Consider the following 72,089-nt stretch of genomic DNA (forward strand, 5'->3'; position numbering starts at 1 on the left):
GTTTTCATAATCTGCCAATCTCAGAATTTTTTTATATGAAAAGTGCAAATCGAAACCGATCGAATTAAATTTTAAAAAAAATTGAATCAAAACGAAGTAATTTCAATTTGATTATTAGTTTCACTAAATCGAACACCAAGAAATTGAATCGAACCGAATAGACCGTATGACCACCCCTATACTTAACTTAGAGCATGTTTGACACTATTGCTAAAAACTACTTAATTTTAGAAACACTTTTTTAAAATAACTTTTCAGAAAAGTGTTTTTGAAAAAAATAATTTTTGTTTGGTTAATTCATTTAAAAAGTGCTTTTGATAAAAAGATTGTGATTGGCTGATTTATTTATTTTTAAATACTTTTGAAAGTCAAATCACGAAAAAAAAATATTAATGCACTTTTAATATTAAGATTATATATAAAATATCAAGTAAAATATATTTAAAAATAATTTCACAAATTAAATCACTACATACGAAAAACTCATCACAAAAATAAATAATTATAAAAAATATATTGATAAATACGTATATATGACAGAGATATTTTAGTCTTGAAATAAATATTTTTTTGTTTCTTCTTCTACTTTTTAAGAAAATAATTTTTTAGTTTGTTCCCAACAAACAAAAGTTGTTTCTGGTTCATCTTAAAAGTTGTTTTATTGATTAGCTAAACAACTTATTTTTCTAAAATAAATATGTTTTATTCAAAGTAAGTGTTTTTGGCCTTCTAATTTCAACGGCACTACACAGGCTCTTAATCTTGAAGGATTTGACTTGGGCTATTACCATTTTTTAATGGGCAAACTACATAAATCCCACTAGTTTAGGTTCCAAGTATTAAGATTTTCGATACTTTCGAATATTACTTCATCTACCATATTTTCGTGCGTTGGATACATGAGTCTGAATCCGTGAGATACATGTATCTATCAAATTTTTAAAATGAGATACATATTTTAGTTGTTTAAACTAATTGATTGTAACTAATTTTCTTAATTACAGGAGTAATTGAGGATTTTCAAAATACATAAATAATTAATTCTAAAAATTTAAATTAAACTAAATCCCTTAATGTAAGGCGGAAATCAAGGAGTGTATCTATATTTAATTAATTTTATTTACTATTCTTTGAAATGATGAATTCATTAATATTAATAATAGAAGACAAAAATATGCATATCTTGGTCATTAATTTGATTTATTTTATTTTATTACTCTTAAAATAATAAATTCATTAATTTGATGTATCTATAATCAATATATAATGTTTCAACAAACTAAACACTTAGATACATGAGTATTATACAAGTACATTCATATGTATCATAGAAATATCTAGTATTAATTTCATGTATTTGTAATATGTATCTAGTATTAATTTCATGTATCTTTTTTATACAATTTGATGTATCAAATATCAATTTCATATCTTATATTCAAAAACATGTATCTCGGATGAATACGAAAATAGTCAGATACATTGTATTTTATATATATATATAAATACATGGTAAAAGACAGATACATATGACAACACTCGGGTACAAGACTGAACAAATTGCGTTAAATACATGCGTAAATCTCCAATAATGCATAAATCTCATATATATATATATATATATATACACACACTTAATAAGATACATTGATAGCGCCTAGATCCGATAGGAGAAGTGATGTGAAGTTTCTAGTTGAGTGTGTAATTGGCACCGTCGTTAGTGTCGATTTTGATAAATCTATTGGGCTTGAAATCTCGGCTTACAATGATAACCATTGTCTCTGCGCACGAGAGGCGTCTCCCCTTGCGAGAAAAAATGATGGGTATGTGGGGAATTGGTTTGAAAGTGGAAAAATCAAAGGCTAAGAATTTGACGTGTTTTTTGATAAGTCGTAGAACATCCATTTTAATGGAGTGTTTCTTTTCGGTGACTATTGATGAAGGGAGGAGAAAGAGGAAGAGTTGAAGTTCTACCCTAACTCATATTCCCTAAGAGAAAGATATTTGATTTTAATTAAAATGTTAATTTTGAAGTTTAAATGTAAAAATAATTAATCAATTCTAATTTTAAGAGATGTGAGTATTTGATTTGTGTCTTTAATAATATATGACATAAAATATTTAAAAATGGAACTCGTGTAGGTAATTATTTGAAAATAAATGTAAAATTAGTAAAGAAATGATTGTGATGTACTAATAAAATAGTTTTATCTTCTTTTTTTTTAATTGAAAACTCTTTTGTTACCTCCAACTCAAATTTGTCCACTGAGTTGGGTGTATTCAGTTGTCAAAATTCAATCGACGGCTATCTGTAGGTATCTATCTATCGGGTTACAACTTTTCCGATCAGGACATGGAGGCGGCTCCATCCAATCCTACTCATAATATCATCTCCACCGCCCCTTCTGCCGCAATTAGTATGAATTCCTCCGTCGCGACCCACCGGAATCCGTTAAGAGTTGACTGGCCGACAGTAGACGGACCACTGGGTCTCTCGGAGCAGGAGTCCGTCGATCACGCGCGTAGATTCTTCAAGTTCGGATTTCTACTTCTTCCTTGGCTTTGGGCTGTCAATTGCTTATACTTTTGGCCTGTTATTCGTCGTCCTAGCTCCTATTATCATCCAGATCTCCGCCGATGTAAGTCCTTTATACTTTTGGTTAAAACCTCTATATAATTGAGACGCATTGCGTAATTTGTCTGGAGAAATCCATCTGAATAACCCCTATGTTAACGCGCATTTCCCAACTGTTCCAAAAAAAATTGAAGGGTTCGAGTTTAAGGGTGAACTCATCTAATTGTATGAAATAGGACATGATATGTTTTTCTAACAAAATGAATACCTATAACCACATTAACTTTCGGATTCCTGTGTAATGATTTCCTTAGTCTTCTTCATTTTTGTATTTTCTTTTTCCAAAACTTCTTTGAAAGAATTTCTTCTTCTTCTTTATTTGAGTCGAGGGGTCTCACTATCCTCCCCACAGCCACTTGTGTAATTACACGGGGTTTGTTATTGTTTTTGTTGTTTTACTTAAAGTGCATCAAATTCAAATTCATAGATAAACAAAAAATTTACAACAATGTAGTTGGAAAAGAATATTGTTCGACTCTCTCAAGTAATTGCCGCCAAATTAATTGGGATGGAATGTGAACTTATATGCTTCTACTGTTTTCATGAGTGTACTATTTGCTTTTGGGTTTTTGGGGTTAATTTGGTCAGCTTCGGCATTATGTTACTGAAGGGAGACGTGTCCTATTTGTGTTGTTATGTATTAGGTAAGCTAGAACCAGCAGTCGTGTGGATCAGCCATGAGATAGTAAAGATAAACCTTACCATTCGGATCTCATTCTGATCATTGAATCTTTTCATGCTATGTTAATTCTTGCTTCTACTTTTGTGCCGCTGCAAGTTTTGTTAAACCTTTCACTTATTTCTCATATGGAATAATATTAGTATATGAGAAAATGAACTCATGAAGGTAATTGTTACTGTAAAACATCTTATCTAGTTGTCTCGTTTAGTCTGATGTGATGTATATTTGATAGTGTTATGTTGATGTGGTACTTGTTGATTGCATTATTAAGGCAATAGATACTTAGATAGTCAAAACTGGAATAAACGCCTCTAGCTCAATAGATTTAGGAAGCTTATTGAACAATTACACTAGGTAGGTGAGAAGTTCACAACCTTTGAGGCCTGGGGCAGGGGGCAGGATTGCTGAAAAGGGGTCTTTAAGTTTTGAGATGCTAAAGTAATATTCATTATACCTGGTACTTCGAATCAATCGCTAGATACTAAAAATCAATTTGTTGGTAACAAAGTTAATGTTAAGAGTGATGACCAAAAAGTGCTTGATATTCAAGAAATATAAATCAAATGTCATCCATGTTATGGAGTTGACTTCTTTGTTTAAATGTAGAGATTTTTTACAGCTGTCTGCATTATGTTTAGCTGGATAACAAAACATTTTACAGATGATTATCTCAAAAGAAAAAATTGAAACATTTTCCAGGTGTGATATACCCTCTTTCTCCTAGGATGGTTATGTTTACATGGAAAACAAATTAAATTTAGTTGGATGATAAGTCATTTCCCCAGAGGTTATAAGTTGTACCATTTTTTATCTTCTAGGGTGGTTAGCCAGATTTTAGAGCACTAGTTTGAGAAGTTAAACAACGGTAACTGGGGCATAACTTAAGAGTGTATAGCAAGCATTACTAAAAAATATTATTACTTATATGAAAAAATGAAGGGAAAAGGGTCAAATATACCCTTATACTATTGGAAATAGTCTATATATACCCTTCGTTATACTTTTGGATCAAATATACCCCTACCGTTATACTTTGGCACATATATACCCCTAATTTTAACGGAGGGACACATGTCAACTCAAGAATCAAATAACCCACCTACAATTTTAAATACCCAATTCCTTTGAAACCCACCCATTTCCTCCGGTGACCCACATTGAACCAAATCAAAAATCTTCTCTTTTGCTTACTTCGATTAAACAACTATTCTTATTTTCAGTAAAAAATCATGTTTAGTATCTGTTTTTGTTTGGGGTAATCTGAGTGCTGAGTTTTGATATTGATCAAAGGTCCTATGGACGAAGCGCAAAAACACAATGCACACTCGGCCAAGTTTGCTTTTGGTTATGGATTTCTGAATCCAGATATCCGGGCCTGAATCATTCTGGTTAGGATTGCTTCTTAATCGGATCTGATTTCTCCTTAGATTAAAAATAAAACAAATCCATTTCCATATTTCCTTTAAAATCAGCACTCAAGCACGACCAAAGCTCACCTTGAAACTCAAGGAAGAAGTGAAAAGCTTATACCATCTAATTGAATAATGGCACAAAGATCACATGAAATTTTATGATGAACTCTTTGCTGATTTTTCAATTTTGCTAATTGTAACTTTTAGGGAAATTTTTGCATCAAGGTGGATAAGATAACTAACAGTAATAATGCAGTAATTTGCTCTACATTCCCAATTTCACTACACTAATTTTCTTAGTTTTTGCTTCAAAGTTAGATAGAGAAAAGAAATATTAATGGATAGAGATGAGTTTCAAGCTAGTGAATCAATGATGAGGAGAAGTTCTTGTAGTTACTATGTCTCAACTAGATGCCCTAGTTAACTTCTATAGTATAACTAGCCCTTCCCCGAACTCCCGCAAGCACTTCCTCATTGAGTTTCACAGTGAACTTTGTGGTGGTTGAGTGTTGATTTTAATATAAATTTTAGATAGAGAAAATGGCTTATGAAAATGGGTTTGGTTCAAGGTGGGTCATCAAAGAAAATGGGTAAAATGGGTGGATTTTAAAGAAATTGGGTATTTAAAATTGGGGTGGGTTATTTGAATCTTAAGTTGACATGTGTCCCTCCATTAAAATTAGGAGTATATAACCCTCAGGGGTTGGCCTGCTGGCAATTGACTTGAGCCTTGGGGTTTGCTCCCTTTCAAGGTCTCAAGTTCGAAACCCAGTGGGTGCAAACAATTTCTGAGGGCCATCGGACTGGGTAAAACCTGAATTAACCGTGGTGCACTTGCGGGAAACTCCTTGCCGAGGGCCTGTGCACCCCCGGGATTAGTCGGGGCTCAAAGAGACTCGGACACCCGGTGCAAATCAAAAAAAAAAAAAAAAAAAAAAAAAAATTAGGAGTATATATGTGCCAAAATATAACGGCAAGGGTATATTTGATCCAAAAGTATAACGGTATGGGTATATTTGATCCAAAAGTATAATGAAGGGTATATATAGACTATTTCCAATAGTACAGGGGTATATTTGACCCTTTTCCGAAAAATGAAATAGATGAATTTGAAACTAGTTTGCTAGAGAAAGCTTGAATAAATATGCGTGTAGAAAATAATTATTGTTTTGGGGTTAGTGATTTTATTAGCTTTGACTACACAACTTGTAATGAATGCTTCATTTTTGGTGAGAAACGACTTAGGAGTTGTTTGGTAGGATGCATTAGAAAAATATAATGCATGCATTAGCTTTGTGTACTACTAATACCTTATTTGATATACTTTTTCAACCTATGTATTATGGAGAGTATTATGCTATGTATAACGAATACATGACGAATCATTGTGTTAGTAATGCAAGGAGTTCAAATGCATGCATTAGTATAGTTAAAGACACAATCGCCTCTGAGAACCTTTTCTACATTATTTACACCATATTTGTGAAGGGTATATTTATGAACATATAATTTTTTATAAAAAAAGAAAGAAATGCATGTTATTTTAATATACCAAATCAAAGAGTGAATAAGAAATAATCTTAGCATAACATATACCAGCATTACTAATGCATTCTCTTCAACACTATTTTTATACACCCTACCAACGACCCCTTAATGTTCTGGCCAAGAAGAAATTGTTGTCAGATTTCAAAAGTGCTAAATTAGGTAAGTGTGCTCTGCTTGTCTGGAAAACAATCTTTCAAGTCTTATCCTCCTTCAAGAAAGATAAAACTGCTTGAGTTGGTGCATTCAGATTTATGTGGTCCAATGAAGACCTTACTTTGGGTGGTGCACTTAACTTTGTTACTTTTATTGGTGATTGTTCAAGGAAACTTTGGTTCTATGTCTTGAAGACTAAAGACCAAGTGTTGGACGTCTTTAAGTAGTTCCAGGCTTAGTTAAGAGTGTTGAGAGAGAAAATAGGAAAGAAGTTGAAGTGTATTCGTACGGATAACAATGAATATTGTGGACTGTTTGACGAATTTGCAAGCAACAGGTATCAACCACCAGAAGACTCCTAAAACTCCTCAGTTTATTGTTTGGCAAAGAGGATGAACAAGACCTTGATGAAAAGAGTTAGATGTTTGCTTTTTGAAGCAAAGTTGTCAGGTTCTTTTTGGGGTGATGCTTTATTAATCGTTGCACATGTTATTAACCTATATTTTGCTATTGCTTTCAAGAGTGATGTTTCAAGCGAAGTTTGGTATGAGAAGGATGTTTCCTATAACAATTTGAGAGTAGCTATTGTTCACTTTCTAAAAATATAGAGCTACATGACTCCAAATCTTGCTCTACTAGTTTCTAATGGAGGACCAAGTTGTTGGCAACACTTGGTTCAAATTTCAGCTTAATCCAATAAGAAAGAAATCATGAATTGCCAAAAGAAGCTGGCTGGTCAGATTTATTTTCATCTGCACTTTCTCTATATATTGTGCTCTACCTCTCTGCCAAACCATTAAGCTGAGAAGTCTTTTGTTGTTGATACCTTGTTGCTTGCGATGTTCGTCAACAATACTCACCACCCTTATCAGTACGAAAACACTTCAGCTTCTTTCCCAGTTTCTTGCTCACTGAATGCCTGAAACTGCTTAAAGACACCCAACACTTGATTTTTAGTCTTCAAGACACTGACCCCAAAGTTTGCTAGATCAATTATAAGTGTTGTGAAAAGTGATTGCCTCGTCGCCAATGGCGAGAGGAGAGGCGAGGCGACCCTTTATCGCCTATTAGCTTTGTAGCGAGGCGATCTTCAAAAGGCGACGCCTATGGCGAGAAAGGCGTCGCCTTTTGTATTTTCTTAAAAAAAGACGACCAATTTAGGATTTTAAAAGTTTAATGGTAATTTTAGGGTTTTCTTTCCAAATTTGCACAGTTGCACTTTTAGACCTCGACTGTGACTCCAACCAGTCAACTCGACTAGACTTCTCCGTCGACCAACGAGACTTTGCTGGCAACTTCAAAGTCCAACCAATACGTATTTCTTCTTTTCTATTTTGTTCTCTAGCTAAGTAACTCTGAAGTCGGAAGAAGAAAAGAAGAAATACGTATTGGTTAGACTTCTTTTCTTTTTCCGACTTCAGAGTTACGTATTTCTTGGAGGAGATGATATTTGAAAGACATTTCTATTTTGTTCTCTAGCTAAGTAGTGCTGACACTTTTCTATTTTAGCACTCTTGAAATCTGACAACAATGTCTTCTTTGCCAGAATATCAAGTCCTTTCTCTATAATCTGGCTAAGCCTCTTATGCCATAACGTTGAAGAGTTATTACACTCTCAATTGCATTCATCATATCAGTAGAAATCGTAGTCTAGTACAGACCATGAGCCACAATTAAGGAACCCTTAGTGAGTTTCCACCACAATATAGTCATGTTACCAGTTTCAAAAAAGAGTTTCCACCACAATATAGATATCTCGAACCAAAGCTTTGGTACAAATTGTTGGTGTTTGAAAAGGTGTGGTTCACACAGCGCAGTAAAAACAAACAGGAACTAAATCCTCTCTCTGTCTTGTGAGAACAAAATATCGAACATTGAAATTTTAATGTGGAAAAACCTCTACAATGTGATGAGTAAAAACAACGGGATCAGAACTCCACTGTATTGATGAGAGAGTTACAAAATTTCTCCAAATTGGCGACAATGTGTGTGTGTGTGTGTGCATTTATATTGTGCTCTACTTCTCTTTTATATTAGTGTTTTTTTTTATTTGCTTCATCTGAAGAATATTATATGCCTATTTAAGAGGTGAATACCTCTCCGGATGTCACTGATGGCATCCACAATTCCAAATTATACTTGGGTGTGTCTGAATTAGGTTTCATGACATCCTTGGCGACTCCGATAACTCTTATATAGCTATCTCTACTTTAATCTACTGGGCGTATTACAGTCTCTATTCGTTTAGGTTTTAGAATGTTTTGAGTTATAGATGTTAGGTGAATTTCATGGTGTTTGCTTTTATGAGAGCTTAGAACAATTGGTTTCATGGTGTTTACTGTTATGAGTTATCATTTTAACTTGGGCCTGCAAGCACTTGTCTAATATTGAGTTTTGAAAACTATGATTTGTAGATGTTGTCAGGTCGGCAATAGGTTTCACGGTGTTTGCTGTTATCCTCTCAAGTTGGGCTCTTACCTTTTCCATTGGAGGAGAGCGTCTATTTGGTCATGCGTGGGACAAGCTAGTAATGTACAACGTTGCTGAGAAATATGGGTTGACGGGGTGGATTTAGGTACTTATTGCATTCATTTGTGGTCAAACCTCGTAGATACAAGATTTGTATATATACTTCCCTTGAAAAAGACTGAGAGACTGGAATATCTCAGTTAGACAGTTACCATGATTCTATTAAGTAGTGAGGAAACCAGGGAAGATATGCACCTTTTGAACTCAATTGTATGCAAAACTCAAAGGTATACATTGCAGGCTGTAGCTTGGAAGTTGTCATTTTGGCTAGTCAGATCTAGATTTTATTATTTCAGTATTTTCTTCATAGGCTTCTTCACCGTTATCTTAGGTAATATAAAAGAAAACCTGACGACCTATTTTCTTATAGGACACAACTTATCGATGCTTCCAATTGAATTTAAAATATGAGGTAAAAAGTGATAATTTCAAAATTCACTGGATCCAATTAGCACAATTGGTCCTAGTTCATCTTTTTCAATATTGAACTAATTCATAAATGTAATAACATAATATGAATGGCTGCTTTCTTTGACGATGTTTACTATGTAACCATAGATGATATGGGAAATGTAAGAGTAGATGATGGAGAGAGTTTAAGTTATTCTAGCCTCCTATATTAAAATGGTCATTTTACATAAACAATACCCTCCCTCTATCTCTAATTACTTGTCCACTTTTGAATTAACACACTTATTAAGAAAACAATTATCATAGTGAATTATTCTTATTAATTATGAAGATGATGAATTATAAAACTTAAAATTTTCAAGAAGTTCTACCTTTTTCAAAATAATTAATTGAGGGTATAATAAGTAAAAAAAATTGTCCTTTCTTTCTTGATTAGTCAAAATTGACAAGTAATTAAGGACAACTAAAAGAAAAGTGGACAAGTAATTAAGGACAGATGGAGTATATATTATTTTCATAACGGAAAAGGGTCATATTTGCCCCTATATTCTTAGAAAAGGGTCATATTTACCCTTCGTTATACTTTTTTGATATATTTACCCTTACCATCCAACTTTGAGGCCATATTTACCCTTCATCCGTTAAATTTCCATATTCCCACATAAATTACCTATGTCTACATGGATTTTATTTCCTCCTAAATATATCTAAAACATTATTTAAATTTTAATTGCCCACAATTTTGTTAAACTTCCATTGATTAATTTGGAAGTTTGGAGAGGAATACTAGAGAACATAGAAGTTTAGAGATGGTAATCTGTTTCGTCTCTCCACCACCAAATAGGTCCGATCATCCCAAAAAAATAAATCTTAAACCACTGTTAATTCGTCAGATCTTCATCATCACCGAAAAACTGAAACACCACCCTTGAACAATCAAATCAGATCCACCAAATAAATGTATTTCTGAACAACATTAAATAATCTAGATATATAGAAGTTTTCTAGTAGTTGCGTCGAATTTAGTCTCATCTCATTCCCGTTTCTCCATCAATAACCACCGCGTAACAATCTTGTAGCCACCAGAAACCAACTTGAATCCTCCATCTCCATTGTTGAACTTCACCTCACCCTCTCCACCGTCTGAAACAATCGAAAAAACAGAGCACGTGTAGATTGTTTGTAAAAATTCTACCTCTTTTTTAATCAAATCGAGATTAAAGATGAAAGTTGGATGTACTTAACAAAAAATTATTGGATTAAACGTTAAAAATTGTATTAGTTCTTAATCTTGTTGGTGTATGATGTGAAAAAGGATATATATAATTTTCTATGTTTGTTGTATAAAACGCCCATGGAGAAAAATTAAGCAGAGGAATCAAAGTTGGATTTATTTCGGTCAGTGGAAAGGATTTAATCGTGTGGGCTGAGTTAAAACAATTTAAATAATGTTTAGATTTAATTAGGAGAAAATGAATTCCACGTAGGTGCCACATAGGTAAATTTATGTGGGAATAAGGATATTTAATGGATGAAGGGTAAATATGGCCTCAAAGTTGGATGGCGAGGGCAAATATATCAAAAAAGTGTAATGAAGGGTAAATATGACCTTTTTCTAAAAGTATAGGGGCAAATATGACCCTTTTCCGTTTTCATAATTATCATTTATAGTAATATAATGTATTTTACCATTTATGACATTTTTGGCTCTCTCTCCCTCCTCTTTCCTTTTTTTTTCTTCTAGTTTTTCACTCTCTTTTTTTTCTCGTTTTTCACTTTCTCTTTATTTTTTTTTATTTTTCGTTTCACTCTCTTTAATTCTTTTTTTTTTTTTTGTTTTCTCTTTCTCCCTCTCTCCTTTTTTTTTTCTCTGTTCATCTTTCTATTTTGTACATTTGGTGAATATATAACTTAAATATTTTTAATATAGTTAGAAATATTATATGTGATTTCAAACATTTCGATACTTTAAATTAGTTTACATTTTTTTAAATTTATAGTAATGTATGATTTGAATTGTGTTATAACTATCGTTTATATTTATACAATTTTAATACAGATTTTTCAGAGCTTCACCTCTTTTTTGATAAATCATCACCACCAGACCACCAAATGTTTATATTTAATACAGTTTTGATACAACTTTAATACAATTTCTTAAAACTTCGCCTAATATACAACTAAAACATTTTTAATACAAATATATTACAAGTATTATATTTGAATTTCAAATATTCCGATACTATTTAAATTAGTTTACATTATTAGAAATGTATTACATTTGTTCTACAATAATAATAATACACTTTTGATACAACTTTCAATACAATATTGATACAACTTTAATACAGTTTTGATACAACTTTAAAACAATTTTGATACAACTTTAATATTGTTTTGATACAACTTTAATACAATTTTAATACAACTTCAATACGTATTTATATCAAATGGTTATTAAAGCTAAAATTATGTCATATATGGTAATAAAAATAAAGTGACACTTAAAATCGTAATTAATCAAATAAAATATATTATTTATGTAAAAATCCCTACTAAAATTAGCTATAGAGTCCGTATTAGCACAAGTCCAATATATGTTATTTATTTTAGGGTTAATATATATATATATATATATATATATATCTTACCTAACATTCTATGCAACAATCAATCTATGCATATAAAAGGAAATAGAGGTCGGTCGAAAAATATTACCTGACATTCTCAATTTGATTTTTGTTTTCTTGTTCGTGCAATGTTGTTCTCTTTGTGAATTGGGTGTAAAGGCCGCAATTATTTGTACAATGACTAAAATTAGAGTAAACCTCATTTAATTTATTTTAACACATGGATCAAGTGACATAGATTATTAAGTAAATTATGAATTTGATCCATTAAGTAAATAATATATTTATTTGAAAATGATGCAATTTTAACCCATTAAATAACAATAGGGACATTTTTGACCAAACTATTGAGACAAAGATATTCGTAGACAAGGATTATTGATGTTATATTATTTTGAATATGTAAAATGCATATATGAAAGTGTATTTTTGTGTAAACTTAAGTATTTGTTCAATATAGTTTTGCATCAATATATAGTTGCAAATGCTTATAATTGTGTATCTTTATACGTCTTATCACTTTGAAGTGTAAAATATTAAGCCGGTACTCAAGCACGGGCCATGCCCCTCTAATACATTTATAAGAGATTATTGTTATCATTATTTAGACAACTTACAAAAATAAAATAAAAATTGCTAACTTCCAATAGCTAAAAGTAATCACATTAATTAGCAAGATCTTTCGGATCACATTAAGGGTAGCTTCTGATTTCTAAAGTTGTTTCTGCCCTAACCCCACACCCGCACCGCACCACATAAATTATGTATTTTTTAATTTTACCCCGTCCCGCAATCACATTTATCCCAACCCGCCTGTCCCGCATATGCTTAAACCTGCCCTACTTCGCACCCATTCCACTCCATTGCCACCTTTAGTTGACGACATAGTATTGATTGAGGAGACACTAAACAAAGTTAATGCTAGGTTGGACATTTGGAGATAAACTCTAAAGTTTAATGAGTACAAGTTGAGTAAGACCAAAATGAAATATTTGGAGTGCAAATTCAGTGTTGCATTGAATGAAGTGGATGTGAAATTAAGGTTTGTACATAATATTTTAAAGAGAGAGTTTTAAGTATCTTGGGTCCGTAATTTAGGATAGTAGAAATATCGACGATGATGTCATACACCGCATTGGAGTGACATTAATGAAATGGAGGTATGCCTCTACAGTCTTGTGTGATAAGAAAGTACCCCCTAAACTTAAATATAAGTTTTACACCATAACGATGGTTATACCATCTTTGTTATATGCAGTGGTCATATTCAGTCATCTTTGTTATATAAGTTTTAATTCGGTGTACATGTTATTCTTGATTGATGTTGATCTTCCTGTTTCTGATTCTGAGAACTGGTACATACCATTTATCCATGCTAATATATGTTTTTATTCAATTTCAGAGTTTTAAGAATATTTTTTTCCTACTCTTTTCCATTTAATCTAAATTATAGCTACCAATTATATATATATATATATATATCCTTTAACTTAGTTTTAATTGACGTTTATACCATTTAAATTAGAGTGTACATAAGTAAATGCTAAAACTTGTATACTATTGGACAAATAGACACCTATCATATGTGGCATCCTACCTGACAATTTGCAGTCCTACAAGACGTCCTACTATATAATGTCTACTATTCAATTTTATACAAATTTAAATATTTACTCATATACATTCAAAATTGAAGGGTACATATGACAACTAATGCCAAGTTAAAGAGAACGTTTATGTATTAATCGATCATTTTGTTCTTTTACATGCATATTAAGAAATCATAAATAAGAAGATAATTTTACTAATTCATCCTTTAAAAAACTTCTTGAGAATTTTACAAACAATGTGAACACTTTAAAAAAGAATTAATTGTAAGGTTAATGCATGAAAATTTTAATTAGTGTTTTCTTGATTTAGTAAGGTGGACGATTAATATGCGACAGTTATTTTTAGTAAGATAATCAATTAATATGAGACAGAAGGAGTATGTCAAATATCATTACTTCCTTAGTCTAACAATAATTGTCCAATATACTATTTTGGGATGTTCAACAATACTTGCTCGCTTTATGAAATCAATATATAATTTTACACTTAATTTCTTTTTATTCTTATAATTAATTATGATATAGTAAAATTATCTTTTTTTATTTATATTTTTTTAAGAATATGTAAAATTTATAGTGAATAAATATTGTTGGACACGAAGAATAATTATTAACAAGGCCAACAGGCGTATTTTTTCACATGTTTCAACAGAGGAAGCAAAGCCCACTGCGAGTCCGAAAGCCACGTGTGAGTTTCTTCACTTGGGCAAAAAGCCCTTATTATTATAACGCCTGCGAAAATTGAATCAGCAACTAAGTGCCCTTCTCCGCCGCGGACATCCGCTGCAACCGGTGGCAGCCATTTGACTTACTAGATTGCAGTAATGCCGAAGAAGAGTAACGGAAATTCCGACAACCACGACGGAGATGAGCCGGAGGATTTCGTCATTCCATCTTCCAGTGCCGAATCACAAGACGCCGATGAAACCGAGGAAGAAAGCGACGACGTACAGAATGTTCACAAGGAGTATGTAAGCGATACGGACAAAGAAGAAGAAGAGGAGGAAGAAAAAGTCGAGGGTAGCAAAGTCGGTAATCGGGGCAGGAAGGAGGATTTGGAAGTACAGAAGAAGGTTTATAGAAGAAAGGGGAAGAAAATAGTGGATGGTAGTGGGCAGAGCGAGAGTGAAAACTTGAAAATATATACGAGAAAGAAGAAGATGATAGAAAAAGAAGAGGAGGTTGAAGAAAAGGAGCAAAATGTCGGTGCAAAAATGGCTAAAAGCAAAAAGGATTATAGGGAGAAAAATACGAAGGAGAAGAATGAAAAGGCAAAGAAGGAAGATAAAGTGAATGAAGGTAAAACGGCAAAGAACAATGGAGATTCTAGTCGTGGAGGCAAAAATGAAAAGAGGAACAAGAAGGATGAGAGGAGGGAAGTAGAAGGAGAAACAAAACTAGCAAAAAAGGGAAAGAGCAATGGAGGTTCTAGTCATGGAGGTGTAATTAAGAAGGAAGAGAACAAGAAGAAGAAAAGGACAGACGAAGGAGAAAGAGAAGGACAATCAGCAAAAAAGGCCAAGATCAATGGTGATTCGAGTCGGTTGAAAAAAGAAGAGAAAAATATGAAGAAGACACAAAATAGAAAGGAAGGAGATGAAGAGGCTGAAGAAAAGCTAGTGAAAAAATCATATAGCAATGGAGTTGCAAGTCCAGCTACAAAGGAGAAGATGAAAAGGGAGAAGGAAAAGGAGGGTAAAACAAATAATGGCAAGGTAAAAGATGAAGCAATTAGCAATGGTACCACCAAAAAGAATGAGGAGAAGAAATTGAAGGCAAAGAAGAAAAGGGAGGATGATGAAGAGGAGGAAGATGAGAAGAGTGAGAGTGCGCTTTACCAATTTCCCCATAACCGAGTCCATCGGATAATAAAAAATGAAAATGCTGATATTAGGATGTTACACGAAGCAACCTTCCTTGTTAACAAAGCTACGGTATGGCTCTACAATCCTTATTCAATTGTTCAATAGTTGATGCTGTACATATAATTTTCATTGTCTTATGTACATTGATGTTATAAAAGAGTTCCTGATAAGGCATTTCTCATATTAATCCTTTCAAAATTCGTTCTTTGACTTCTAGGACTTCTATTCAAGAAGTGACCAATTAATACAAATGCAGTCTAAAACCTCCATTGCTCACTGATTTTGGAGATTGTTAAACTTCTTTTAGTGTTATGTGGACTATGAGAATGCTGCTGGAGGCATTTATGATATACACAATAGCTCAAGTAAAGAAAGGTGAAGTAAGTTTTGACAAGATCATTTAGTGTAAATGCTGACATTTAGATATATAAGTTAAATGTTACGTGATAATGACATAATAGATGGAGATCTAACGAAAATAAATCAAAAGAACGTCGATGAAATGAAAAGTAGTCCGAGTGTGCTATGTGATGAGCAGATAAGAAGTGTTGTAACACATTGAATCTCGGGTCGTTAAATACTAACATATTTGCTAGATGAATGGTGTAGAAATGTGGATATTAAGATGAATGTTATGTAGAATACAAAAAATTAGAGGTGATAATATCCAACAGAGGATGTAAATAACACAAATAGACGATAAAATGAGAGAATTTCACCTAGGTAGTTTTATCGTGTCTTATGTTAACCACAAAGAACCATGTCTTACTATTACATAAGCCTGTATATGCACCGACTCAGAGGTGTGATAATGCGATGACTGAAGAAGGTAATAGACTCTTAGTAGACCTACGATATCTCGGCTTAAATATTGACTTGGCTAAGAAAAGACACAATGAAAGCAATTCATATAGGTGATACCAATTAGTTGGGATTAAGGCTTAGTTGTCTTACACTTATAATCAGTCTGATTTTGATAGGGAGTCCTTTTGTCGTGTTAGAGACTTGTGCCCGTATTACTGATAAGTGTGTGGTTTAGAGAACCACTAGTTCTAGAGAACTCCTTATTGCCCTTTAGACGCACTGGAATCAAGTGAAATTGAATAGAAGTATAGAACAATTTTTTTTTTTTTTTTGGGATTCATGAATCCGACCTCAGTTGATTTGAGGTTGAGGCATAACTGTTGATTGAATTATTGGAGATTGCAGAAGCCACTTACCAGTGTGAGATTTGGACTAGGCTGCTAAAGGCATACATGATTTGGCCTAATATCACAAATGGAACTCCTTTTTTTTTTCTTTGAGAAAGTAATGAAACTCTCTTTTTTACAGGAATAATATCATAAGTATAACTAGGAACTTATTGAAGCCACAACAAGTAATATGGAACGTAGCTGTGAATATTATTCACATCCTTAAGCTAAAGACGATCCTTAGAAATACCATATTCTTAGCTGGCCTAAACCAATCCATGCCTTACTTCCTCTAGCATCTAATTGTGTTGGTGAAATATTCATGTCTCTCATGCATTGAGGAGTAAGACTTGTGGAACATGGAAATCCTTGTTTCAAAGTCCATTGAATTGGGTAGATGCTTCATATATTTGGCAATTGTAAATCTAGTGTCATTTATTGGACTAGAAAAACATCTATGATGCTTTCTGATTTTTTATGTTGTGTCCATGTTGCTTTTCTTTTCTCTGGTAATATAGTTGCACCAAATTAGTTAATTATTGCAGTCCAGGTTTATATCATTTTCTGTACAACATTTTATTTTATAAGCAGAGACTATTTGAAATGCTTTTGCTGAGTATTGAGGCGTAGATTCTTTACTTTGAAATTGTAGTAGCATTTTGTTGTCCATTATATGATCAAGAGAAGAATTCCGCTCAAAAGTGTAAGACCCGTTTCTGGTGAATTGCTTGCTTCGAAACAGTTTCATTGTTCCTTCCTTTTTCCTATCATATTTTCTGTAGCCTTGGTTGTTTCACTGTAAATTTTCTTTTGTTTTTATGTTATTGGTTCTTCTTTGCCCCTTCCAGCATCTTTTTTTTTTTTTGAACATTGGTAAAGTTGTATTCTTTAGCATTAAGGACATGCTGGCCACCTTAAAAAATTTACAGCCCTAACCAAATTTACAAGCTCCCTATTAATTCTATAATTTGATCTACATCTTCTATACAGAGCTGTTTACACCAAAAAAGTAAAGATACCAAACAATTCCATTTTACTTTGTGAAAGGAATTAGATCTATCTTCAAAACATCTCCCATTTCTTTCCTTCCACACTGACCACCATATGCATGATGGTATTAGCTTCCACCACTTCTTTTGAGTCTTGCTACCCCCCTTCTGATCCAACATTTAAAAATATCAGAGGTGTGTTCTGGCATAGTCCAGCTGCAGCCTGTGATGTTGAGAAACAGCTCCCAGAGCTGTGTAGTGAATTTGCAATGTAAAAATAGGTGTTTGTTTGTTTCCCCAGTCAAATTGCATAGGAAACAACTAGGGACTAGTTGCATTCCGTTCTTCTGTAACACTTCTTGAGTTAAGCAGGCTCTTTTGATGACTAACCAAGTGAAGCATTTCACTTTGGTGGGGATCAGTTTGAAATGGACTTTAGATTAAGATCAAGCCTAAGCCCAGGGTTTTAGGTGAAGTAAGCTGCCTATTTGGATTTGTGCTTTCTGCCTATTTGTCTTAGGTGGTCTTCTGGGTTGTGTTATAAGGAGAATGAAGGCAAATAAGAAAAGAAAAGGATAAAGGATTTGCTTTTGAGTTGATTAATTTGGTGCAACAACAACAACAACAACAATAACAACAACATATCAGTGTGATCCCACAAGTGGGGTCCAGGAAGGTTGGGGTGCACGCAAACCTGACCCCTACCTACGCTTTCCGATAGACTATTTCAAAGCTTGTGGAAGTTACTAATTTTGTAACTGGAGTAGTAGCAGCAGTATTATCTTTCGTCTGCATGTTAACTTGCTACACATGCTTACAATGTCTTACATAATTTTGGTTGCTTCCATGCAGGAGAAATTTCTTGAAGTATTTTGCAGGGAGGCTTATGCTTGTTCTTTTCTGGATCGCAAAAGTTATGTTGGATACAACCATCTGTGTGAGTATCTCTCAATCCATCACTTGTAAAGCTAGATCAACGTGACTTCCTAGTGTAATAGCTAGACCTTTTGATGTTACATTTTAATCATGAGTAGTGTCTGAGCACATGCAACATGCGTGTATGCCATTTCTGTGGGAACAAACCTTTAAAAGAATTACATAAATAATATTCAACAAATATGTTTGAATTATGAAATAAAAATTGATTTTTTTCTACAAGTTTTTGAAAATGAAAAATGTTGATCTGATTTAACTAAATAAAGAAAAAAAATCATGCCCCACACTATCATTCATCTTTTGTGGGTGGTAAATCTTAATGAAGAAGTGGAGAAAAAAAACTAATTGTGTGCATACTAAATACACATTGGCATGTCAACCAAGTTTAATCGTGTTTGGCTAAGAGTTTCAGGGAAAATCTTAATATGGTGAAGATAGTGTTGCTAGATCATGTTGGCACTAGATAGAGAGAATAATGTAATGGAAGTTACCAATTTTTTAAAAAGAGAATAATGTTAAAATCAAGGTTAGAAAAAGAAGACTTACGTGTACGTGTTGGATTCAAACTCCAAGATCATACCATGAGTATACTCACAAACATCTTTTTTGAAACAAAGAATGTCCTTAGAAAAATATGAAAAAATAAATGAAAAGAGAACCTACTGTGTGAAAACGATATCAGATATCTGCAACCAACAAAATATACAAGCATGATCGTTGTTGATACTTTAGGATTAATAACAAAAAAAATTAAGGTTGAACAACATTTTTTTTTTTTTGAAACTGGTAAATGTGTATTCCTCAACATTAAGGACATGTTGGACACCATAAAAAAGTGTTAGATAAAAAAAACAGCAACTAGAAAACAAGATACTTACAGGGATCTTAATAAATCTACAAATTGATCTATATTCTCTAAACCTACTTCTTTACACCAAAAGTAGAAAGATATTATACAATTCCATTTAACTTTCTGGATGGAATTGGATCTATCTTCATAACACCTCCCATTTCTCTCTCTCCAAACTGTCCACCAGATGCATTGTGGGATGATCCTCCACCACTTCTTTTGACTTTTGCTGCCTCCTCGTTTCATCCAGCAACTAAGCAAAACTGCAGTATGCTCCGACATAGTCCAACTTGTCTTTGTTATGTTGAGAAATAGAGACCAAAGTTGTGCTGTAAAAGTGCAGTGCAAAAATAGATGACTGTTTGTTTCATTTGTCTCATTGCATAAGAAGCACCTGGAAACTATGATGGCCCCTTTCTTCTTCAAAACTTCTTGTGTCAGGCATGCTCTTTTAACCACCAACCAAGTAAAGCATTTTACCTTGGTTGGGGATGGACTATTCCATAAGTTTTTCCATATTTTTGGTTGCCCTCTACACTGTACCCTTTCTTCCATTATATAAATGCTTTTAACAGAGAATTGCCCATCAATATTGTGTTTCCATCTTAATGTATCTGGTTCAGCAGTAGTGCCATTGAAATCGTCAATCCTATTTAGCAAATCGGCTACTCTATCGATCTCCCAGTCATTTAGCAATCTCCTGAAGAATAAGTTCCATCCCTGTGCACTCCACATATCATAAATGGTGCCATCTGGGTTGTTGCTTAGAATAAACAGGTCTGGAAAAATCTCCATTAATGGACTTTGCTCCTTCCAAGCATCCTTCCAGAATGTTATTCTTTTCCCATCTCCAGCTCTCTTCTGCAAGTTCCCTTCCAGTTTGGGCCATAGAGCTCTAATGGTCTTCCAAACTTCAACTCCGTAAGTGTCAATGCTCACATTGGCACACCATGGGTTGAGTTCACCAAACTTGTGTCTAATTACCTCCCTCCATAATGCATGATCCTCCCCATTGTATCTCCAGAGCCATTTCATCAATAAACTATTGTTCTGTGCTCTCAGATTTCTGATGCCCAAGCCACTTTGTTCTCTACTGTGCATTGTTGTCTGCTAATTGACTAGTTTATATCCTTTGCCCTCTTTGCAGCCATGCCACAGGAAATCCCTCCTAAGTCTGTCCAGCTTTTTCATAACTTTGGGAGGTATGGGAAATAGAGACATTACATACGTAGGAAGTGCATCAAGAACAGAGTTGATAAGGATGAGCCTCCCATCTAGTGATATGTACCGTGCCTTCCACCTAGCCAATCTTTTTTCAGTTTTCTCTAATATTCCATCCCAAATTTCCCCTGCCTTGTGTTCACTGCCCAGAGGCATACCAAGGTATGTAGTTGGCATATTTTCAACTTTGCACCCTAAAATAATTGCAAGATTTTGGATATTTGGCACCTCTTTTATCGGGAACAAACTGGTTTTTCCCCAGTTAACTTTCAAGCCAGAAGAAACTTCAAAAATAGTCAAAATCATTCTGATGTAACCTATTTGTTCAACCTTTGGCTCACAAAATATCACTGTGTCATCTGCATACTGTAGGTGACATACCTCCATTATTTTCCCTCTGCTATTTCCTATCTCAAACCCTTTAATCCATCTATTTTGTAATGCTATCCTCATCATGCTATCAAATCCCTCCATTGCTAGTATAAACAGGAAAGGAGACAGAGGGGTCACCTTGTCTAAGACCCCCTTCAGAACCAAAAAAACCTACAAGTTCGCCATTCACCAAAACAGAGAACTTGACAGTTTTAATGCAAAAGTCAATCCATTTCAACCATTTCTCACCAAAGCCCATTTGACTGAGAGTATTCAACAAGAATCTCCAGTTGACATGATCATAGGCTTTTTCTATGTCTAGCTTACACATGACACCTGCTTCTGCCCCTTTAAGTCTTGAGTCCACACACTCACTAGCAATTAGGGCTGCATCCATGATCTGTCTTCCTTTTATAAATGCCATCTGATGCTTGTTAACTAAATTGTTAACCACCTTCTTGAGTCTTTCAACCAGTATCTTTGCCACAATCTTATATATTCCACCTATGAGACTTATGAGACTTATAGGTCTGAAATCTTTCAATTCTGAAGCTCCAACCTTCTTTGGGATCAAGGCTATGAATGATGCATTGAGGCTTTTCTCAAACTTCTGATATTCAAAAAAATATTGGAGAGTCTTCAGGATGTCCTCCTTTATAAGTTCCCAGAAAGCCAAATAAAAGGGCATAGGGAATCCATCCGGCCCTGGTGCCTTCTCCATAGCACACAATTTAATGCCTTCTAAGATTTCATCCTCTTCAAATTGTCTTTGTAGCTCCTCCTGTTCTTCTGCAGATATCCTTGTAGCTTCATGTAACACTAACTCTGGCCTCCACTCTTCTGTCTCCTTATACAGGTTCTTGTAGTAATTTTGAATAGCTTCTTTGATCTCCTCTGCATCTGTCACCTCCATACCATCCACCTTCAAGTTATCAATGGAGTTTACCCTTTTGTGAGTTGTAGCTATCCTATGGAAGTATTTTGTATTTTGTCGCCCTGTTTCAACCATTGTATTCTTGATCTTTGTCTCCAAGCTATCTCCTCATTTCTTGCAACTTCTTCAAACTCTAAAGCCAAATTTGATTTTTGCATTGCCTCATCATCTGTGAGAGCTCTTTGTTCCTGGATTGCTTCCAAAGCTGCAAGCTGGTTTAAAATGTCACCCTTTCTTTGTTTCTAGTTGCCCCTGTTGTTTCTACTCCACTCTTTTAACTTTTCTTTTAGCATCTTCAGTTTCTCAGCTAAATTATAGTCAGGCCTCCCCTTAACAACAAAAGCTCCCCACCACTGTTGTACCTTTTCTTTGAACCCTTCTACCCTCAGCCACCAACTTTCAAATTTGAAGTATTTTTTCTTGAAGTTCAGCTCTCCACAAGATAGCATGATTGGGTTGTGGTCAGATCCTATCTTTGGTAATACTGCATGTTTGATGAGAGTAAACTGCTCTTCCCATGATGAAGAGTATAAGAATCTATCGATTCTTGAGGCACTTCTATGATTCTCCCCCCTTCTCCAAGTATAAGATCCTCCAAATAAAGGAGGATCCACAAGCTCCATCTCTTCAATGCATTTAGAGAACTCAGACATTACTCCATTTGTTCTGAAACAGTTTGTTCTTTCATTGGGGTATCTGATTACATTAAAATCACCTCCCACCACCCAAGGTCCTGCACACCTTCCCCCCGCTGAATATAGCTCCCCCCATAAGTCTCTTCTTTCCACTCTTTTACAATCAGCATACACTGCTGTTACAAACCAAAAAAGATAAGAATTTTCCCCAGACATTTTACAAGTTATGCTTTGGTTGCCATGTTCTACCATTTCCCCTTTCCAAACTCTCCTGTCCCATAAAATAATTATTTCCCCTGGCTACCATCAGCCTCTAAATGTATCTCTCCCACCCATCTATTGTCCCAGATACTATGTATGAGTCTATCTATATTTCCCCCCAACTTTGTTTCTACCAAAATATACACATCTGCACTCCATTGATTAATCAGATTCCTTATCACCCCCTCTTTCTTTCGTCATTAAGTCCCCTCACATTCCAAGACACGATCTTTATCCTCATCTATGCATAATGGTTAGTCTCCTCCCACTTATTCTAGGTTCGCCATCCTTGAATTTCATATCGAACATTAAATTCTTGAGCTCTTTTGGAACTGTGTTATTGTTGCTATTTGAGGATTTACCCTTTCCTGCGTGTCTCTCCAAATATCTCTTTTGATCCAGCTTCATGCACAAAGCATAAGCCTCTTTTTCACATCCCTTGATAGCTGCTCCAAAGGCTTGCCCTAATTTGATCACATTAAGGTGTACCCAGATTGTAGCCCTTATCTCTATCATCTCTTCTGTGAGATTTTCTTCGATGCTCAATGGTTCTGGTTCATTGTAAGTGACCAGCTGATTCTCAAAACTTTCTAGAAAGGAAGAATCTGCCCCGCTCATACAGTAATTATTTGTCTCCCCTTCAAAAGCTATGCTATCTTCTTCTTGAGTCATGTCCTCTGCCTGTGCCTCCTCGATTCTCTGATTTCTGGTTTTTGGTTCTCCTTCTTCCATTTGCATGTGTTTTCCCAGTTCCCAATCCATTATATAGTGCTTAAAAGGATGTTTTGCTTCTCCCCAATTTGAGTTGATGAAATCAGAAAAAGGCTCAGTGAACATAGCAGTTTTGGGCTTGCTAGAAAGGCCCAAAAGTTGTGTGAGATGGGCTTGTGTTTTATTCAGATTTAAAGTGTGCTCAGGGGTCCCACTTCCACTAGCCATGTGACTGTTGTCCTTTTCTTGTACCCATTCCTTGTAAACCTCGATATCCGTTGTTTTCTTTGTTGCTGGACCTTTTCCTCTTTCTAACACTCTATTTCTGTCTTCTAGCAGCATAGGTCTGTCTTGTGTACCATCAAGCAGTATGTCACTATCACCTCGATCTGCTCTCTTCTCCACCTCCATCAATCTATATGTCGCCGGTGACTCAACCCATACCGGCAGTGAGTATATCAAACCATTATCGACGATCTCAATCTTCGTGGGGATCTTCTCCCTTGGTCCTCTAACTCTGATTCTTGCCCATCTCAGATGATTTTTTGTTTCTGTCTCCTCTTCAGTTTCTAGCCACCCCCAACATTCATCACCTATCTTTTCCATCACCTTATTGTTCCAGAGCTGCAATGGTAGCCCTAAAACCCTAATCCAAAACCAATCAAACCTTTTTTCATCTGGGAAGGCTCCTACTGTTGGAGACCACCATTCCAGCTTCAAAGTCAGACCTTGTCTCTTCCATTCACCCATGATAACATGTTCAGCCATTCTTCTGGTCTGAAATTCGAAGAGGAAGAGGAAGCCACTCATGTCGTACACCTGAACATTATGAGCTCCTTTCCACATTTGTTGGGCCCATTTGCGCACTTCATTTCGAATTGGCATATCTCCTTCTCCACAAAACCTGCCAACGAGACATCTTCGTAACAGGTTGCTGTCATCTACATCTGAAGACACCGTCAGCATTGAATTCTCACTGGCTACATTCATTTCTCTCTTGCTCCATTTACTATTGTGCAGAGCTCCCTTGTAATCCCCCTTCCCAGCGATTGTATTGAGATTTAATTCACTTTTTGTAATAAATTCCCCTTTCTTCTCTACTTTTCTCTCAATGAAGTTTTCCACTCTTGTTACCAGACTCCCCCATCCCTCATTAAATGTATTTTCTGGAATAATAATTACTGATCTACTCTGCCCATTCACTGTAATAACAGAAATAAATCACCCATACTTGTTGAACTTCAGGGAGCAATAAATATATGTTGAAATGTCTCTGCATCTCCATGTTTTGAAGTTTTCCCCCCTGCTTTCAGAAGCTTCCCTTAATCTTTTGCATAACCAAAGTAAAGCTCCCCTACTCAATAGCATACGCCTGGTACTCTCCATCAACTCAAACCATCTCTCTGAAACAGATATTGACTCTGTAAGATCATAAGATCCCCCCCCCCCCCCCTGTCTGAAATACAACCTGTTCTCCATGTTCTAAATGCTACCTCAAAAAAAGGCAAGAAAGGGAAGAGATTCCGATGGCAGAGAACCACCGGAAAAGGGGCTCTAGACACCCAAAAGGGATCTCTAGAATCCACCTAGGGAAAAGTGCCTGGGAGCATTTTTGTTCTAGTAGACTAGTAGCACTCAAGCATAACAGAGAATTGTTGAACAACATTTCATCAGCTTGTTCTTAAAGTTGGGAGATGAAATCCTTACCAAATTAAGATTTCATGAATTTGATTGGGAACACAAAATGATATCATAAGTTTTAGAGGATAACAAATATATCGTACTTGTACATTGGCTTTTATATATTTGTATGAGTAGTGGAAAAGACTTATAGGATGGAGCTTAAAGAGGAAGTGTCCTTTAAAATCCTATTTCTTCACGTTTTCTAACGGTTAAGAGAGATCTCATTCACTGATTTTTCTTTAATCCATTTTTACTGCATGACTTGATGCATATCTAAAAATTAAATTGACTATTCCAATAATCTGATTAGATGTGTTGAGTATTGTCACGACCCTAACTACCCCCCAACTTTGATTGTCAACCAACAATCCCATTATTTGCCAGGAGAACCGAACAATAAAAAAATAGCTAACATAACCCGAAAAGAATGATGAAGTCTAAAAAATCAAATCATAGATTACGAATTCAATTGAAATAATGAAAAGAAATATCTCAACAAACCCAACTAGAGCCAATATAACCTAAAGTCCGGAGAATCTATAAGAATCAGTTCAAGTATCTCATATTGAGTATGCAAACCCCACTAAAAATAAGGAAATAGAAAGATAGATAGATATGTGACTTCTGTGGATCTAGAGCATGGCTCACCTCAAAGCTTGTAAAAGACTTGGTGTCAGGTGATTCACTCATCAACCGAAGCGTTAGCTAACACACTTGCATATGTAGCGGATAGGGTTAGTCACAAAGACTAAGTAAAGTCTAGCTCCGGTCCATCTCGTACCTGGAGCAAGTAAGCAATATACACACACACACATATATTATATATATATATATATATACACGCACACACACATATATACATATTTACATACATACATATATATATGAATGTGTTCATATATATATATGTATATATATATATATATGAATGTGTTCATATATATATATGTATATACATATATATATGAATGTGTATATATATATATATACACAATATGCTAAGGAAAATAGTATACGAAGTGTAGAAGAGAGATATTAGTCATGTCAAGAAAGATGATGATGAGATGCAAGCTAACGTAGCACAACAATACACGCCAATAAAACCTTAGAGTTGCGGAGGGTCTCTAGCTCAACTATCTTACCATACACAACTACAAAACCTCGGAATTGCGGAGGGAAACTCTGGCCCAACCGTCTTACTACACAACAACAAAACCTCAGATCTGTAACTCTGGTCCAACTGTCTTACCATACACAACAACAAATTTTCAGAACCGCGAAGGGTAACTCTGGCAGTCTTACCATTTCGGCTGTGAATGGTGGCTTTGGCCCAACGCCTTACGCGGAGTCTCTTCGAGATGTGGAGGGTGACTCTAGCTTAACTATCTTTATATACACCCAAGGACATGTAAAATCAAGTAAATACATCAATCCTAAGGCTAAATAGCCACACAACCATACAATATGAGTAATATTCAAATCACAACGTATCTTGAAGATATCACCAAATCTCAAAAGTGTAAAGGAATCACAATATTAATAAGTCTGCCGAGCACACACTCACTCCACACAGGTGCCAGATAGTCGAAAACATATATGTAGGCAAAGACCAAGCTTAGAAGAAGTGAAGAACGGTACTCAGAAGTTAAGATCTTCTCTTACCTAGATTCACGCTACAAGTAAGCTCACAATATCCAAATTTGTGCCCTCAGGCCTCATAGCAACTCAATCTAAGCAAAAACATAAATAACGATTTCAAATTAGTGTAGAAAAACTAATTTAGGACACCTCGGGGTTAAAATCATATCTTGTGTCAACTCAAACTTGCCATCGGTCAACTATCTGAGATCAGAAATTGGTTGACACATTATCCATAAGCCGTAGAGTCCAAATTTATAGTTAATTTCTCAGTTGGAATCCACTTGGTGGTTTAATCCTTCAACTTTTCAATTTCCTCCCCAATCTAGGACTTAGGGTTCAATCTCTTAATTTCCAAGTTCAAATGTTTTTTGAAACTGAATTTCTAAGTTCAAATTCTTCAGATTAAATCCAACCTATAGCATAGTCTCTTCTTCAGCACTGAATAATTTATCATAAACCCTTAAATATTTATACCCACATCAAAAAGGTAGTTGAAATCACGAAGAGAACTCGTGGTTTATCTCAAAAAGGGGTTAACGGTGATTTTTCACTTCTATATTTTTGCAGTAGCTGCTTAAACAAACCCTCTAAATTTCTATTGGAAGCTTGCTGCTACTGTGTACCAGAGGCGCTGTGATATCGCTGTGTTTATACTTTATATCTTCAAAGTTGATCCAAGAGAAGTCCAGAGCCCACCTTATAAGGTCATAAACAAGACCCTTAAACTAACTTGTGCTCTTTCCCTCAAAGTTCATGTCTAAAGAGATGTAATCTAATCCCATATAAACCCCTTGCTTTAACCTGCATAAGCCATATTTGTACATAAATTTATTGGCAAGACCTTGTCATTAACTTTGCAATCTAAACTTTGAACCAATGTAAAGCTGCCACCTATGCACGCCTTGGCAAGACCCACTGTAACATGTCATTATATAACTATAATGATGCCCTGATGCTGATTAAGTAGTTGAACTTTTCAGATTTATATACTTTCCCAAAGTATATTAATTTTTCACAAAACACTCTTTTGATGGTTGTCCAAGATAGACGGTAAGTCCCTTACATACTCATTTTTTCAAAGCTTCACTTCCTACTTGGTGCCTCCTATAACAAGATTATATATGTATAAACTCATTAAATTAATAATAGTCACACTTAAGAAATAATTTAAAAATTTATACTAACCAACTTATGACAATTAAATGAAGCCACTCAATGCATTGAATGCAAACGGAATTTTTACGAGATGTACAAGTATACACTAATTATATCTAAAATCCCCTTTATTAGAATATATATTTGCATTTATTATGTACAATAATATCATAGGGTAATGTTTAAGTGAAGGGTAAAAAAGTCTATTAACTTTGATAGACATTTTAGTAATTTAATTTTCAGAGGATTCATAAATAGTTATTAGTGGAGGTGTTTGGGAGTTCCTACTTCTAGAATAGGATGGAAAAGAGAAAAATCTCACTGACAGAAATTTCTAGGAAAGAAAAGCAAGAAAAGAAGAATGATCATAACCAACTTGTGGTAATCAGGGATATAGTGGAAGTTCCACTACATATAAGTGACTCAAATAACGAGGAAGAATTAGTGGAACGGGCTACCTTATGCATTCCCTCTAATATCATCAAGTTAAGCCAACAGTTTGGTGCCTCCTTTGAAGGTTAGGAGAAGAAAGCATATTAGCTTTTAAGATAGATCAGAAGAGAGGGTTGAAACAAAGACCTAGGGGAGAACAAGACTTATAAGCAAAACAACAATTCCAAAAGAGGTGTGAAACCTGACTTTTGACATGAAGTTCAAAGAAGGGGAACCATGGAACAGAAGGAGGATTGCACTTGCTGGGAATCCACGAAGATCAAAATTTTAACATGGAATGTAAGGGGTTTAGACAAGGTGGAATAAAAGGAGTCTTGTTAGAAATTTGCTGCTATAGTAGGGGGCTGACATATATGTGCTAGTTGATACAAATCTGTCAAGGTTGGTGAGTTTTTTTTAGCAAATGTGGTGTAAGAAATGGACAGGGAAGATTCTCTATAAGATGGAGTGGAGGGATAGTTGTGTTGTGGGATAAAGGAATTGGAGGGGGGGGGGGGGCAGTGGTGGACAGTGGTGACCAAATTGATCACTTGCAAGTTTGAAGGCATTGACCAAGACTTAACTTGGTGGTTCAGAGCAATTTATGCTGAATGTAGCAAAATTGAAAGTACGCAACTATGATGGGAGCCAGCTGCTATAAAAAGTGTATGTAAAGGGCCATGGGTCATTTATGGGGGGATTTCAACATCATCAGATATCCAGACGAGAGAACAAACTGCCAAAGAATTTCAGGAGCTATGTTTGAATTCTCAGACTAATAACATGGAATTCTTTGACCCTCTTTTATTTGGAGAGTCAATACACACAGAGGAGGGGTGACTATCACATGAGTGCTTCCAGAATAGACATTTTTTTTCTGTTTCTCATTTGGTGGAACTTTTCCTTCCAATTAAACAATTTTTGCTTCCAAAATTGGGTCAGATCACAATCATTTTATTAATATGTGGTGATTAGGAATTCAAGAAATAATATTTTATGTTTGAACAATGGGTCACCAGAAGTCCTGCTTTTATCCTGGCCTCTAAAACATTTCTCTTGACAAGAATTTATCTACATGATAGAATATGTATAACAAGCACCAAGTGCTCATATTGCGACGTTATTGTTGCTGTGATTGAAAGCTACTTTAGGGAAACTGAAAGATTGGGGGAAGGACAACTGGAACAATTGGAGACGAAGGAGAGAGGATATTTTGTGTAGACTCTCTGGACTGGAGAGTATCATGGAACAGAGAGCACTCACTGATGATAAACTCCAAAAAGCTCATCTAGCTATGGAGTTTGAGGAGCTTGCCAAGAATGAGGAAATAACTTGGAGTCAGAGATCTAGAGTTCAATGGTTGAAGAATGGGGACAACACAAAATATTTCCAGAATTCGCAATGCTCATAGGAGATTCTACTCTATAGACACACTGGAAGAGGAGGGGGTTACTATCTCTGATCTATATACCATAATGATGGCCATCCATTTTTTTTATTAGAACTTATACAAAGAGATAGAAACCTGTATCAACATAACATGGGTTCACAAGCATCAACATTGAGGAACAAAAGTGGCTACAAAGACAGTTTGAGGAAGTTATTGGGTGCATTAGAATTTGTGCTAGTGACAAGGCACAAGGGCCTGATGGGTTTTCAATGTGTTTTTATCTAGTCCCTTGGGATATTCTGAAGGAGGATATCATGAACACTAAGCAACATTTTCATGAATATCAAGTCTTTGAAAAGTGCCTCAATGCCATCTACGTTGCTCTCATCCCCATGAAAAGTGGAGTCTTTGATCTGAGCGATTTTAGGCCCATAAGCCTTACGGTGGGATATATAAGTTGGTAAATAAACACCAGATAACTTTCATAAAGAAAAGAGATCATGGATGCTGCTCCCCTTGAGTATGTGAATTTCAGATTGAGAGGAGAAGAACTGGACATCATGTGCAAGTTAGATTTAGGAAGGCTTATGATCATGTCAACTGGGATTTTCTTCCAAGTATACTCAAACAATTGGGGTTTTGAGAAAGGTGGCTGAAGGCTTCTGAGCATGTCAACTGGGATTTTCTTCTAAGTATACTCAAACAATTGGGGTTTGGATAAAGGTGGCTGAAATGGATTGTTTTTGCTTTAAAACTGTCAAGTTCTTAATTCTGGTAAATGGAGAACCTGTAGTTTTTCTTTTTCCATCTGAGGCGGGGTCTCAGACAGGGTAACCCTCTCTCACCATTTTTGTTCATGATAGCCATGGAAGGTTTTAACAATATGATGAGGCTGACAATTCAAAACAGGTGGTTGAAGGAATTCAATTTGAATATTACGGCAGGACTGGAAACATGTCATTTGCTTTATGAAAATGTGTATTGTAATCTTTTGTGAGGACAAAACAGAGTAAATTAGCTTCATCAGGGTGTTGTTTAACTTTGGAAGCAAGTCTCAGTTTTATGTGTAAATTTGAGGAAAAGCAGCCTTCTACCTATCAAGTGGCTCAGATGCGGGGACTGGCTAACATCCTGGGGTGCACAGTAGGTCAACAACTCCAATTGTTTATCTGGGCATGCCTTTGGGCACCAAATACAAGGACTTGGGATGATAGAAAAAACAGAGAAGAAGCTAGCCTGGTGAAATCTCAAAATCTTCCCTTGGGGGGAAGACACATTTATTTAGTGCTAGATTCTTACCTACTTATGTTATGTCCTTACTTCCCATCCCACCAAAAGTTTTGAAGAGGCTAAATAAACTGAGAAGTGATTTTTTTATGATCTGGAAACAAGGAGAGGAGGGGGTTTCATTTAGTTAACTGGAAAATTGCTCAACTTTCCAAGACATCATGTGGCCTTTGGTGTTAGGAATCTAAAAATACAGAATGACTGTCTTCTGATGAAATGGTTGTGGAGTTATGTGGAGGAGGATCAAACACTATAGTAGGAAGTCATACAAAGCATGTATGACCAAAGTAACTAATGGAGTACTAATGTTGTTACAAACCCCTGCGGAATTTTAGTATGGAAGACAATAAGGGCTCTCTGGCCTTAACTATCAGGTAATATCACGTACAGGGTGGGTAATGACGACAAAATTCTTTTCTGGAAAGAAGCATGGAATGGACTGTGGAGGCCTTGATGAATTCCTTCCCTGATTTATTTTCACTTTGTAGCAAACTGGAGGTCACAATAGTTGAATGTTGGTTCAATGGATGGGTATCTCATTAAGGAGACATCTGAATGACAGGGAATTAAGTAGAGTCGCACAACTTTTGTAGTAGGTCGGTGGTTTGAAAGGGATCTCTCCAGGTCCCATCACAATTAAAATAGAAACACACTGAGATTCTCAGTGAGCAAGCTATAAAAAAAAAGTGAGAACGATCAGGCTGTGGGATAAGACCATGGAAGTAGGTATAAAGAGCTTGAGGTCAAGTGTTTTTCTTAATTGTTGGTGGTCAGAAGAACTTGTCTTACACGGGAAGTATAAAAAGGAAAGGGTTCCAAATAGTATCCAGAATTTTTTATGCAATGAGGCATAGGAGACCAATAGTCATCTGTTTTTACATTGTAAAGTAACAACACAGATCTGGACCCTATTTTTGAGCCTCACAAACAGTGAAAAAACAAATGGTTAATGCCAAAACATACTGCTGATCTGTTGGTTTCTGGATCAGAAGAGGGGGGAGCAAGAGCTTAGAGAAGTGGAGAATAATCCCAGCATGCATATGTTGGACAGTTTGTAAAGAAAAGAATGAGAGATGTTTCGAGGATAAATTTTATTCTATACCAAAAGTTAAATGGAAATGTATTGCATCTTTGTTGGTATAAAAGAGGAAGTAGAACAAATAGTTGATCTTTTGGGCTCTTTGTAATAACTTTTGCTACTGTGTTTCTTTTTGGAGGTATTCAACATGTCATTAATGCTAAGGAATACAACACTACCATTTAAAAAAAAAAGGGTTTATTACATATGCGAATTTGAGTTAACATAAAATAAGAAAATATCTTAATTTGGGATTCTTAATTACGACATAGCAGTGAAGAATATTCAATACGATATTCTTCGATTATGTTTGATGTTCAAACAATATTTACTTTCAGTCTTACCACATGGAGAGGTATAGATATAGATCATCTATCTGTACCCAACTAGTTCGGAATCATTGCATTGAAGATGTTATAACTTTGAGTTCTCAACTATGACTTGAATGTTGAAATTTTACTTTAGTTACTGTAGTAATTTTTAGCATAATAAGTTGCGTAGCTTTAGGACGAATTTGAATTTTAAAGTGCTACTAGGTTTTGTTTAGATATTTTTGGTTGTTTTGTTTTAAGTTGGCTATTTGAAGTCTTCCTATGCTTAATAAACATATTGAGAGACATTTCAATTAATATTTTGAACCCTCTTTTTTTTTGTTGAGAAAGTTAAACATTTTATAGCAATACACCAATGGTGTATTTCAGTAGTAATTACATCAGGAGTATACAATAAGCAAAACCAAAAGATCTATCATTTATACCCCTCCTAAACTATCTAAAAAGTGAGTAATAGCCTCCACCTCTTTGGGGAGGACATGATTATACCAAAAATAAAGGGCTATAAGACAGTTCAACTTCAAACTCTGGAAAGGGATGCTCTTGTTTTCGAAGCATCTCTGGTTCCTTTCCTTCCAAATTGTCCACAAGATGCAAGCAGGGACAATCTTCTATCTCTCCTTGTGACCTGATGTATTCCCTTCTCTATTCCAGCATGGACCAGCTGATTCCCCTCAAATTCAAAAAGACCTGCCACAATTTCTCTGTCACTCTGCAATGGAGGAAAAGATGGTTTGTTGTCCCATCTTTTTAAAAATCCATCAATGGTACCAGTGCCTCATTGATCTTACATGATCTGAGTTCTTCCAAGGAACTATTTTCAATCATTTTTAACCCGTGCTTACAATCACCTTAACTTGCATCGCAAAAATATAGCCCAAAACTTACATTTCAAATCTTTAGCCCAAAACACAATTCGATATACAATAATATGTGTCCGGTATATAACAATATTCAAAATATTCATATTTCTTTTTTACAAAAATGTTTTATAACTTGATATACAATATTATACATCAATATATAATATTATTCGAAATTATAAGAGATATTTATGCACCCATATACAATAGTATACAATTTTAAACACTATTATTCAAATATATTCCTCTCATCAAGATCTACCATTTGGCTCTAAGTTTGGATTTTTCGGAGGTTGGGAGAGGGCGGTGGCCCCATGGCAGCCCTCTAGGGCCCTTAAGCTCCTCCTTTGGGCCAATTTAGGTAAGGATTGAAAACCTTGGATAAATTATGTAAAGTAACTTTATGGGCTGCACTAGAGTATAATTATCTCTAAAAATATCGAGACACATTTTCAATCAAATATTTTCAACCCTTTTTATTGCACCAACTTTTAAAAAAACCAACACATAATTATGAAGAATATTTTATAAAGATAATAATGACGAATAGTTTACACTAGTTTTTAATTGTTCTTTGGTTTCATCAGTATCTATATTGTCTCAATACATATGGATCTAAATATCTATAAGATTATATAGTTGGTCCCAACTAGTTTTGGATCGAGACCTTATTGTTATTATGTTAATTCAAGTGCATGGTTTCAATACCAGTTGAGGCCTGCCTCTTTTTTCTTGTTCTCTACCACTATTCATGGGCTAACCCATTCCTAATAAAAAAAAAAACTAAAAAAAAAGAAGTAAAATAAGAGAAAAGGAATCCGCTTATTTTATAATTGCTCATGTTGAGTTCAAATGTCATTTCTCAAATTGCTACCCGTGCAACACATTTTAATGAAGATTTTGGAGGAAGAAAATATAAAATGGACAGAAATAGGATTGGTGGATATAATGATCCTGAATTTGCAATTTTGCAGTCCTACACTGTTTCTATTATGCCTCTCTACCTCACACAAGGTAGGACTAAGGTCTGCGGACACCCAACCCTCGCGTGGCCCCACTTGTGGGATCTCACTGGGCATGTTGTTGTTGTTGTTCGCTATTCCTATTACTTTTTGATTTGATTTGCAATTTAGTTCGAAGAGTTCAAATTAAACCCAGGTTGTGATTGGTGGAACAGTGTTTGTTATTGTGATTTTAAGTATTGTACACAGTCAATGTCAATGTAAATAATATTTTACACTATCTGGTCATAGGATATGTATAGGCAAATTATATGTTACTTGTCGTAGCAGGTAAAGTTGATCTGATGGTGTAAATATTAAAACATTGACGGTGTATATTACTTGGACTCTGTCATTATAGTGTTTCAATTCAGCTGAATTTTGAACCATCAATTTTCTGGAATTCTGTTTCCTAAAAATAAAGTAATGTTCTGGAATCCTGATTGTCGTGTCAATTTAAGGAGAGAACTAGAAGGAGCAGCTAAGATATAATCCATGAATATGTTGTAACATCTTTTTTAGTAAACTTGATTGGTGTAGTTGTAACTTATAAGTATAACCAATTTGTTTCTGAGAAGTCACCTTATTTAGTAACTTGACATGTTTTTGGTTGTTTCAGCTTCAGTTGTTTCCAAACGACCCAGATTTGACTTTCTTTCAGGTATCAATTACGGGTTTTCCAATAACCAATGATGTGTCTCTAATAAAAAGTATTCTTCTCTTTTCCGCTGATTCATTCTTTGCCTATGATGCTATCTTTGTAGATTTTATTCCCCAGAAAGTAAGAGCTGAAGATGCTTTGGCTGAAATCCCCAAGGCTGAGGAGACATGATCATGGTGATCCGGAGTTGATGCCTTGTACAATTAATTTTTTGTTGTTCGTAGACAACCACTTGCTACACTAACTAGCTATTAAGGGCAGTGACTTAGTTTTTGATTTGCTTCATTTGATGACTGTGTTGGTATCAAGTACGTGATATATATAATGAGAGAGAAGGCTAGGGGAAGAGGGTAAAAAAAGGTGGGGTTTAGGGGCACTTGTGTTCTAATCAGTTTATTTCCTATCTGTGCAGTTTATGCCTGTAAATAAAAATGTATTGTCTCTCAAATCTTGAACATCTAGGTCGACTTACGAGTTCCGATCAGGTATTGTGTATCATAATTTCATTTGTCATGCTCTATTTAATCGTATGGAGATGATAATGTCATATTTGTCGGTAAAAACTAATTATGATGCTGTCTGTGATTCTGAAGCTTAATCCTGTGAACTTACGGTTGAGAAGTGACTTGTTTTCTGTTCTCTTCTTTTTAAGCTTCACAACAATCATAGATACTATTACCGCATGAAGAAGAGGCATATTTATTTACATGTTTGACAAGACGTTATTTTATGTTTCAATTCCAAAGCACAAGTATGTTATGTTGCAAGTTTGCAAGAAAGATTTCATTAATAGTTAAATTCTAGGATTGAGAGTATTGTTGAGCAATTGAGGGGGTTGAGATGCTCACACCTCCAGTAAACCTACGAATCTGTTTTAAAAACTAATATTCTTTTTCCTTTCTTGCACCAAGCCAAGATATGCTAGCTAATTCATTTCTAAGAAACCTAAATGACGTGGAAAAAAAAGGACAAAAATAAAGGTTATGAAGTTACCTAAATTAGTATGCTATATAATCTCCATTAACTCATCATATGCTTGCTTTTAACGATCATTAAGGTCAATGGAGGTATATAGCGCACTAATTTAGTATGCTATCTATATATCTCCTAAAAGGATCCTATCCATCTACTCCACCGGTCCTAGGGGTTAAAAAAACTGAATCAAAAAAATGTTATTGCTATTGGGTTATTGGGTTTTTAATGGTTTTATAAAAATAATAATTGGGTTATCGATTTGGTATTGGTTTTTAGTATTGGGTTATTAGGTAAATCGATAACCCATCAAGACGATTGTAAGTTACTACTATACCCTTCATAAATAGTAAATATTAATAATTTAACATAACTAGATACTATATCAGTACTCTACACTATGGTATGCACACTTCACACGTCATACTACTTCTACTTCACATCAGAAATTCCATATTATATTCTGGTTGTAACATATAATTGTAGCCTTCGTACTACATCTACTCTTATTGATGCAATTTCTCATTATATTTCTTGTTTCACTATATCAAAACATTTAGAGTTGATTTGCTTGTCTCATTCTATCGTATCAAATTGTTAGCGAAGTGAGAAATCATATATTTATTTTATGAGCATTTTCTTATTGGGTAAATCAAAAACCAAACCATTAATGACCAAAAATCGATAAAAAATATCTTATTGGTTTATTATTGGTTTAGCGTATTTAAAAACCAAAAATTGATAAACCGAACTGATAATACATAAAACCAAATCGAACCGATTGATCACACCCCTAACCGGTCCCCCCTTTAAATTTTTTTACCCAAAGAAAACGCAAAAAACAACCATTTGAGGGAGGTCCTGCAACAAGAGTTGTCAAAAAGGGCTAGCCCAGCCCCACCTGGCCCAAGCCTCGCGGGCCAAGAAATTTGAAGGGCTGGGGAGGGCCGGTCCTTCATTTGGTAGGGCCTAAAAATGCTCAACCCAACCCGATCCTAGAAGGGCCGAGGGTTGGGGCGGGCTAGCCCTTCTTTTATTCTTTTTTTTCTTTTCAAACTTATAATTCTATAACATCAAGAAAATGAGAAGATTTTCAAATCAAATATGGCAAATAATAGCGTTGTTTCAATAACACTAGGAAAAATCTAGTGTAATTAGCATGTATCTCGCATACCAGATACACGAGTGAGAAAAGAGTGACAAGCAAGATGGGAGGGAGGCGAGGGTGCGAGATTTGTATATGTATTTTAGATACATGCGAATCTACTTGGATAAAGTGTATCTAGAACAAATTAACCTAATTTTGAGTCCATATATTCCAAGATACATGTATCTGGGTACGAAGATTCATAATATTACAACATATCGTGTATTCAAATAATTAGATTATATACTAGTGAGATTATTGTAAATTACTCTTAAATAAAAAGTTTTGGTCCATGGGCCGACCCCGACCCAACCTCGATCAAGCCTCAAGGGCCAAGGGCTTATATGGACCAGGCTTATACGCCCCAATTTTAAATGGGCTTGAAAAATCTTATCACAACCCTACCCTAATAATGGATAGGGTTGGGCCGGCCCCATGGGTTAAGCCCATTTTGACGGCTCTACCTGCCACCATAAAAAGCTAGTTTCAGACAATTTGATTCAAATCAACCCTAAACAACCTTAGATTTAGGTATATATTTCCGACATGTTTTTGTTCAATGGCTTTTATATGTCACTCTAAAGCATGTTTGTTTGTTCATTAGTCTTGATTTTCGATATAATTGTAGTTTCTGTCCCCTTTCCCCTTGTTTTCAATGTTTTTTTCTTGGCATGCAGTCGCATTACCACTAGGGGCAGATCTAGAGGTTGGTAGAGTGTTCACCCGAATCCCCTAAACAAAAAATAATATTATATATAAGGTAATTTTTTTTTTATGTATATATATATAGATTTTGAATCCCCTAAACACATGTCAAGAGGTAGACAATTCCCTAGGGGGTCAAAATTTACTCTGAAGGTTCCAAGTTCAAATCCTAGGCACTATATTTTAATGTACTGCCATGCATTTTGCTCATTTTTTTTAAAAGATTAATTTTTAAACAAGTCCCTGGTTAATTGTATATTAAATGTTTCTTGTATTATTACTTGCTGATTATTTTATTACTTGTTAATTGTTCATTATAGTACATTGTCGTAGTTAATTGATAATTCCTTTTTAAGTTACATTAATTAACTAGTTGATCATATCGGATTTTTATGTGCTAATTAGATTTAGGGTGAAAAAGGTTAATTAGTTAGGGTTGATAATCATTGACGAAACTTTAAACTTAGGTATGAACCATCATACTAACAAAAAGATTTAACAAAAAGTCGTTGAAAAATGGTTAATGAACTATTTAAATCTACCATACTAACAAAAAAGACTTGAAAAAATGTTTTTGGACATACAATTTGCAATGTCCTCGAGTCATGAATAACTAACTATAAGCTTTAAACCTTCCATACTAACAAAAAAAAAGATTTAAAAAAAGTATTTAAAAAAAATTTAGAGTTGGTCTTGGAATTTCAAGATACAATTTGCACCGTCTAGTTCTACCTCTAGGATTGTTGTTGCTTATTCTTCACCTTCAATGTTGCCGTCTATTGCCTTGAGATAACTCAATAACTAGATTTGGTTTGCCTCCCATTTTTCCTTTTATACGTGTGGAATAATTAGGTTGTAGTAACTTAGAATTATTGAAGTAGGATCCTCTAAGGATATTTCTTCCTTAATAAGAGTCCTTTTAGAATTTTTTCCTTCGCGGAGATTCATTCCATCTTAGTAACTATCTCACTTGTACTTGTTTAAGTTTTATAGGCGTATCTTGTTTTTCTATAATTTGTCATCGTAAAAATGTCAAATATCAATTATGAGCCCACATATTCCATCACTTTTTCTCTTTTTGATGATGACAAACAATGACACCTTTAATCAACAACATAATGATATCTTTCGCCTTTTGCCATCATTGAAAAGAAACAAAGCAGTCGAATTAACACAACAATGGGTGCAATAATGAAGACTCATGGTCACTGAGGCTACATAGACACATACATCAAAGTGAAGAGGCACATTAATGTGAAGATTGATATTAACCAATCCAATTCTGCCTTTAGGAAGGAATGCAGGAAAGGAAAGCACTTGGAAGAGGCCGGACTTTGGCTTCAGGAAGAAAGCCCTGCACGACCTAGTAATTTACTCTAGATTCGCGCCTATGAGTGAAATAGGTTCTTTAACGAGCTCCAACAAAGCACTAAGAGCAGTAAGTAAAAGACACACAATAATTTTACGTGGAAAACATCCGGCTCAAAAGGTGTAAAAAACCACGACATGTACCCCTATAGGATTTAACTCCAACTTCACTAAATCAATGAGCCTCAACAATTTAAGATAACAGACTCTGTAACATAAGAAACTAACTCTAATTCCTAAACTTCAAGTTATGGATTCAAATTACAAGTCTTGTAATACTAAGAACTAACTTTGATTCCTAAACTTCTAAGTTATAAATTCACATTACAATTCTTGCAATCCTATGAACTAACTCTAATTCCTAAACATCAAAACAACCCTCCCAAGGTATGTGTTCCCAACTCTTCAAGTTATCCCAACATGAAGACAACACTCTTAATTCAGTTTATAACTCACTCAACTAAGATTACATCAAGACTCAATCGCAAAGAAGAACTCCTAATGCATATATAAACTTTGTAAACTGCTGGTAGCACTTGCGAAGTCAATTTTCCAATTGCCCTTTTTGCTATGTGAGTGCTTGCGTCTTCTATAGAATTTTTTCTTTTATTTATAGACTTTTGCTTTCCAAGTTGTACTTAACTTGAGTTTCTTGGTTCCAATCATCATCTGAGTCACTCCCTCGTCTACCGACTGAGGGTTTTCTCTCTCTGCCTATGAGAGCTTTCTTCCCCTCAGTGGGGATTCAATCCTTGAAGTTTTAGCGGGAGGCCAGCCCCAAATGGCTTCCCTCTCCACAATGAGGACTATGGTATGGAATTGTCGAGGCCTGGGGGGTCCTTGACAACTCCTTTTTTGAAGGAGACTATGCATCTCCACTCCCCATATATAATTTTCTTAGTGAAACCAAAAATAAGGATATTATTGTTAAGCAAGTTCATAGGCAACTTAATAAGACTTATGCTACAATTGTGGACCCTGTTGGTTTATCTGGAGGCTTGAGCTTATTTTGGAATGATAAAGGTTAGGTTTGTCAATCTCACACTTCGCATTTTTATGTTGAAACTTTGGTGCATGAGCTCTCAACTGATTTTAAATATTGGTGCATCTTTGTGTATTTGAGCACTGATAAAGTTATTTGTAAAGCACAATTAACATAACTAACGTTAAAATCGGCTAATTGGGGTACTCTCTGGATCATTGTTGGAGATTTTAATTGATATTATGGACAACTCGGAAAAGGTAGGATGTAGAAGTAGAGAAGTAGCTTATTTTAAAGACTTTAAGAATTTCTTGTGGAACTTAGGGGCAGTTGATTTAGGATTTAAAGGGAAGCCTTGGACTTGGTGGTGTTTTAGGGAGCGTGATGGAATTATCCAAGAGAGATTAGATAGAGCCATTGTATCTCCCAGATGGTGTTTAGAATTCCCTTTGGCCCAAATAATTCATTTGAATACTGAGGCTTCAGATCACTCTGCTCATTTACTAAATATCGATCCTAAGCTTATAAGAAAAAAGCGACACTTCTATTTTGATAAAAAATGGAGTGAAAAGGATGCAGTGAATAATTTAGTAATAAGGTCTTGGCAAGAACAAGTAGATGGTGATACACTCAAATTACACCTCCCTAAAAAAGCATAAGCGATCGTTATCAAGTAAACAACCCAACTTGTAGGTTGGGGTCGATCCCACGAGGAATATAGTTTAGACTTCACTTTAACCAACAATTATGTCCGTTTAGTCAAATTACTTCCAGAAACAAGTAATTAAAAAGGGGGGGGGGGGGTGAAACAAATTGTAAGAAGTCAGTAAGTAATCAGTAAACAAAAGTCAATTTCAGTTGTTATCAAGATGAGAGAATTAACTAGGGTATACGTGTTCCCCACAAGCTCATAACGCAGTAATCCTAGTAATAACAATCCTTTCCTAGTGTACTACATGCAAAGTGATAATTAGGTATCTCTAAATCCTTAGTATGACATCTAGAGAATTTCACCCCGCACCTTGGTCCGGCTACGTGTGTATAACTTACTAACCCTTACCTTTACCTCATATTAGACATCACATCGATGTTTGGCTTAGTTATTACTTCGCACCAATCGACACTAGCCTATTAGATAGTATTACACTAAATCTATGTTGATAATTCTTTTCTTATTGATTACCTCCTTGGTCCGGCAAGTATCAACAAGGCGAGTTCTAACACATGCACTCGTTAAAAAGACTTCTAAACGAAAGAATTATCAATGCATGCAACAACACTATTCAAGAATTGCTTAGTTACTATTCATACTTTGTTAATCGCTCATGGTTCCCACAACCCTAGTTGTGGAGTTTAGTTACCCATAATCATATAAACACAATTCATTATTTTAGATGAAAGAATTATGAACTTACGTAAGAAGAACAATAAACCCAGAAATTCAACTTGAATTGCAACAACAAAATCTTCAAAACGAACTTAGGAAATTAAGAATTGCTAAAGTTGCAAGTTAATCTCCCAAGTCAAGAACTAGAATAAAAGTAATAAAGTCTAACCCCCAAAAATGAGGTTTACATGCCCTATTTATAGAAAACAAGTCCTAAATTAAAAGGAAAACAAAATAAGGAAAGTTTGTTCAGGCACGCGTCTTCATTCCACGAGACTGACTCACGAACCGTCAATGGATCTACGGTCCGTGAGTCCCTTCCGTCAGCCAGGACTTAGAAAATATTTCAGCTTTCCAAAAATCAGCTTTTCTGAAGCAAACGACGAAACTCCAGTACAGACCGTAGATTGATCTACAGTCCGTCAATCCCTCTCCGTAGCTCCACACTTAGAATCTTCAAACATCAGGTACTGGAACCCTCACAGTATCATTCTACGGATCAACAGTACAGTCCGTAGATCAATCTACGGACCGTCAATGGCCACCTTGGTTCCACACTTGGTCAGATTTCCCTGATTTGCCTTACATGCCTTGCCTGCTGATCTACAGTCACCATCTACGGAGCGTCAATGGGCCTACGGTCCGTAGATCACCTCCGTAGATGCCTTGTTCTGCATTTCTTGCAGTTGTCTCTTTACTTCCGCGCCTAAACATCTTTCCTGCAAAACATGATAAAAACACATAAAAAACCAATACAAAAAGGCCCTAGACACACACAACTCTTAAGTGAAATGTATTAAAAATACTGTAAACTCACGGTATATCAAATACCTCAACTTAAATCTGTTGTTTGTCCTCAAGCGACACACTAAGACTCTAAACGACACTTGTATATAAATAAGCAATTTAAGCACAAGCAATCACACGACTCTCTATCCCAACTCTCTTTTCGGGTGCAAAATCTGTTCTCTTTGACTCGACAAGCTAAGTCATGCGGATCAAAATATGACAAAGATCGACCAACCCACACACAACATACACTGTTTCACTATCACCAAGGTCTCAACTTTCCGATAATGTAACTAGTGCCCCTACTTCAAATGAAATCCCCTGTTTGAATATGACTTTGAGTATAAGGATTCATTCAACACTCACACTCAGAAGTAACTTCAAGTACAGTTAGTGCTCAATACCATAGGCTTGCCCTTATTTTCACTGCTTAGACTCTCCAAACTAGATTCTAGGATCATTATACGACTTTCTTGGGTTGTAATGTAGGCTCAGGGTCAAGTGTGGTATATTTGGGTACTTCTTAGTGACTTTCTGCCCTCCTTGACATTATACTAGGCTTTCAACCTCTTTTTGCCCTATTTTTGACATCCTACCATTTTACCTTCTTTCCCTTGATTTTCTTCAACCATGGATGTGACTTTAGACTTTGTAGTTCTTTATTATTTTTTTTATTTTTTTTTCTTTTCTTTAGTTTTCAACGAGTCACATCCTTTCCCCTCTCTTTCTTTTTCTCCTTTTCAACATCAAACTCTTTTCATACCCATTTTTCTTTCGGTTTCTCTCTTTCACAGCCACCCTCAACTTATGGGTTTTCCATTGATTGAGGTGCACAATACCCGATGTCGGATCAGGGCCAAGATTGAAGTTGCCTTTTACATTAGCCACCCTAAACTTAGACTTTTGGCCTAAGTCGAGGTGCACATGTCCAAGGAGGGACCGGGGCCAACATAGTAGATTATGGGAAGACGACTTAGAGGTTTAAAAAGAAATGGTCTAATTTAGGCTCAAAGCATTTGGATCAAAGGGATCATTTAGTTCATTTGGTTGGATTCTCTTTTAGGCAATTTGTGGACTTACCAGAACAAGGGCCTATGATCACTTCCTAGCCACTAGAGTAGATTGTCTTAGCAGGACTAACCGGGAAAGTTCTAGATTGACACAAAACTGTTTGAACAATCAACTATTCTCACACACTCTTGGCACATAGTTTGATTATCAGATTACCCAGTTCAAGTTTTAGCTTAAGTCATACCATCAAGTTGATTCATTATCATGTCAGACTCAGAGCCAACACATTCAACTTATCTTAGCCTACAAATTCTAGCACACATCACAAAATTTGGACGGGTATCATTTTTCATAATCCATCATGCTTCATTCTTTTTCATACTTCTACACATACGATCCTAACACATGCCGGTTTAACAAAAAATAAACAGTCTCTTGGGGAAAAAGAACACTGGCAAAAAAACCCCAAAAGAGGATTATGAGTTAGGTTACTCAGATTTCACCCTATCACTCACAATCCACTTACCCCACCCCCAACAAAGAATGGTGCAATTGTCCCCAATGCAGAGAAAAACAGTAAAAAGTAATGGATTTGGGTGAAGCAAACCTGAGGCGCATAACGCCGACGAATCATCAACAAGCGGGTGGGTTCGGTTTCTCGGAGCCCGCTAAATCAACACTTGGGTAACCCTCAGTAGTGCCCGCATCAACAAGGACAACAACATCAGTAGTGCTATCTGCGACTCTAACTGCACCATCAGTGGTGCTCACATCAATCGCCACAGTAGGCAGAACCTCAGACACGTGCATAGAACTTGATGCCCCAGCAACTATCTCATGGGCCCTCTGCTGCCTCAGCTGCGCATCTATTATTGAGGCTTTATGTGCCTTATTCTCCTGCCTGCGCTGCCTTTTGCTAGCCTTTTCCTCCTCCGTGAGCTCAGTTTTGTGACTAGATCGGTGCCTCTTACCGCGGGCACGTGCAGGCTTGGGCAGCACATCTACATCATCTCCACTGAATAGTGCACCCAAGACTGTATAATCGCCTAACGTAGAGGGTGCAACCTATGGCTCAACAACTGGTGTGGCTAGGTTGGCGTCAACATCGACCCGGAGACTAGCTAGCTCAGTCCGGAAAGAGGATATATCAGTAGTAGGACCTGACCTCTCTAGAACTCTCAACTCGAAGGCATCGTGCTGCTTATGAATTGCGTGGACCTTTTGGACTATTTTTGCCTCCATCATTGTTTCTACTCTCTCTTCGGACTCAGCAATCAACTTCCGCATCCAGGGCTTAATATGGTGTAGTAGGGTGACCATTTAGGCCTCTAACTTCTAGACTCGGGCCAGTGGTATAACATTAGCTCCCAAAGGCGGGGTGGCTCTAGATGAGCTGGGGGCCTGACTAGTGGCCTGAGAAGAGGGGCGGGGGCATCATCAGTGTGGGGTGGAGGGACATGCTCATCACCATGCATCTGCTCCACAACATATACTAAATCAGTACCCAATGACACATCGATTTGTCGCCCTCTGCGAGGAGCAGCCACATTTGCCTCGTCCCAGATCAGGCCAATATCTAAGGTCCCTGTAGGGTGGATCAACCTATCACAATGCCAGAGCGGCACTCCAGAGTCCCTGCACAATTGAAAAATCAAACATGAAAATGGGTAAGTAGTGGAGGTCTTGAACGCCCTCTTGTGAATCTCTGCTAGCAGCATGCGGGCAAAGTCGATCTCCAATCCTACTAATAATGTTGCAACCATGATGGCTCTGTCCCATGTGAGTTGGTTGTCAGCTTTTGTAGGCGACACCATGTTCTGCACCAACAACCAAAAAAACTTGGCCACCAAAGTCAAGGTCGCCTTCCGAATACCCAAACATAGTGAACTAACCCACTCCACACGCTCTCCATCTGCAGCTATGTGCCTAGCCAACCACAGTAAGACAGCCTCCCTCTGCTCGGCACTACGCGTGAAGGCTCCACTCCTCACAACATCCCATCTGTAATCAAATTCAACCATGTTGAGGGCCCAAGTGTGATTAGGTACAGGGCCATAGAAAAATCGACTGATGGTGGTATGTGAGATGTCTACTGGAAAACCTCGGACCATAGTAGAAGTGAGACCTCTTGTCAATCGAACCTCAGAGAGTGGCAACATATGAGGCATAGAACTCCTGCACAATCTCTTCGCTATAGGTCCCAAGGTCTCGAGCCATCCAGTCACACTTGTGAAGTTTAAAAAGCCGATGGATTTTGGGGACAGTGTGTAAGCTCCCCGTTAGGACTCTGCATTCCTCTGTAATACGTCAGGCCATTTTCTCTTTGTCATTATTCATCTTAGCATCCCAATAAATTTTCCATTGGCCCTCAACACACCATCTATTTGGCTCGTCGGCCACTGGAGTAGGGTCATTATTCCGTGGTGCTGGTACTGATTTTGAGCTAGTGGCCTCATTAGAATAAGGCTGCTTGTTCATTATCGCCGGAACCTGTGGCTGATTTAGCAATAGACCCTGAAGCCTGGGCAGACTCGGACCCTGAAGCATGGGCAGACTCGGACCCTGAAGCATGGCTAGACTTAGAGCCGGACGTAGACCCATTCTCTGAACTGGAAGCAACCCCAGTTGGTGACCCGATCAGTGTGTGCTCCTCATCAGACTGGGATACAGTGACTACGTTGGGAATCACCTTCTTGGGGGTGCCTCTGGTGACTCGATGTGCAGTGGGAGAGGTCCTTGTGTTGGGAGGAACGTATGCCGGATCCGTCTCCACATCATTATTTTCGTCAATTAACCTGAAGCTAGGGGCAACAAATTTTGACTTGCCCATTTTTATGTGTAGGTGACTAGCTTCTTGGGTGCCATAGAACCTGTGGAAAAGTTATTAGTATCAAGACAAACTAATAACACACTCGAAATAATTTTAGAACTAAAAACGAACACTAACAAAGACTAATTTTTTTTTCCAGACAGTGGCTACAGTGGTCATCTACGGTGGAGATCTACGGTCCGTGGATCCCTTCCGTGGATCAGAGGACCAACAATATTGGTCGTAGAGGGAAACCACGGCTGTACAAAATGATTCGTAGATTGATCTACGGACCATAGTCCACATTCGTGGTTTCACACTTAGTGAACTTTTCAAGTGCTTCCATCCACGGACCTTATCTACGGTCCGTAGATTGATCTACGGTCAGTGGACATGGACACGTGGATGAGATCTGTGCCAGGTTTTAGACATACTTTACTTTAAATCTCACATATTTTGACCATTTTCAACAAGGTCCTAGTCTAATCATGCATTTCAACACTTAATCATGCTAGTTTGTCATTCTCAGGATTCCGTTTAATCATTTTAACAAGTATGTAAGACAAACTTTGGAACCCTAAGTCGAAACTTACATTTAGACTTATAATCTCAGACAACAAGGCAACACAGTCACTATCTATCATTCCAAGGGTATTGTAACTTCCAATTTTAGCATGCAATTTCATCTAACAATTACCCAAGGTCAAGACCCAATCCCTGACTTTCTATAATCTATCAATGAATCGAAATTCAAAGTGAGGAGAAAGTCTATTACCTTACATCAATGGGAATGGGGTGATTGTGTGATGATAGATGCTTTCAAGACCAAAAACCACCTCTTCGTTACTAACCCAAACACCGGACCCTTTTGTGGAATATGGAATGAGTATTATTCGGAATGGAAAGGAATCGTGAGAATTATGGGGGAATGGAAGAGATGATTTTATGGGGGAGTTATGGAGTGATTTAGGAGAGTTGAAGTGTTTGAAACAGTTGGAGAGTGAATGGAGGGAAGTGGAAATGATTTCAAATTAGGGGAATTTTAAATAGGGGGGTCCGGGTCGGGTCAGACAAAATGAGGGTTTGGATCCACGAGACCCCATCTACGGTCCGTGGATAAATCTACAGTCCGTAGATTGGGACCGTAAATGACATTCTAACTTGGGAAATATCAGAACTTACCTGGGATCTACGGATACTATTTACGATTCGTGGACTGAACCACGGACCATCAATGGGGTCCGTAGACCGTTGCACTATACTTTTTTCTTGCAGATTCTGCTTTTGTCCCTGCACATGAAGCAACCATTAGCACGTTCTTTTTTACATTTTCTGGACACTTTTTAGCCACGGACCCTATGCTATGTCTAGCCAACACTAAAACAAAAGTAAAACAACTATCTAAATGAGTACACAGAAGCAACTAAACAAAGAAAATTACTAAACGGAAAACAAAAACCTATTGTTGGCTAGATTTTACATCTTGGGTTGCCTCCCAAGCAGCGCTTGATTTAACGTCGCGGCACGACGCAGACCTCTTGATTACTCAGACTTCATCAAGATGGTAGGCTTCAATAACTTCTTGCACACTTTCTGCGTTTCCCAGATTGATCTTGATCCTTTACCCGTTAACCATGAACCTTGTTCCTTCACTGTTCTCAAGCTCAACCGCTCCATGGGGAAGCACTTTTGTGAGAAAAAATGGCCCAGTCCATTTGGATTTGAGTTTGTCCGAAAACAAGTGCAACCTAGAGTTGAATAGAAACACAAGATCACCCACAACAAATTCACGCTTTTCAATTTTTTGATCATGATACCTCTTTATCTTCTCCTTGTACAAGGCTGAACTTTCATAAGCTTTTAGGCAAAATTCATCAAGCATATTCAAGTCATTTATTCTTTGATTAGATGTGGCGTCCCAATCCAAATTTAGCTTCTTCATCGCCCACAAAGCCTTATGCTCTAGCTCTACCGGTAAATGGCAAGATTTCCCATATACAAGTTGGTAATGAGACATACCTATGTGGGTCTTGTATGCAGTGCGATAGGCCCATAGACCATCATCAAGCTTCCTTGACCAATCCGTTCTATTAGCATTCACAGTCTTCGCCAAAATCTGTTTGATCTCTCTGTTGGACACTTCAACTTGCCCGCCAGTCTGTGGATGGTAAGGAGTGGCTACATTGTGGCAGACACCATACTTCTCAAGTAGTGCCTTGAACAACTTATTACAAAAGTGGGAGCCTCTATCATTGATAATCGCCCTCGGTGTACCAAATCTGGAGAAGATATTATTTTTCAAGAATACAGTGACACTTTTACCTTCATTGTTGGGGAGCGCAACTTCTTCCACCCACTTCGATACATAATCAACCGCAACAAGAATATACTTCATCCCATGTGAACTCATAAATGGACCCATAAAATCAATGCCCCATACATCAAACAACTCTATCACCAATATAAGATTCATAAGAAGCTCTTGCCTCTTTGAAATCCCTCCTTCTCTTTGGCCATGATCACAAGACTTGGCGAAATCATGAGCATCTTAGTGGATGATAGGCCAGTAGTACCCACACTGCAAAATCTTATGCGCAGTCCAAATACCACTATGATGCCCACCAACAGGTGATAAATGGCATGCTTCAAGTACACTCAACATCTCAACCTCGGGCACACAGCGACGAATAATCCCATCAGCACAACTACGATACAAGTAAGGCTCATCCCAAAAGAATTTATTCACATCATGCATAAACTTTTTCCTTTGGTGAAATGACAAGTCCGGGGGGCACCAAATCGCTTGCCAAATAATTAGAAAAATCTACAAACCAAGGAATCAGATCATAAGAAGCAGCCAATACCCGTTCATTGGAAAAGTATCATTAATTTCAGCCCTATCACCAAGCTTAAGCATAGCCTCTTCCTCTAATTTGGGACAAGTGATCGGCAACTTGATTTTTGGTCCCTTTTCTATTGTTTACCACAAAATCAAACTCTTGCAATAGCAATACTCATCTAATCAGCCTCGATTTTGCATCCTTCTTCGCCATCAAATACTTCAATGCAAAATGGTCAGTATGCACTATGACCTTAGTACCAAGCAGTAAGATCAAAATTTTTTGAATGCGAAAACCACCGCAAGAATCTCTTGTTCAGTCACAATATAATTCTTCTGGGCCACATTTAGAGCTTTGCTAGCATAGTAAATAGGATGAAGAATTTTCTCTCGCCTCTGTCCCAATACTACACCAAGCGCCACTCCACTCGCATCACATATTACCTCAAACGGTTGTCCCCAATCTGGTGAAATAATGATAGGTGCAGTAACCAACTTATCCGTTAGCTCTCCAAATGCTCTCAGACAAGCATCATCAAAATCAAACTTATACTCTTTTTCGAGCAGTTTGCACAATGGATATGCAATTTTAAAGAAATCTTTGATGAACCTTCTATAGAAACCTGCATGCCCAAGAAAACTTCGAACACCTTTTACAGAGATAGGTGGTGGAAGCTTTTCCATTACCTCTACCTTTGCTCTATCAACCTCAATGCCCTTCTCAGAAATTCGATGACCCAGAACTATCCCTTCTTTCACCATAAAGTGGCACTTCTCCCAATTTAGCACCAAATTGCAGTCTTCACACCTTTTAAGCACCTCAGCCAGATGATCCAGACATCGGTCAAAAGAGTCACCTACCACATAGAAATCATCCATGAACACTTCAATAGTGTCCTCCACCATATCAGAAAATATCGACATCATACAACGTTGGAAGGTTACTGGAGCATTGCACAACCCAAAAGGTATTCTCTTGGTCCTCCAGAGCTATAGAAATCTGATTGTAGCCCAAATAACCATCAAGAAAATAATAACAACCCTTACCAGCAAGTCTATCGAACATCTGATCCATGAATGACATAGGGAAATGGTCATTTTCTGTCCAAGCATTAAGCTTACGGTAGTCCATGCAGACTCTCCATCCAGTCACGGGCCGCATCGGAGATAGCTCATTTCTCTCATTAGGAACCACAATAATCCCACCTTTCTTGGTCACACATTGAACAGGACATACCCAAATACTATCTGCAATAGGATAAATAACTCCAGCACCTAACCACTTGATGATCTCTTTTTTAACTATCTCTTGCATAGACAAATTTAATCTTCTTTGGTGCTCAGTACTAGGTTTGTGATCAAGCATGAGTTGGATTTTGTGGGAACAAATACCGGGAGGAATCCCAATAATATCCGCAATAGTCCACCCAATAGCTCTGTCACGCCTCGAGCCTACAACTTGGGCGGGACCGGCACTTGGAGACCATTGCTGGCCCCAAGCGAATCCTTGGCCTGGCTTTCTTAACTCAGCAGAAACCTAACTCAACAGAATAACTCAATGCAATGAAAGGTCATAGAGCAACCCAACTGATAAAAAATGGCCAAAAGGTAACTCGTGTCTCAAAATAGAATATTTATACATATATACACTGATGAGAGGCTCAAAACTAACTGACTGACTGTCTATAAAGCCTCTATAACACTACGATGGATGTTGGGACAAACCCCGCAATATCCTAATAAAACAAAACTAGGAACACAAAATAACCGAGTCCTCCGAAATGCAAAGAGGCTCACCACTGACTCTAGAGTGCTCAACTGGATCAACGGCGTGCTAGATGCTGATCCTGGGTACTTGCGTCTGCATCATCATAAGATGCAGGCCAACTGGCATCAGTACATTGAATGTACGAGTATGCGAGCTGAAAAGCTAAGCAACATAGGCTAGAAGGAAATCTGGAAGAAACTGAATAACTTACCTGGCTCCACTCAACTCAACCTGACTGACTCCTTTCAATATAAGGCAATTTAAAACAAGTGCAATATAAAGAAAAGTTATTTAAAACATGTTTTAAACTCTGTGTGTATACAAAGATACAATAAGCCTGAGATGTATGTAGAAATACAAATGAACTGATGTATATAAAAATACAATAATTGTTGTGGGAGTTTCTCTAACCGACAACCATCACATAAGAGCTATAGTGATGATACAACGATTAACCTCACGCTGCCAGAGCATCCTATACCCAGCCAAAGGTATAAGACCTGAACTGCCTAATGAATCCACTAGTCTAATTTGAAAAGGATTCATCTAAAAAGTATGAACCTCTTCTACCCATGATGGATACATAGTTCTATGGGGGCTGTGGGTTCTTTGAACGCTCCCCCAATTCGGTGCTCGATACTACTCCCAAAAAGGTACTGGCTCTTATATTTTTAAAACATATTTCTTCCTGCTGATTTGAGATAATTACTCAAAAACTTAGCTCAAAGGCTATCTTGGAAATCTCAGTTTCCTCTCTTGCTTCATTTAGAAAGCGATTACTCTTTTCTGGAAAACTAGCCTGAAGGCTCTTTGGAGATCTCAGTTTCCAATCTTGTTTAAATGTAAAAACATTTCTTTAAAATTTCTTTGGGAATACTTAGTTCCCTAATAACTTTTGAGAATTGAACTCAACTCTATACTCTTTACTTAACTTGAAATTTGAGCCTTAAAATGAAGTTAAAACGTTCAATAAAGACTCTTGAAAAACTTTAAAGATTTGCTTCTTAACTTCTAAGCTTGACTCTAACTTCACTTGACTTTGATCCGAACTTTTCTCGAATTGGATTATGAATTCAAGGATAATAATCTCATGTTTATGGATGAGTTCGGGATGTTTAGATGTACCTTAGAGTGTTGAAAACCACTATAAAACATAGGTACATTACCAAGGAACATGTATGAAAAAGTGGGGAAAGAATGGGGAAGATTGGCGTCCCTGGCGCTCTGAGAGGCGCGGGGCGCCAACCCTCAAATTTCAGAGGGGCCTGCTGGGCGTCCTGCATGGTGCGCCGCCCCAAGGAGGGGGCCTCAGAGCCCCTTTTGGGGCGCGCTGGCTGGTGCGACGCCCCAACCCTTTTTCCCCAAAAACTTGACTTTCCTCCTTGTTTTTCCAACTCTAAACCTTATTAACTTCAAAGGTTCCAGCCCCAAACACTTAGAATCATAAAACCCCTTAATATACAATGGATTCAACTCGAAATCACAACCGGAAACATGCACCGAACCAACAAGAAACTTCAACAACAGAACCAATCTTTTCTCGGAATTAAAATGAGTTTGGCATGTGGGGGAATGAACCAAACCAACACTATGATCTCACATACCTTAATAGGGATCGCCCCCGACGAAAACCACGACGATCTTGACGAATCCTTGCTTCTTCTTCTCTTTCTCCTCTTCTTTCTCTCTTCTCTCAAAAGCCCTAACTCTCACTTTTTAAAAGGGAAAACTGATGTAAAATCAGCTTAGACCCTTGATATACAACCAAAAGAAAAGGTGAGGGAAAAGACCAAACTACCCTTAAAATTTCGGATGAACTTCCCTTACCAACAACTCAACTTCGAAAGGGCATAACTCACTCATACAAACTCAGAATCGAGTAAATTCGGCGGCATTGGAAAGATCATTCCAAGGGCTTTCCAAACATAACTGACAATACACCTAACTCATCCTGAGCTAGGATTTATGACTGCTCAAAGTTGATAAAAAACTCATTTTTTCCATACTTAATCAATTTTCCAGATTTTAGAATTCTTTCCAAAAATGACTATTTCAAATTTCCAGCTTCTTCATAGTTATTTCAACTTACACGATGTTACACTAACCTCTGTGGAAAAGGTGGTGGAGGTCTAGGTATGGGGACCACTTTCTGAGATATATCTGCTTCTTTCTTTGTCGCATTCTCAGACTCTTCTCTAACCTCTACCACATCATCTTCTTTTCTAATCTCAACATCTACCATAGACGACATAGGTGGATCAATGGTTTTCTTACCCCCTCGAGTAGTAATTGCCATACAATGACCATCATTCTTTGGATTTTGGATGGTGTTGCTAGGAAGAGTGCCAGGTTGACGTGGATTCACTGTAGTAGACAACTGAGTCATTTGCTGCTCTAGATGCTTTATTGACACTGCATGGGCATCAACTTTTTGACCAATACCAGACAAGTCATTTCTTATCTCCTTCACATTCTCATCAGTTGCATCAAACCTTCTCATCATCTTCTGCATCATATCTTCAATACGCGCCATATTGCCTCCAGCTTCCCTAGTACCAAATTCTCGATTTTGAGGGGGGACATAAGGTCCAACCCGATTGTTTCTGTTGCCATAGTAGTTCCGGTTGTAGTTGTTGTCGTGATTGAAGTTCCCATCCCAGACATATTGACCCTCTCGGTTGTAATTGCCATAGTTTCGACCTTGGTTTCCTTGACCTTGGCGCCAATTATACGTGTTGGATCCTTGGACATTTGGTCGAAAACCCCCCGTCTGATCATTCACCGCATAAGCATCCTCTTCGTAATAACACTCTTCAACTGGTGGTGGAGTTCTAGTTAAGTAATTCACAGCATTTACCTTTTCCGCACTTTCGCTCATATGCTTCAATACCAACCCTAACTCGGTTCTCATCTGAGCTATCTTCTTACGAATCTCATCTGTAGACTGGTTGTTTATAGTATGAACGGAAAATGTGTTTCTTCTAGTATCCGACCTCCTAGTGCTCCATGCTTTATTGTTGCGAGAGATCTTCTCCAGTTTTTTTGCAATTTGAGCGTATGTGCACTCACCATATGATCCTCCAGCTATAGTATTAAGCATTGCTTTATTGTTTTCATCCTACCCTCGATAGAAATATTCCTTCAGCGACTCATCATCAATACGGTGATTCAGAACACCTCTTACAAATGCAGTGAATCTATCCCAAAAGCTACTCACAGACTCTCCAGGTAATGCCACAAAATTGTTGACCTTATCTTTGTGATTGAAGTTCTTGGACACTGGATAATATCTTTCTAAAAACACATCCTTCAGTCGGTCCCATGTATAGATTGAGTTATAAGGGAGCTCAGTGAACCATACAACAACATCGCCTGTCAGTGATAGAGGGAACACTCGCAATCCGATAACATCCATATCCAAGTCTGGTTGACCTACACAGCTTTTGCAAATCACCCTTATCTTGGCTATGTGAGCATGTGGGTCCTCCGATGGCAATCCCGAGAACAAGCCCCTCACTGTAAGCATCAATATCAAGCTACTAGTCACTACAAATGTGTGCTCCAGAGGCAAAGAGGGTAGGACAAGAGGTCCATCTAAGTCAGCAATGTTTACGTTACCCCTATAGTTGTCATGCAGTCGTGGGCCTGGTGGGCCATGCACCCTCACCCTCACTGCATCTCCCAATTGATTTTCAGCTAGAACCTAGTTGTCTCCACCAACTACCCTCGGAGGTTGCAGCTCAACTTCATCACCTAGGTTGCCTCCGATAGGATTTACTTGAACTCCTTGATTGTTCATTCATTGCAAAGTTCGGTTCAACTCTGGATCGTAAGGAGTAAGTGGTTCACCTTGGCTCCGTGTACTTGGCATACACTGAAGTCAGAACCTGAGAGAGACAAAAAGAAAAAGAAAAAGTAGAATTAGGAAATATATGACCAAACTTCAATAATGTAGTTAAAATTAATCTAAAAGCCAATTTCCCCGGCAGCTGCGCCAAAATTTGATATGCTCAAATTACACCTCCCTAAAGAAGCATAAGCGATCGTTATCAAGTAAAGAACCCAACTTGTAGGTTGGGGTCGATCCCACGAGGAAAATGGTTTAGACTTCACTTTAACCAACAATTATGTCCGTTTAGTCAAATTACTTCCAGAAACAAGTAATTAAAAAGGGGGGGGGGATTTGTGAAACAAATTGTAAGAAGTCAGTAAGTAATCAGTAAACAAAAGTCAATTTCAGTTATTATCAAGATGAGAATATTAACTAGGGTCTACATGTTCCACACAAGCTCATAACACAATAATCCTATTAATAGCAATTCTTTCCTAGTGTACTACATGCAAAGTGATAAGTTATGTATCTCTAAATCCTTGGTCCGACATCTAGAGAATTTCACCCTGCACCTTGGTCCGGCTACGTGTGTATAACTTTCTAACCCTTACCTTTACCTCATATTAGACATCACATCGATGTTTGGCTTAGTTATTACTTCGCACCAATCGACACCACCCTATTAGATAGTATCACACTAAATCTATGTTGATAATTCTTTTCTTGTTGATTATCTCCTTGGTCCGGCAAGTAGCAATAAGGCGAGTTCTAACACGTGCACTCGTTAAAAAGACTTCTAAATGAAAGAATTATCAATGCATGCAACAACACTATTCAAGAATTGCTTAGTTACTATTCATACTTTGTTAATTGGCTCATGGTTCTCACAACCCTAGTTGTGGAGTTTAGTTACCCATAATCATATGAACACAATTCATTATTTTAGATGGAAGAATCATGAACTTACGTAAGAAGAATAATAAACCTAGAAATTCAACTTGAATTGCAACAACAAAATCTTTAAAACGAACTTAGGAAATTAAGAATTGCTAAAGTTGCAAGTTAATCTCCTAAGTCATGAACTAGAATAAAAGTAATAAAGTCTAACCCCCAAAAATGAGGTTTACATGCCCTATTTATAGAAAACAAGTCCTAAATTAAAAGGGAAACAAAATAAAGAAAGTTTGTTCAGGCATGCGTCTTCATTCAACGTGACTGACTCACGAACCATCAATGGATCTACGGTCCGTGAGTCCCTTTCGTCAGCCAGGACTTAGAAAATATTTCAGCTTCCCTAAAATTAGCTTCTCTAAAGTAAACGACGAAACTCCAGTACAGATCGTAGATCGATCTACTGTCCGTCAATCCCTTTCCGTAGCTCCACGCTTGGAATCTTCATACATCAGATACTGGAACCCTCGCAGTATCATTCTACGGATCAACATTACGGTTCGTAGATCAATCTACGGACTGTCAATGGCCGCCGTGGTTCCACACTTGGTCATGTTTCCCTGATTTGCCTTCCATGCCTTGTCTGCTGATCTACGGTCACCATCTACGGAGCGTCAATGGGCCTATGGTCCGTAGATGCCTTGTTCTGCATTTCTTTCAGTTGTCTCTTTACTTCCAAGCCTAAACATCTTTCCTGCAAAACATGATAAAAACACATAAAAAACCAATACAAAAAGGCCCTAGACACACACAACTCTTACGTGAAATGTATTAAAATATTGTAAACTCACGGTATATCAGATGACTTTGAACAATCCAAAGTAAGTTTCAAACTAAATATATGTCGCGCCTCATTAATGTCTTGGTTGAGAAGGGGTAAAGGGAACTCAAAACAAAGAATAATTGAGATCACAAATCAAATTGATAAGCTTAAAAATGATCTTGATCGCTTTGACCTCCCTATACTTTGACTTTTGAGAAAAGAATTAGGTAAAGCTTTCAAAGAAGAAGAAGCATACTGGAAACAAAAATCTATAGCTTTATGGTTGCAAGAGGGGGATAAAAATACCTCATTTTTTCACATGAAAACTATTCAGCAACGAAAATTCAATAGCATCAAAGGTTTTTGCTAGCTAATGGAAATTGGTTATCAGAACAAGGTGATATTATTAGAGAAGTGGAAAATTATTATGAAAATTTACTTACTACCTCTAGACCAACAAATCTTGATCCCATTTTTAACTTAATCCCGAGAGTAGTTGAAGATCCCATCAACCTAAGTCTTATTAGAGAAGTGACAATGAAGAAGTGAAACATGCGGGTTTTGAGATGCATCCTTTAAAGGGACCATGAATAGATGGAATGACCCCTTTTTTCTTTCAGAATTATTGGAATGTTTTATCTACATACATTATAGTTGCCGTTAAAAGTTTCTTCCATTCAGGATATCTCTTACCCTCTTGGAATTAAACTCTTATTACTTTAATCCCAAAAGTAAATAATTCTAGTGTTATTAGTCAATTTAGACCTATTATCATGTGCTCTACCATATATAAAATTATAACTAAGATTATCGAAGCAAGATTAAAAAAGTATTTGCCTAGTATAATCTCTCATAATCAATCTTCCTTTGTAGGGAGTAGACATATTGTTGATAATGTTGTCTTGGCTCATGAGTGTATACATGTGTTGAAAAATAAGATGAGAGGGAGCGATAAATTATGGCCTTAAAATGAGACGTTGCAAAGCTTATGATAGAGTGGAATGGATATATGTCCAATCTTTACTTTTGAAAATGGGTTTCCATGACACTTTCGTTAGCTGGATTATGCAATGTATCACGACACCTACTTACAAGTTTAATATAAATGGTGAAATTATTGGGGTTGTACGACCTATTAGAGGACTAAGACGGGGTGACCCTTTATCCCCATATTTGTTCATATTATGTGCTGAAGGACTTTCCAACCAAGCTGAGGAGCAAGGAGAGTTACGTGGAGTAAGCCTAAGAAGGGGCGGTCCTACGGTAAATTATCTTTTCTTTGCTGATAACTCCTTTTTATTTTGTTTAGCTAATACTCAAAGTGCGGTAAAAATTTCTGAAATTCTAAGAACTTATGAACTTTGCTCAGGCCAGAAAGTTAATTTTGAAAAATTAGCAATATATTTTAGCAAAAATACTACCGAGGAAGAAAAAGATAATATTAATTATAGCGGAGATAGGACAAATACATAGAGATAATTTGGGAGTTTATCTAGGATTACCTGCGGTAGTTGAAAGATCAAAGAAGAAAATGCTTGAGTTTGTCAAAGAACGAGTTAATCCCTGCAGGCAAAGAAGTCATGCTTAAGTCAGTACTTTCTTCTATTCCTTCATATGCATTATCATGTTTTCAATTTCCAGATAACTTAGGAAAGGAGATTACTACCATTTTATCTGATTTTTGGTGGGGGGAAAATGAGGGGAAAAGGAAAATATACGAAGAAAAATGGCAGAAACTTTGTGAGGCAAAGTCCCAAGGGGACCTTGGTTTTCGAGATCTGAAACTTTTTAACAAGGCCCTATTGGAAAAACTTGCGTGAAGGATTTTAACCCAAGAGGATTCTTTGCTTCATAGGATGCTAAAAAGTAAATATTTTTCGAATACTTCTTTCCTAAGTGCAGGATGTCCCTCAACAAGTTCTTAGATTTGGAAAAGTATTATGTGGGGACGAGATTTGTTGCAACAAGGAATTCGATGGAGAGTAGGAGATGGAGAAAACATTAAGGTTTGGAGTGATCCTTGGATTCCTAATTCGATCGGTTTCAAACCCCTACAAGGACATACACAAATAAATCCACAGTTGAGGGTAAGCGGCCTTATAGATCAACACCATCATATATGGAATATCCAAGATCTTCATCACCATTTTTGCCCGAATGATATCAACTCTATTTTGTCTATCCCAATATCTAGCACTGGAAATTCTGATAAAGTTATCTGGCATTATACAAATTCAGGAAGTACGAGGTAAGATCTGGTTATCATCTAATGAAAAGCCTAGATAATAGTACTGACTCTAGAACTGAAAAACCTCAAGCCAGTGGTCAATCTTTCCCAAAATCTTTTTGGACTTTCTTATGGTCACTTAAAATAAAAAACAAAGACAAACATTTCCTTAGAAAATGCATTCTTAATGTCCTTCCTGTTAGTGCAAATATTTCTAAGAGATTGCATCAAAATTGTGATGTTTGTAAGGTCTGTGGCTTAGAAACTGAAACGGTTGATCATATCTTTTTCAATTGCCCAAAATCACAACTAGTATGGAAGTTGGCCCCCATTAACTGGCCTAATGTAGAAAATGTTATGAATTTTGTAATATGGTGGAATGACTTATTTTGTAATACATGTCAATATCCAGAATCCATTGAGCTACTAAGATCTTGTCTCTCTTTTATGGCAAATGTGGAAAGCGAGAAATTCATTATGCTTTAATGGTGGTACATATGAACCTAATGACGTAGTCAATAAGGCTTTATTTGATTTACATGAATATGACGATGTTGTGAAATATTCGGCAGTTGTGAATCCTACACCAAACAAGATTTATGATGTAACCATTACTTTGGCCCGAGATGGGGATGTTGTTTTCACAGATGCAGGTCTACAAAGGGAGAAGGAAAAAGCAAGCATCGAATGGCAGCTATAGATAGTTGTGGTTATTTGCTTCATGCCTTTGGTACCCCTATTCAATTTGTAGGGAAGGCCATAACTGCTGAAGCACTAGCAATTCGGGAAGCTGTGGAAAGAGCACTACAAAAGGGTTGGTCAAAGGTTCACATACTGTCAGATGCAAAGAATGTCAAACAAATGTTGCAAAAGAATTTGATAACATCTTGGGAAATAGAGACCATTTGCGAGGATGTCTGGCGATTGATGAAGTCTTTTGAAGAATTCAAGATTATATATGTTCCTCGAACATGGAATGTATTAGCCCATAATCTAGCAAAAATTTCTATCTAAGGTATAAATAGGATTTCTTGGGACTATGCCTTCCCAAGTTGTGTTGTAACGGATGCAATGGTGTCTTATGGACATCTGAAACATGTTTTAAAGTAATGCAATAAAGTGTTTTCAGGAAAAAAAAAGTTGAGTTTCTTGGATACTAGTTCTTCTAGGATGCAACTTCTTTTGTTTTTTTGAATAATATTTTGCGTTGGACTCCTCCTGCCGTTTGAATTCTTTCCTTTCATAGTATTCTAGCACTTCTATTCTGACTTCTTTTTGATTTTATACTCCTTCAAACTGCTTGATTCTTTTGCATTGTAGTTGAGCTCCAATTCGTCATGAGACTCCTTCAATTCATCCTTGCCTCTTTAGCTTCCTTCTTGAATTCGAACTTATTGATTATTTCTCTTCAATTCACCCAATGTTTATTTTCTTGAGATTTATCACGAAATTAACACTATCCATTCATTGATTTCTACACACTTGTCTTTATTAATTTTAAAAGCTTTCCTCGAATTTAGTTGCTCGTGACAGTGTACCTTTGGATCATGTTGACTCACGTGTTTTATCCTTCTTTGTTAATCCTCAAAACAGCATAAATCACAACATTCAAAATAAACCAAAGGAATCCAACGAACGACATTCAAAATAGGCACATTATTAAGCCATCAGGTTGGCCCTAAACAAAACATGATATATCTTGTCAGATATAAAACATAAAATTGCCAAAACAAAAATAACCAGGTCCGGAGGAATTAAGCAAAATAAGAGGTTATGAGCACTAAATTAAAAGACTGGGAGTTAGGAAGGAGCCAAGGGAGCATAGTTCTTATGGACAATGAGAAGGAGTATCACCAAGAGCACTATGATCAATTAGTTTCTGCTAAAGCATCTAATTCTTAAGCCTGAGGATCTCAGCCTGTGAGGCAATTAGATCCTTAGTACAATAATTTCTTTTGAATGGATGCCATTTTGACCTTGAGCTGTCCGTAGATTTATGAATATTTGTGTGACAGGGTGGTGGCTTTAGAACCAATGTGTTCTTTTCAATCATGTCCTTTATGGTGACAATCTTTCCTTTACTCGATGGGTCCCACAAGCCTCAAACATAAAAGTGTGAAGGAACCCATAGACTAGAACATGAGGGCCAGGGTCAGGGTCGATGATCCTAGCCATGTGCTTAATTATTAGAGCAAACAAATTAAGGTGTTACTTCATGTCCGAAGTGTTCATAGCTCCTAGGTTCTCTATTAATAAACTCATGTGTACACTCCCCCTATGCATAATCTCTCAAATAGAATCTCATGGAAAGACTTGGTCTCTAGCTCCCTTCAAGACTTTTATAGTCTTCTTCTTTGCCTTCCCTTGAGTGAACTTCCTTGTAAACAAGGAGTTGACATACTTTCTCCTAATATATTTATCCAAGCCAGCCACAAGAACTTGTAAAATCTTCACCTAGCTTGAAGACAATCTCTACCTATTTGACCGTGAACTCACAACTAAACTCTTAAGCATCACAAAATTTGTATAAAATTCCACAATCTCTTCCTTATGCACGGTCACAAGGACATCTTAAAACATATATGACCACCCTTGGAAACTCAATTTTTTCAAGGTTAATTTGGAGAACATGTTCATTAATGACTTCAGGACCCACTACCTTACCTTTGAGGACAAACTTAGACCAAACATACTTAACTTTTCATATACCTAGAAATTTTTCAACATTTTAATTTACCTTAGAGGGAGTAGGTTCTTATTCGGAATGGTCGGAGTCATTGTCATCAGGTGAGACCTGGTCCTTATCAAAACAGTCAATCACATCCACATGTACACTTGAGCTCTCTCTAGATTGCTTACTCTCACCTTTTGCCACCCTAGCTAGGATGTTTGCAACACTCAACAACCTCGGCAATATTGACCTTCATTTTACTCCTCCTAAAAGTAGTGCGAGGGGAATTCTCCTTAATGGTATTGTATTTACAATACTTCTTTGAGCCGAAGGCCTTAAGCTTGGAAAACTTGGTCCTGAGAGGAAGTTCATTGTCATTATTTTTCCTTCACTCACATTCTTTCCTTCTTAGTAAACATTTTTCCTTCTTGCCCGCCTTGTACTTAACTTACAACATTTAGAGCCGGTTTGACATTGTTGTTGGGAGATCAAAAATACTTATTTCGAGAAAAAAATACTCTTTAAAAAAAATAATCAAAGTGTTAACAAATCAGTAAAATTACTTTTAAATGGAAGTAGAACCACTTTTTTCAGTTGTTGGAAAGAAGCTAAAAAATTTTGTTTACATATTTATCGATAGATCTCTTATTAATTAATTAGCATATATCATATGTTTGAATATGTTTCGCTTAAAACATTTATTTTTATTTTTATATAATAATTTTTAAAATTTTATTATATATTTATATATTATTATTTTTCATTTATATATTATTTTACATATTATTTTACAGGATAAGAAAAATGTAACAATATATAATACTTTTTTGCAAGATTAGGAAAAAAGAAAAAAGTGACTTGATTTATTTTTGTGGTGAATTTTTTGTATGTAGTTATTTAATTTGTGGAATAATTTTTAAATTTATTTCGCTTGATATTTTTAATTATATTTAAATAATCATGTTAATATTACATCAATACTTTATTTATTTATTTATTATGTATAATATTAATTGAAAATTTGAATATGTACATTTTAATTTTATAACAATAAGAATTTACGTAAAAACTTTATAATAGATGTTTAAAATAATTTCTCTCTATAAAATAATCTTAATATTAAGAGTGCATTGATACTTGTCTTTTTTCATAATTTGACTCAATAGCCCTTTCTAAAAATAACTAATCAAACACAATCTGCTTATCAAAAATACTTTTCAAATGAATTAACCAAACACAAATTACTTTTTTTCTTTTCAAAAGTACTTTTCTGAAAAGTCATTTTAAAAATTACCTTAAAAAATAAGTTATTTTTAGCAATAATGCCTAACACGCTCTTAATCATCTTGCTTGTACTTGTTTCTATTCTATAGGTGAATCTAGTTCTCCTATAAATTGTCAATCCTCAAAACGTCAATTTTCAATTATGAGCCCTTGTATTCCATTAATGGCCAATCAACGCTATTCAAGGATAGGATATTAATGTTTGTCAACACAATGTTTTATCAGAAGAAAAATCATTATGACTATTCAATTGTAGAATCAATTATATGTTACAATTATGCATGAGAAGAAAGGCTCCAATATGAGATATACTTCTTTTTCTAACACTAGCCCCACCAAAGTTATCATCTTCCATGGAAAATACTTTCCATCATACCAAACACACAACATTGAGAATATTTAACCATTGGGAATACATGAGATTCAATGACGGGCTTAAAACATCACCTATATACGCTTTATGCTCAATCATTTCGGATAACCTTGCATACTCTGTATGTATTACCACAATTGATTGCTAGCACAAAGTTAGCAAACATTTATTCCCCAAACACCATTCTTACTTCTTCTCTAGGAAAATAAGTTCACGACTCATGGACCTTCTACCTCTACACAACATTGATATGGTGTGGACATGTAGTTAGCACGAGAAGTGATGAGTTTGATATTTTAACTCATTTGAGGCCTTTTTAGTTCAACAAATAGTGTCCTCAATGCCTATTTATGTCGTTATTTGATGATATTTTGATATTTTGCATCTACGAAGGCTAAAGGACACGACAAAGATGAATCTATGAAAAAAAGATAAAAATATTGAAAAGAGTGTAAACTCTCAGTTGAGGATCACCTAACCAAAAGGGCGAATTGCCCAATAGGTCGTACCCTACCTAAAGTGAAATTTTTTATGTTTGAGAATATATAAGGCAAGTTAGTGAAGCAAAGTGAAAATGGAGATTCGCTGAAGTAGTTAGGCGAGATAAAAGCTCCATCGCTGAAGGTGACAAAATTTTGAATTAAAATGAAGGGTGAATGATTGAACAAGGTGGTAGTCGACGATTCACCAAATGTGGAAGGATGACTCGATTGAGTTCGCCAACTAAGGTTCAAGCACCTAAAGCTTGAAGCAGAGGAATGGTGAGATAAAAAAACATATGGTGATCCACCGATCGTGCTAGGCGAGCCCGACTAACATCATTGATCATGTCGCGCATGGAATTTCAGACTAATATTTGGAAAAATTATAAATAGCCCAAAGGAGAGAGAAAATGTATCGAATATTGAATCTAGTTTTTTAAGTTTTTAACTTTATGATATGGAGGAATAAACCCTTTAGCCTTTGGGGGATTATGAACAATCTTGTCATTGACATTTGAGGGTTCCGTTCACCCATTGAGTCTCGATGTTTTCTCCAAATTCTCCAATTCAATTTCTATAAATTGATTAGGTTTTCATTCAATTCTTCATGGTTTTTATTTGTAAGCACTTAATTATTCGATTTTGATCATATTATGATTATCTAGACTCAATTACATGATTTCCAATCAATTCCACATGAACCCATGCATTGATCATGATTTTGGCTCTAAACCCTACTTGCATGAATTTATGAAGAAGCTATGAAGTTATGAATGATATTTCCATGAACTTATGCATAATATATGAAAGGAAAGTTTTTATGATCTAAGTTTCTTTAAGATTAACATCAATTCAATTGTGAAAGGTTTTCTCACATTAAGGGATCATGATTTGGTGAGAAGTTTTGTCACTCATGCATGATTCAAGATTTAAAGAGCTATTCTATGATGTATTTAGCTTGGATTAGTAACTTAATTGTGCTATGTTTATGATTATGACTAATTCCTTCAGATTTTACTTAGCACCGAGAGGATATTGAGATGGAGGCTCTTCCGTTAGTGGAGGTCGAGTAGCAATCTCCTTATCCCTAACAATGTGCTACCGTAGGTTGTCTCAAGTGACATAGCCACCTAAGCTAGAAATTAAGGTCTTTGCCTTGGCAAGTAGGAACAACTCTTTTTGTGTGGGAGCAAAACACTGGATTCCACTTTATAGCACACGTGATCTATATCGGTTACTAGTAAATATCCCACAAAACAAATTAAGTTACTTTCAAATGTTTTATGAAGCTTTCCTCGTGATTTTTAGATGCATTGACCATGTTCATGATTATGATTATTCTTTAATGGCTTTTTATTATGGTTAGCTTGGTCATGCACATCATGTTTTCGACTATGTCCCCTTATGATCATGTTTTAAGTTTTCATGCATATCCCTCATACTTAGTACATTCCATGTACTAATGCATATTTGTGTGTACATTGTTTCACTAATGTAGGGCTTGTCGACTCCTTTCCCTCCGTTCGTGGCTAGTTGATCAATCTATAGGTTTGAAGACTTGATGAGTCCTCATACTCCGAGGACCTTGTTGCCTTTATTGCTTTCTTATGTCTTTACTTTGGAAGTTATATGTGGTGTACAGGTTATGTCCTGACCATTTCTTTGATATTGTAGAAAAGTGGAAACGACAATTCACCGAAGTAGTTAGGCGAGCTAAAAGCTCCATCGCCGAAGGTGATAGAATTCTGAATTAAAATGAAGGCTGAATGGCGAACAAGGTAGTACTCGGCAATGCGCCGAATGTGGAAGGTTGACTCGTTTGAGTTCGCCAACTGAGGTTTAAACACTTGAAACCTAAAGCAAAAGAAGGGCGAGCTAAAAAAGAAACGACGATCTGTCGATCATGCTAGGTGAGCCCGACTTACGTTGCCAATCAGGTCGTGCATGAAATTTCAGACTAATTTTTGGAGAAATTATAAATAGCTCAAAGGAGAGAGAAAAGTATCGAATATTGAATATAGTTTTTGAACTTTTCAACTTTTTGATATGGATAAATAGATCCTTTAACTTTTCTCTTAGTCTTTAGGGTTTTTGAACAATCTTGTAATTGACACTTGAGGGTTCAATTTGAAGTGAGTGTTGAAGCTTATTGTTGATTCTCAACTCCTTAATGGCTGAAAACATAATTGGTATAATTTCTTTTACTTTTATGATGCTTGGCTAAAACCCCAATTCTAGTGGTGTGATTATGGAGTTGTGTATTGATTTGATTTAGTGGGTCTAGTGTCTTGCTCTATTTTTCTGTTTTCCATTCATGAATTTGAGCTATTTATATGGGATTGATTTATGGGTTAAAGCTTCAAAGTTAATCTTATCTTAGATCTTCGATTGATGCTCGAAAGAGACTGATTGAAGTGGATAAATAGTTTAACACTTGCAAATTGAGTTAGATTGTTGCAGTTTGCTCGAAAGAGAAATTGTAGTTCAATTCTAATTGCCAATTTTGCTTGAAAAAAGAGATTTTAGCAAGGTACTGAGTTGATTTGTATTTTACATAGATGAGACCTAAAGGAGATTCTATAATATGATGTTTCGAGATCTAAAGAAGATTTGTGTCATTGACGATTACCTAGCTTATCCATGTTTGTTTAGCATTGTTGAGCAAGTACTTGTTCCCCTACTTGATGTTGATACCAACTCCCATACCACTAGATCGTCTCTAATTTATTTAAATTTTTGTTTTTAGTTGAATTTTGATAATTGATTACTCAACCCTTATAATAAATTTGGTGGAATCATCCACCCATTTGTCTTAATTGCTACGATGAATTGGTTTGCACTTTTAATTTTCTTATTTAATTCTTACATTTAGATCACTCTCTATGAAATTCAATCCCGACTCTTTTGTTGGGTATTTATATTGCTAGCGATCGCTTACTCATTTAATCATTTTTGTGAGTAATTTGAGCATTATCAAAAAATTACATGAAATTATAAAAGGCTGTAAAAAGGAGAATGAGTGTAGTTAGTTGACAATCAAGCTTTAAAATAGTTTAATAACTCCTCTGTGCTATACCTATATAGAATATCCATATAGCCAACTCAAATATAACCAGACTCAAACAAAGGTGTATCCAGGATCTCAAGAACATGGGGGCACCATTATCTTCAAAATATACAATTAATTCAATTATATAAATTTTACGATGAGAACAAGTTGACGAGCAAGTAGGTAGTAGCAATCTTTATATAGTAATATATTAGCAAAAAACATCATTCACTTACAATTGTCCTCGACGAGTTTTCATATTTTGAAAACGGTCAGTAATGGCATCATTACTTACATTTTTAAATATACTACGCTCTATATAGCAAACTAAACAACCATTCAAAAGATCTTCATCCATCATATTACACAAATCATTCTTTATGTACTTCATTGATGAGAATGCTCTTTCCACGGTTGCGGTAGCAACATGAATAATCAAAGTTAGCTTCACAAGTAGATACACAAGTGACCAAGTTTGATCTAGTTTTGTCTCTATCATCACTTTTGCAAGATCCTTGATTCCCTTCAAGTTGAGAAACTTGCTATCACACTTTTGAGCATAGACAATAAAATCATCAAGTTGAAAATTGAGTTCCCGAAGCTCTTTATCACCAAACTCACTTGGGTAGTACTCAGCTAGTTTCATTATCTTATCCTTGTGAAAATTAGCAAATGAATCAACCGGACTCAAACTAGCCATACCGAAGAGCAAGTCACTAGTCACCACATCAAAACGATTATTGAGTTCTTGAAGTGCCAAATCAATGACGGCATAAAATAACTTCCACACGAAAGTGATGCAAATATGAAATATTGGACCTCTTACGCTTCGACTTCCCATTAGAGTAGTCTTCATTCATTTTGGGAATTGAAATTCCATGTTTACCACAAAATAAGCTAACCTCATCCATCATAGAGTCCCATTCATCCTCTCTCATCATTTGCAATCGTTTCTTTGAAAGGTCAAACAATCCCATAGCATTAACGATATCTTGATCTTTCTTTTGTAAAACTTTAATCAACTAATTCGTCAATAGCAACACCTTAAACATCAAGTGCAACATAAAGACAAATTCAAATTCATGAATCTTGCTCAAAAGATTTTCCGCCGCAAATCTATCAAGATGATATGGACAATCACGTTTCATATCCTTAAGCACATTAACAATTGAAGAAAAAAGAATCAGGAAATTGTCCAAGGTTTTAAAATGAGACCCCCAACGAGTATCACCCGGTCGTTGGAGGCCACGTTCTTGATTCAAACCTTGCCCTGCATGAACTTCTCCAAATTTAAGCAACTCTTCCAACTTATCTTCTTGATGTTGTCGAAGTGAATCTCTGCGTTTAAATGAAGCTCCAATAGTATTCAAAATATTAGTGAGAGCATAAAAAAAATTATTCACATCCGAATTCTCTTTGGAAAGACCTACAAGTGCCACTTGCAATTGGTGAGCAAAACAGTGAATAGAATATGCAAATGACGTATCTTGTAAAATCAAATACTTGAGACCATTTATTTCCCCTTGCATATTACTAGCCCCATCATAACCTTGACCACGTATTTTGGATGTACATAATGAGTGATCCAAAAGCAAAGAATAAATTGCCTTTTTTAATGATTGAGAAGATGTATCATTTACGTGGACAATACCCAAAAATCGCTCTATCACCATTCCACTTTTGTTGACATATCTCAAAATTAGAGCCATTTGCTCCTTATGAGAAACATCCTTTAATTTGATTATCAACTAATATTCCAAAATAATCACTGTCCAAGTCTTCAATGATAGCTTTAGTTGTTTCTTTAGCACAATCCTCCACAATATCTTTTTGAATTGTCGGACAAATCATCATATCATTTTGTGGAGCATTACCTAATATTACTCTTTCCACATCAAAACTTCTATCCCCATACCATTTCAAAAGTTCAAGAAAAGCACCCTTATATTCGGAACCTTCACTTTCATCATGTCCACAAAATGGAAATCCCGATGCCAAGAGAAATCTTGCTACATCAATTGAGGCATTTAAACGCATCCGATAATCACTTCTTGCCTTTTCACTTTGCTTGTGTAAAGAAGATTGGATCGATTGTCGTTGGTTTTTCAAATCTTGCATCCTATTGAAACATTTATGATGGATACTATTTACCTTACCAACATGTTTTTTGAATCTTTCTAAAGCTTTGTTCCAACACCTAAAACCATCTCTTGTAAATGAATCTCCGGCATTTCCACGACTTTCAAGTTCATTCTTGAACAAATAACAACACAAACAAAATGCCGCGTCTGCTTTAATGCTATATTCCAACCATTGAGATCTTCTCTTAAACCAAGTTGGTCAAAATTGACGCATTTTATCTCCTAACTTAGTTTTAAGGAAGATATGATCAACAGGTTGACATGGCTTTTTTTGAATGTAATACCTCCTTACCTCATCTCGAATATTAGGACCATAAGATGAAATAGGCATTCGATCTTTGGGATCTACTTCAAGAGATTTAAAATCAAGCATATTATCCATATTTGAAAGTGGAAAAGAATTTGTATGTCTTTGAACTTCCGGAGCAACTTGTGAACTCACAAATGGTTGATTAGAGCTAGAACTTGGTTGGCCATCTTTAGGCTTTGGTAACTTGATGAGAAACTTATCCATTTGTGATTTGATGAATTGATTGTAAGAATTATTTTACCTACAAAATTAAATATTCACACTTCTATTCAATCTTATAAAAACAAAATAATTTAAAAAAAATATTAGCACAAATAACAAGTTTACTAATAAAAGAATCACAATTATTAGATAACTATTTAGAAATCAAGAAATTCTTATAAATTTAAATATTCAAGCAATCAAATAATGGAACCACTTCATAAATCAAGAAAAACATATAAAACAAATGAAGTACATTAATAAATAATTTTTTTTTTTAGATAACATACCTTGTTACTTGTTCTCAAATCTCACTTCTACTTCACCATGAACAACAAAGTGGAAATGTGGAAGGAAGCCAAAAGAAGAACAATATGAATATATGATGTCTTTACTCCTTTTTACCTTTTAGTTTAGGGCTTTGAAAAATCAAAAGAAAAAGTTAAAATAAATAAATAAGAAAAACGTCTAAATAAAGAAGGAAAGGAGAAAAAGAAAGTAAAAAATATAATTTGACTTTATTAACACTTCTAGCTTAAGGTCTAGACATAGCTAATGCACTCTAAAGATATGGGTATTTGAACCTCTTTTTATTTATAAATTATTAAAAAGATCTATGAAAAGTGGCACATTTTGTTATATTAATTAAAAATTAAAAATATTAATGTGGATAGAAAAATTTGAACCACAAATCTATAAGTTATGCACCCCCTATTTGTACTTATCAATATACTAGAGTATTCTTTTTAACCTTGGGTTCACCAATACAAATTTAAAAAGATAATTAGAAAAATAGTAGTATTATATAGGGGTTAGGAAGGGGAGGATGGGTGCATATGAACCCCCTCCCCTTCATGTACATACGCCTCTGGACTCAAACAAGCTTGCAATTGAGGTGAGTCGATTTGACGAAGATGGTTGTGAAATTTGCTTATTTCACAATGCAAATGAGCTTTTGACTATTGGTAAAGTCTCAATCCAATGCATACTTCCATCATAAATCCATTGTTGACTTAACCTTTTTAGCAACAAAACCTATTACAATATATTTAGAATTGCTTAAGATCTTAAGAGTTGCATTTCTATTATCTTTGGTATTTTGAAGAGCTGGATGGTTTTGTTTTGAAACTGTTGTGTTAAGTTTCCAGTATAACTCAAAATTACATTACTTATTCAGACATTATATAGGATGTATAGTTAATTGTCCTCTTTTTATGTGCAGTTAGGAAGTATTATGCTTGCCATAGCTGAAAAACTCTAATCAAACACCAGGGGAAAGAACATGAAAACAAAAAGAGCAACTAGAAGATTAGGTGCTACAATACTTGAATACAAAAAGTAGCAACCAACTAGTGCTGTAGTTACACAGAAAACGCACCAAAACGAGCAAAAATAGACCTCATTTCCACGCAACACCTAGCTTTCCAAGCAGTCAGTGTCACAAACTGTACAGAACAGATAGTCATGATCAGGCGTTTGCTGTATTAAGATCAGAAGTTTTTCAGAACTACTAGAGGAAAATAGAATGCTAAAACACTCGCAACAAGAATACCTGTACAAACATGTTCATGCCAGTATGACCGTAGCTTCATTCCATTGTATATAACCTCTTTTGATAATTTACCTACGTTATGCAGTACCTTCAAGGTCTCCTATTAGAACTTGTTATGTTCAAGACACTCTACAAAAATCTTCAGCAGGATGCTCTAACCATTCTTGGGGTTCCTGAAAATTACTGGTAACAATCCAAAGATAGTAACTAGATTAGTCTGATATGTAAAAGGAAAATCATCGTTGGTAGCTATACAGATCATCTGTGCTAAAACATAAATAGAAAATCACATTATTGTAAAAATACACACTAAAAAGCAAGTGTAAACCAGAAACTTCTGTTGTCTTAATCATGATGAAGTATTTTCCCTTATAGAAGAACCCTCTAGTATACACCTAGACTCACTCAGTACATTTTGAAGATCCTGGTTTGTACCTCAAACACATAGCTACCGGTTGACACGCCAAGTTCTGGTCTGATACACTCTGTGTTGAGCTAATTTTTGAGGCATAATTTCCATCAATTGGCCAAGTCATTGAAAGTATAAAATTTCTACAGAAAAAGAACTAGTGAAGTCAGCACTTCAATGATCCCAAACTGTTGATATTTTTATGAACATACAAAGATAGCAATTCAGATGAGAGGAAGAACTAAGATGAGTCTGTACCGCTCCACATGCTTGCATTTGCAAAAGATTCATCATGTACGCGGCATAGTTACCAAAATGGATGTCAAGGTCCTTTACCAAGTTTGGTATTTGAAATACTGGTAAGATATCCCAGATTCTTAGTACTTGGAGTATATGGAATTCTCTAACAGAACATCTATGGTCCAAATTAACTTAAGGTGCCTGACACTGTATATCTCCAATAGTTCAGATGAATTCCCATTACTGTAGCTGAGGATGCTGTGCTTTTCTGATGTGCGCCAACCACTTGAAAGTTTCACAAAAAGTGAGATCACTTCTTTACAGATCTCGGCATCCTTAATTCTGGCCATAGATTTTGAGAAATTCTCACCGAAGAGAATCTGTTAGTTTATAACAGCAGGGAATCTGTTATTTCTCCAAATTGCAAACGAAATAACAGAGCCAAAATAATAACAACATACCCAATGTAATCCCACAAGTGGGCTAGTAAGGTAGCAGACCTTACCTCTACCTCGTAGAAATAGAGAGGCTGCTTCTGATAGACCCTTGGCTTAAATAAATTATTTCCAAACAGTTTAAAAAAGGGAATACAGAGGAGAGCAGTAACAACAACAAAACAATGTGAAATGGAGAGCAGTACACAACATACAAAATAAGAAGAACAGTAACGACAATGAAATAATGCGATAGACGAAGCAAAAAAAAAGAAGGTGATAACCGAAATGGA

The 72,089-nt window shown here is 36.2% G+C and overlaps 3 protein-coding genes and 1 pseudogene across 3 annotated transcripts; 2 read left to right on the forward strand and 2 right to left on the reverse strand.

The window, feature by feature from the left end:
- Positions 1-2,271: 2,271 nt before the first annotated feature.
- LOC125816185 (probable gamma-secretase subunit PEN-2) lies at positions 2,272-9,220 on the forward strand. Its single transcript, XM_049495777.1, has 2 exons — positions 2,272-2,639; positions 8,845-9,220. The coding sequence occupies exons 1-2, from the start codon at positions 2,354-2,356 to the stop codon at positions 9,003-9,005; spliced, it is 447 nt and encodes a 148-aa protein (XP_049351734.1). The 5' UTR covers positions 2,272-2,353; the 3' UTR covers positions 9,006-9,220.
- Positions 9,221-14,339: 5,119 nt separating this feature from the next.
- Positions 14,340-35,544, forward strand: LOC125816208 (uncharacterized). The gene is made up of 4 exons (XM_049495794.1): positions 14,340-15,544; positions 18,510-18,594; positions 35,059-35,100; positions 35,204-35,544. Exons 1-4 carry the CDS (start codon positions 14,435-14,437, stop codon positions 35,269-35,271), a joined length of 1,305 nt encoding a protein of 434 aa, XP_049351751.1. The 5' UTR covers positions 14,340-14,434; the 3' UTR covers positions 35,272-35,544.
- Positions 35,545-66,741: 31,197 nt separating this feature from the next.
- Positions 66,742-68,218, reverse strand: LOC125816092 (uncharacterized). The gene is made up of 3 exons (XM_049495690.1): positions 67,774-68,218; positions 67,412-67,521; positions 66,742-67,290 (listed from the first exon to the last, which is right to left on the reverse strand). The coding sequence occupies exons 1-3, from the start codon at positions 68,216-68,218 to the stop codon at positions 66,742-66,744; spliced, it is 1,104 nt and encodes a 367-aa protein (XP_049351647.1).
- Positions 68,219-71,346: 3,128 nt separating this feature from the next.
- The window catches only part of LOC125816103 (uncharacterized), a 4,460-nt pseudogene continuing 3,717 nt past the window's right edge, over positions 71,347-72,089 (reverse strand).

The sequence above is a fragment of the Solanum verrucosum genome, unplaced genomic scaffold (genome assembly GCF_900185275.1).
Source record: "Solanum verrucosum unplaced genomic scaffold, falcon-dt-bn FXZP01000006.1, whole genome shotgun sequence".
Classification (NCBI taxonomy): domain Eukaryota; kingdom Viridiplantae; phylum Streptophyta; class Magnoliopsida; order Solanales; family Solanaceae; genus Solanum; species Solanum verrucosum.

Bases quoted from the DNA above. Each gene is read 5' to 3' on its own strand.
- LOC125816185 (XM_049495777.1), top strand. From the start codon at position 2,354: ATGGAGGCGGCTCCATCCAATCCTACTCATAATATCATCTCCACCGCC. The intron at 2,640-8,844 runs GTAAGTCCTTTA...TATGATTTGTAG, and splicing joins TCATCCAGATCTCCGCCGAT to ATGTTGTCAGGTCGGCAATA.
- LOC125816092 (XM_049495690.1), bottom strand. From the start codon at position 68,218: ATGGCTCTAATTTTGAGATATGTCAACAAAAGTGGAATGGTGATAGAG. The intron at 67,522-67,773 runs GTTTGAATCAAG...AGTTGATTAAAG, and splicing joins AGAAGTTCATGCAGGGCAAG to TTTTACAAAAGAAAGATCAA. The intron at 67,291-67,411 runs GTTAGCTTATTT...TTCGTGTGGAAG, and splicing joins GGGACTCTATGATGGATGAG to TTATTTTATGCCGTCATTGA.
- LOC125816208 (XM_049495794.1), top strand. From the start codon at position 14,435: ATGCCGAAGAAGAGTAACGGAAATTCCGACAACCACGACGGAGATGAG. The intron at 18,595-35,058 runs GTGAGTATCTCT...TGGTTGTTTCAG, and splicing joins TGTTGGATACAACCATCTGT to CTTCAGTTGTTTCCAAACGA. The intron at 35,101-35,203 runs GTATCAATTACG...CTATCTTTGTAG, and splicing joins CAGATTTGACTTTCTTTCAG to ATTTTATTCCCCAGAAAGTA.